The 71,778-nt window shown below is 39.2% G+C and overlaps 1 protein-coding gene, 1 long non-coding RNA gene and 1 other non-coding gene across 5 annotated transcripts; all 3 read left to right on the top strand.

The window, feature by feature from the left end:
• Positions 1 to 1,482: 1,482 nt before the first annotated feature.
• On the top strand, positions 1,483 to 1,589 carry LOC133807631 (small nucleolar RNA R71). The gene has a single exon (XR_009879532.1). It is a non-coding gene; the product is annotated as a small nucleolar RNA R71 (small nucleolar RNA).
• Positions 1,590 to 23,916: 22,327 nt separating this feature from the next.
• On the top strand, positions 23,917 to 25,361 carry LOC133804140 (uncharacterized). Its single transcript, XR_009878325.1, has 3 exons — positions 23,917 to 24,113; positions 24,785 to 24,847; positions 25,128 to 25,361. It is a non-coding gene; the product is annotated as an uncharacterized LOC133804140 (long non-coding RNA).
• A 4,998-nt stretch (positions 25,362 to 30,359) lies between these two features.
• LOC133804458 (uncharacterized protein At4g08330, chloroplastic-like) lies at positions 30,360 to 33,823 on the top strand. 3 transcript variants are annotated; one of them, XR_009878488.1, is made up of 3 exons: positions 30,360 to 30,735; positions 32,656 to 33,127; positions 33,389 to 33,823. XR_009878488.1 is itself a non-coding variant. In XM_062242614.1 (2 exons), exons 1-2 carry the CDS (start codon positions 30,641 to 30,643, stop codon positions 33,044 to 33,046), a joined length of 486 nt encoding a protein of 161 aa, XP_062098598.1. In that variant the 5' UTR covers positions 30,360 to 30,640; the 3' UTR covers positions 33,047 to 33,387. The 3 variants fall into 3 exon arrangements, 1 of the variants encoding a protein (XP_062098598.1); XR_009878487.1 differs by lacking the exon at positions 33,389 to 33,823 and adding an exon at positions 33,316 to 33,387; XM_062242614.1 differs by lacking the exon at positions 33,389 to 33,823 and having other exon boundaries at positions 32,656 to 33,387.
• The last annotated feature ends 37,955 nt before the right edge of the window (positions 33,824 to 71,778 follow it).

The raw sequence follows: 71,778 nt of genomic DNA, 5'->3' as shown, positions 1-71,778 counted from the left end.
GCATGCATATTTTCCACAGGTTGAGTATCAAGAACATTGAAGTCAATAGGAAAATAAAATTTATCAACTTTTATCAAAACATCCTCTATAATGCCTCTAGGAATTTTCACTGAATGATCGACTAATTGAAGAGTTATAGAGGTAGGTTTTAGCTCACCAAGACCAAGTTGCTTATAAACAGAATAAGGCAATAAATTCACACTAGCACCCAAATTAAGTAAAGCCTTGTTAATAAAATGATCACCAATAATGCATGAAATTGTGGGACACCCCGGATCTTTATATTTAACAAGACTTTTATATTGAATAATGGAACTAGCTTGTTCAGTTAAAAATGTATTTTTAGGAACATTAGTGTTTGTTTTAACAGTACAAAGATCCTTTAAAAATTTAGAGTAGGCAAGAATTTGTTTAATGGCATCTAAGAAAGGGATATTGATACTAACTTGTTTAAAAACTTCTAAGATGTCATTATATTGGCCGCCTTTTTTAATTGGAAGTAATCTTTGTGGGAATGAGGCTTTTGGAATGAAAGGATGGATTGGAGTTTCCTTGTTTGAAAAGTCATTGGCATTAGAATTAGAAGGCTGACTCTTTTCTTTTTCTTTTCCGTTTTCGTTTTCAACCTCGGGTATGTAATCGGGTTTGACAATGTTCTTTCCGGACCTAAGAGTTGAAATTGATTTGACTTCTCCATTATGACTAGACTTTCCTATCTCATATTGACCTTTTGGATTAGGGATAGGTTGACTAGGGAATGTTCCTTTTTCTCTATCAGCTAAAGTAGTGGCGAGTTGTCCTACTTGTCTCGAGTTTGGTAATTGATTAAGACTGATTTTGTAGGATTTGTTGAGTGGATTGCATAAATTGTTGTAAAGTATCTTCTAAGGAAGGTTTTCTTTGTTGCAGATATGGTTGATTTTGTGGGGCATGAGCTTGGTTTTGTGTGTTGTATTGGTGCCCTTGATTTATTTGAGGCTGGTTTTGTCTCCATGAAAAGTTCGGATGGTTTCTCCAATTTGGATTGTAGGTGGATGAAAATGGGCTATCATTTTTGGTTTCCCATAAGAATGAAGAGCATTGGCCTCCTCAAAAAAGGCTTCTTGGTAGGAAGGACATGATTGGGCGTTATGGCAAGGACTAGAACATATAGAACAAACATCTTTTCTTGGTTGTATTGGAGAATTTATAGTTTGGCTTATGGCTAAAGCTTCTACTTTTCTCGCTAATTTGTCTAAGGAAGTTCTTAAGTCTAATTCCTCTTTTACTTCCTACCTTCCTCCTCTTTTTGGTGAATTGGTTGACCTAGACCTAGGATCAAAATAATTCCATTGTTGTGAATTGACAGATAAATCTTCAAGGGCGTCCCACGCCTCTTGTCCTTGAAATTTTAAAAAATTTCCAGTATGCATAGATTGAATCATTTGACGATTAGAGGGAGTCAAACCATCATAAAAATATTTTACAAGTCTCCATTTTTCAAAACCATGATGAGGACATTTTAATAATAAATCTTTAAATCTTTCCCAACATTCATAAAACTCTTCATTATCTTTTTGAAAAAACTTGGAGATTTCTCTCCTTAGACTATCAGTTTTAGACATAGGAAAAAATTTCAGCAAGAATTTATTATAAAGTTGATCACATGTAGTTATAGACCCTATTGGAAGGGAACTTAACCATGCTTTTGATTTGTCTTTTAATGAAAAAGGAAACAATCTTAGTTTGACCGACTCATCAGAAATTTTTTGAAATTTAAATGTTGAGCAAATTTCTAAGAAATCTTTGACATGCATGTAAGGATTTTCTCTATCTAACCCATAAAAAGATGGCATCAATTGAATGATTGCTAGTATAAGCTCAAAATGAGTAGCGGAAGTTGTAGGAAAAACAATGCATGAAGGAGCATTAGATGAAATAGGTGTAAAATATTCAAGCAAAGTTTTTGCAGGCACAACATTTTCATCAACAGGATTAGCAGTTGGTTCCATGATGCTTAAATTTTTACTAACACTTTCAATTTCAAACAAAGATAGACGTCTTTTTACTAATCTATTTTTAGAGTTACGTTCCCAATGATGCATACAATTTTCACAAACAAGGCAACAAAGATAATCTCAAACAAGCAATTTTCTGATGTGGAAGATTAGTTAAAACCGCAACCACAGAGCATACTTAAAGTTTTTTTAGCGATTCCACAACAATATAATTCTTATGGTTTACTTGTCCCCTGGCCTATTTGATTCCACTTACTCGCGCACTACTAACAACTCCGCGAGGTTAATTAGTAGAGGCGGATTGGGAATTTTGTTCAAATTTCCTTTAAGCAAAAATTGCTTATGGTGAAAGGACAAGATTTAGGTTTTTTTGTTTTCAAGTATTTTTCACAATTACACTAAAATATGATAAAAGACAAAGAAAAAAAAATAAGGCAAAAATTAAATAAGACTAAAATTTAGGCAAGAGTAGGGAGGCATAGCATGCCATCAACCAAATAAAAAATAAGGTAAAAACTAGGAGGTCAACTAGTAACTTGCGGATTTTAAATAAAATAAAAATTACAACAAGATAAATAAAGAAAATTATAACAAAGGTTAGGAGGCACAATTGCCGTCAACTAACAAAGATATAAAAGAAATAAAATTAAAACAAAATTAGAAGGCACAAGTGCCATCAACTAAAAAAAATGCAATAAATATAAATATAAATATATAAATACATTTTTTTATGGGTGGTAGAACCATCCCAAATTTTCTTTTTATCTTTTATTTTTTAGTTTTTATAGATATATATTTTTTATATTTTTGTATATATAGTTTTTTTAGTGCAAAAATTAAAATAACTAGTAGAAGAATTTACTAACCTTGAGATAAATTTCATTTCTTTTCTCTTGCAACTCCCCGACAACGGCGCCAAAAACTTGATGGACCCAAAACGAGTATGTTTTAAAAATTTGTACTCACAAGCACACGAATTGTATATGGAATATAGTGTTCGTGTAAGCATGAGATTGAACCCAAATGAGTTGTCTAAAATAAAAAAGAAAACTATTTTAAACCAAAATTAATAAATTCTAACCTAGCTCCAAAGATTGATGAGTTTTAATGTTATGAACATAAAATAAAAGATTGAAAATAAAGTTATTTAAGAGAATAAAAATAAACTAATAATGATTAGAAAATAAGTGTTAAAAGAAAAGATTATTAAGATATTAGAATCCACAAAATGTAAGTTTAATAATATTTATTAGTATATTGATTCCAAAGTTTTAGTGATAGTTAAAATAATTCAAACTATCATTTTTCAAATAGATTTATAATTTTAAGTACAAGTTACTTCTAAAAAGATAGGATTTTTCTTCACTTTTCAAAAATTATATTTCAAAGTATTTAATGTGAATCAACCTAATGAAACAACAAAAAATCAAATAACATTATTTATAAGGCAAAACATAATATTTTTGTTCTAAGCATGGATGTGTACAATTTAATGACACATCTTACACAAAGAATATTATGTTTTTTGCAAAATGAAGAACAAATTGCATATTATCTAACAATCCAAATTATGAGATATTAAAGATGAAAGACAAATATGAAGAAGAAAAATCCATAAACTTTGTTGCATTACATGGGAAATCAACATACAACATAAATATTACCTAGTTACAAGTTGCTTCATCATGATCTTAATAATCTTATGAAAAAGATTAGAATCACATAACTAGAGTATAAATTACAAAATAAATGACATACATACTTGGAAATGCTCTTGAAAAACCTCAAATGGAAGAGAGAATGGTAGAGAGAAAATGGGAGAAAATAAGATGGTAACCAAAAAATTAAGCACACTCAGAATGGTCTTGAAATTCCATATTTATAGCCAAAATGAGATTATTAAAATAATCAATTTAAATTAATTAAATTGATTAGATTAAATAAATAAAATACATATGGTATGTAGAGGTAAATTATAGGATGTAATGATGATGTTGTGGTGAAAAATGTGTAGAAAAATGGGTAAAAAGTTGGCATTTTGGGGTATTATGGGACAAGGGAACAAGGAAAGGTGGCTAGGTGGGTTGTGGCAGGGGACCAGGCGGCTGGGCGGTGTCTTGGGCTAGGGTGGCAGGTGGTTTCGGCTGGGCTTGGTTACTGGGTCAAATGGCTGGCAGTTGAGGAAATGAACGTGGGCCGAAGTGGTGGCCTGCTGAAGGTGGCATTCTTGTTGATGAGGGACTTGTTGCTGAGTGAAGGCTTGAATGGAGGAGCTGGTGAGGTGGATAGCAGGCGTACGGATTGCTGCTGGAAGGTTGACCGTTGAAGTGGAGATGGAAGGAAGGGGCAGTCTTCAGCTGGCTGGGTGATTGATGTTGGGCCGGCTAGGCTGAGGGTGGCAGGAGGAAAATGGGTTGGGCCAATTTTCTTTATTTTTTCCACAAAAATGCCACTTTTATTTCCTTTTCTCTTCTTTTTTCAAGCATAAAAATTACAAAGTACATCCTACAAAATAAGTAAATATTAAATTAGAATAAAATATTTTCAATTATAAAATAATTCATATTAAGTCCATAAAAATACTCATTGAAATTTAATTTACTTTGGCAATTAAGTTCAATAAAATCACATTTTTTAACTTATAATCTAACAACACAAATTTCAAATAATTAAACTACAACATATTATAATAAAATATCTATAAAAACACACAAAAATATATAAAATCAAAATAAACCTAATAAATTCAAAATTACTTAAAAACTTAATAAATTACTTAAAAACTCAAGAATTAAGCAACAATTAGCACATAAAAAGTGGTAAAATAACTCTATTTTGTAGAGTTATCAAAGAACTCGAACCCTTTTCCCCACACATCTCTAGCACCCCGTTTCCTCAAGGATTCAGAATTCCCCATGTCCCGCCATTTGATGGAAATTCAAATCCTTACAGTGATTTAAGTACATTCAACACAATCATGCGAGCAGTAATGTGGGCTATGAGCTCAGATGCATGTTGTTCCCAGCCTCGCTCATGGGACCAGCAAAGAACTGGTTTGAAAAATATAAGAGACAGTCAATTGCTTCTTAGGATCAATTATCAAGAGATTTCAAGAAGCAATTCAAGGTCATGGTTGGCATTAGGCCCGAGGCATCTGCCTTGACCAACATCTGACAGCAGCCAAATGAGACACTGAAAAGTTATCTCACAAGGTTTAACTTGGAAGTCGCTCGAGCTCGCGATGTTGACGACAGTGGCCATTTAATGGCTGTCCGAGCTGGAGTAATGCCTGGAAGTCCTCTCTGGGAGGATATGCAAAGGAAACCTGTAAGGTCCTTAACCGAGTTCAATCGACGAGCTCAGAGGTTTGTTAATGTAGAAGAGGCGACGTTAGCATTAAATATGGCCTCTCAGCCCATAACTACAACAACAAACACAAACTCTGGCTCGACCTCGAAGGATCCTACAACCTTAAAACCCCCCAAGGACAACCCTTCTAAAAGAAAGAAAAATGAATGGGGTAATCCCGAGATGGAAGGAGGAAAGAAGAAGAAAGGGGAAAGATATTTCTCCGTATACAAGGTGTATACCGAGCTCAATGAGTCTCGAGAGAATATCTACCTGGCTAATGAAAACCAGGTTCCTTTCAGACGGCCTGACCCTATGAGAAACCAAAAGGTGAAAAGAGACTCCAACAAGTACTGCAGATTCCACAGAGAGATCAGACATACAATCGTTGAATGCAGGCAATTAAAAGATGAGATCGAAGGTCTGATCTCGAGAGGATATTTCAGGCAGTATGTGAGAAATCAAAACCCCAACCAGGCTTCCACCACCTAGAGGGTAGCAGCTGCACCGCCTGCCCAGAACAGCAATTCATGAGCACGAGAAGATGAACGACCCCCTACGATTTATGGAGAAGATGTCATAACCATCTCGGGGGGGGGGGGGCTCATATTGCAGGATTGAGCAGGAATGCCCAGAAAAGATATGTGAATGAGCTGAAAACTAGGGACGGGTCTCCCTACGTGTAATGCCTTGAAATCCCTAATGCGGTTTAATGGCTGGATTAGTAGGCCGGGAGGGCCATAACTGTTTAATTATGCCATTAAATGAATATATGCATGTTTATGTGAATTATATTATAATATGATGTTATGTGCATGCATGTGGGTCCACATTTGAATATTAGGATGTTTTGGTAATTTGGCCCGTTGAGGGCATATTTGTGTATTTGAGTGCATATTGTGATTTGTGAATGAGATCCCATTATTATGGAGATATATTCGAGCTATTCAGCATGAGACAGTCTTATATTTTAAATTAGCATTTTTGTCATAACGGGGGTCTTTTATTGGGATATTGAGTTATGAGAATGTTATCTGATGATAAATTGGGAGTTATTGAGATCAGGAGGAAATTCTGAGAGTTTTGACTATAATGTCCCCGGGGGTGTTTTTGGGACCCCGAGCACTAGGTTTTATTTGAGGTTACTTAAGCTTAAAGTAGCTTATTAGATAGAACCGTACGTTAGAAAACCTCTCGTTCTCCTCCCGTTAGTTCATTTTACCGTTCGAAGCATTTTCGAAGATATCTCGAGTTCTAGGAGTCAGAATCAAGCGAGGATCGAGGCATTGCGATCCTAGGAAAGATTAGAAGCTTCTTGACCGAAGGATTTGATGAGAAACAACCCAATCAAAGGTAATCTAAGTTTTTAAGTTTTGAGTTTTTAGAGTTTCTAAGCTTAGAATTGGATTTTGTGAATCGTTTAGTTTTTGGTTCGTTTGAGCCCCGGGATTTGATGGTTTTGGATCATTGGGAAGCTTGGGAACTTTGATTTGTTGATTTGGAAGTGTTTAGGTATGTTTTTGGAGGGTTTGGGAGGAAGGAAAATGAGCTTGGGGATGGTTCTGGGTTGGGGATTGCGACCCTGTTCTTGGGCGCCGCGGCCCTAGCTCGAAGAAGCTGGTGGAGTGATTTTGCCTTGCTGGGTGCCACGACCCTAGGTGTAGGGTTCCGCGGCCCAAGGTTGGGCAGGTTTGAGCCAGTTTGAGTGTTTTGGCCTCGGGAACTTAGTTTTAGGCCTCCTACTACCCGGATTAGTGGGGATTGATGTCCTAGAGGCTAGATCTTGGTTTGAGAACCTTTGTTGTTCATTTTATTGATGGTGTCCCATATTTGGTTATGACTAGGTGACCGCTAAAGGCTTAAAGGTTGATCGTTCTCAAGGGTCGTTCTTATATTAACTCTCGCTCGAATCAGAGGTAAGAAAACTGCACCCCATATGTGACATGCATGGTTATTCATGAGGCATGTTGAATGTTTAAATGTGGACATGGATTGATTATTGAATGCTTAGCAAATCTTGCTCACTTGTGCATGGTACTGACTAATTAGTCAGATTTGGCAAAGGTGTCAGTATCAACTGTGAAGCTGGGACTTATTAGTCAAGTTCAGTAGTGGTATTGGGCACTAGTCACACAGTGCTGACTTATAAGTCAGGACGGCCTTAGCGTATTCAACGCAAACCAATAAAATATTAGATCTAATCGACATCTGCATTAAATGACTCAGAAGAGCGTTGATGCCGGACTGACCTCAAGTTCGATGAAAACTAAAAGTGCTTGTATGACTTACCCATCAGTCACTCATCTGTTAAGTTAGAGACTTACCCATCAGTCTCTCATCTGTTAAGTTAGAGACTTACCCAGCAGTCACGCATCTGTTTAATCTAGTGACTTACCCAGCAGTCACTCATCTGTTTAAGCTAGTGACTTACCTAGCAATCACTCATCTGTTTAAATTAGTGACTTTCTTGTCAGTCACTCATTATGGTTTACCAGAACCTCAAGTGATATTCACTCATCTGTTTAAGAGCTATAAGCTCTATGTGATTATAATAATTATCAATTGTTAATATCTATATGCATTATTGTGTTTTCTTACTGGGCTTGGCTCATGGGTGCTATGTGGTGCAGGTAAAGGGAAAGAAAAGCTCACCCAGCCTTGAGTGGAGAGCTTAGGTGGTGATGTGTACATATGAGGCCGCTTGACCACCACGGCCAAGGGGTTCTCAGAGGAACTAGGGGGTTTACCCTATTTTTGCCGCTTAGGTCGGCGGGTTTGTAAATTTGAAACAACAATGGCCATTTTGAGTTGTAAATAACTTGTAAATGTTTTTGATGGGCCCATGAACAGTTTTATGTATTAAATAAAATATATCCTTTCTTTTTTATTGTTTTTCACCTTAGCTTGTTAATAACACTTAGAAGTACATTTTTAACCAAAGAACTCGGGTAGTGAGTTAAATTTCTGATTCACTGTTCATTGTAACTGTTCTGGGGTAACCAGGGCGTTACACTACGAACCCGAACCTAGAGCTCTGAAACAGCAAAGGGTTGAATCTCAACCCATAACTTCTACTGAAGATGACGAGTCCCATGTACAATTTCCTCATAATGACCTGTTGGTCATAACCCTTCAGCTCGCGAACAAGAGGGTACACCGAGTCCTGATTGATAATGGGAGCTCGGTAAATATCCTTTACAAAGCCACTTGAGAAAAGACGGGACTCGCGCTTCGCGACCTAAAGGCCTGTACAACGACGTTGTTCGGCTTTTCAGGAGAAGGGATTTCCTGTATGGGATCTATCAAACTCCTCGTAACCTTGGGAGACTACGTAGTCTTAGTAACCAAGATGATGGAGTTCGTAGTCGTAGATCTCCCATCTGCCTATAACGTACTTCTCGGGAGACCCGCCCTAGTAGGGCTGGGGGCAGTTTCATCCATTAGGCATCGGGACTCTGAAAGGAGACCAACTCCCAGGGAGGGAATGCTACAACATTTCCGTAAGAGGGAAGAAGCAGACAAGCGCACAAACACTTGTTGTAATTAAAGATAAGAATGGGATAGTTTTCGAAATAGACAAAGAGATCGATCCAAGAATAGAAGAAAGGGCCGACCTCGAACCGCTAGAAGAACTCAAAGAGGTCAAGCTCGAAGAGGTTAATCCCCCGAAAACTGTGAAGATAGGGAAAAACCTTTCAGAAGAAACAAAGTAGCAATTAGTTTGCTTCTTGAGAAAGAACCAGGATGTTTTCGCATGGTTGCATTCGGACATGGTAGGGATAAGTCCGAATGTGATAAACCACACCCTTAACATTGATAAGAGCTTCTCCCCGAAGCAACAAAAATGAAGACTTCTGGACGATGACAGGAAGAAAACCCTAAAGGAAGAGGTTGACAGGTTAAAGGCGAATCGATTTATAGGAGAAGCCTTCTACCCTGATTGGGTCACTAACCCAGTACTGGTTCCAAAACCTAACGGAACATGGCGAACTTGTATCGATTACTCTGACCTCAATAAGGCATGTCCTAAGGACTGCTTTCCCCTACCTCGGATCGACCAGCTCGTAGATGCCACAGCTGGGCATGGAGTTATGTCGTTCATGGATGCTTATTCTGGATATAACTAGATTTCCATGCATGCCCCAGACCAAGAGCATACGAGTTTTGTGACAGATAAAGGGCTATAATGTTACAATGTCATGCCTTTCGCGCTTAAAAATGCTGGAGCCACGTATCAAAGGCTCGTAAACATGATGTTCTCCGAGCAGATAGGTAATAACATGGAAGTATATGTTGATGATATGTTGGTCAAATCTAAACATAACAATAACCATGTGGACGACCTCGAAGAATGCTTTGTCGTGCTACGAAAGTACAATATGAAGCTCAACCCGCAGAAATGCTCTTTAGGAGTGTCGTCAGGTAAGTTTCTGGGTTTTATAGTAAATGCGCGAGGAATAGAGGTTAATCCAGACAAGATCCAGGCTCTAATTGACATGCCCTCACCTCAAAAACATAAAGATGTCCAGAGCTTAACTGGACGGATGGCGGCATTAAGTAGGTTTGTCTAGAAATCTACAAACCGCTGTCTTCCACTTTTCAACCTTTTGAGCGGGGGCAAAAAATTCGAGTGGACAGAGGAATGCGAGCTTGCTTTTCAGGAGCTAAAGAAACACCTCGTAGAACCTCCCATCTTGTCGAAACCTATCATAGGAGAAATCTTGTACTTATACCTCGCTACAACCGAGCACGCCATCAGCGTTGTGCTCGTCCGAGAAGATCGGAAGGTACAAAAACCAGTCTACTATGTCAGCAAAAGGTTACTGGAGGCATAATCGAGATACCCATTAATGGAGAAGTTGGCTCTCAGCCTAATCCACTTATCTCGAAAGCTCCGACCTTACTTCCAAGCACACCCCATCCATATGCTAACTGACCAACCACTACGACAAGTCTTGTCTAAGCCGGAAGCCTCAGGCTGATTATTAAAATGGGTTGTTGAGCTCGAACAATTCAAGATCACTTATCATCCCAGGACGACCATTAAAGGACAGGCCCTGACAGACTTCATTGTGGAATATACGGGAGTATCTGACGACGAAGTTATAACCCCAGCCCGCGAGCTGTGGAAACTTTATGTCAATGGATCCTCCAACAAAAATGATTGGGGGCAAGGATCATATTGATCACTCCAACTGGAAGTCAATTTCATTCCGCTTTAAGGTTTGGCTTTGAAGCATCTAACAACGAGGCTGAATACGAAGCTCTATTGGCAGGACTTCGAATAGCAAAGGAGCTCAAGGCTAAAGCAATTCATTGCTACAGTGACTCACAGTTAGTGGTCAACCAGATCTTAGGGGAATACCAGGCTCGCGGGACAAAAATGGCTGCATACTTATAAAAAGCGAAAGCAGCACTCGAACATTTCAAGTTCTATACGATAGAGCAGGTTCCCTGAGAGCAAAATTCGAATGCAGACGCCCTAGCCAGGCTCGCCACATCCAGCGAGGTCGATGCGCTAAATGTAGTCCCAATTGAGCACCTGTCGGTACCCAGTATTAGCAAGCCTGAACAAGAAGACGTCAACATGATTAACTCCGAACCAACCTGGATGACCCCAATAGTTGATTACCTTGAAACCGACACTCTCCCAGCAGAATCAGATTCCCAGATACACTATTGTGGAAGGAAGGTTATACCAGAGAGGATACTCTATGCCATTACTCCGATGTGTGACTCCACCCGAGGCCAAGAAAATCCTAGAAGAAATTCACGAAGGATTTTGTGGGGACCACACTGGGGGGCATAGCCTATCTAAGAAAATTTTAAGACAAGGATACTTCTGGCCCACTGTCAAGGCAGACGCATTTGAATATGTCAAAAAGTGCGATAAATGCCAGCCGTTTGCTACCATCCCGTGAGCTCCACCATCTGAGCTAACTATGATGACCTCCCCATGGCCATTTGCGGTGTGGGGAATTGATCTCATAGGCTTGTTGCCGACTGGCAAAGGTGGAGTTAAGTACGCAGTAGTCGCGATCGATTATTTTACAAAGTGGACTGAGGTTGAACCACTGGCAACGATTACCTCGAAAAAAAAGTCTTGGACTTTGTGGTAAAGAACATCATCTGCCGATATGGAATGCCAAGGAAAATAGTATCAGATAACGGTACTCAATTCAACAGCGAATTGTTCACCAATTTTTGTGAGAAAAACGGGATAATAAAGAGCTTCTCCTCTGTTGCCCATCCCCAAGAAAATGGCCAAGTCGAAGCTGTGAATAAGATTCTTAAGAGTTCTATGAAAAAGAAATTGGAAGAAGCTAAGGGAAAATGGCCCGAGGAGTTTCCCCAAGTTTTATGGGCATATCGAACTACGGCTCGCACTTCAATAGGGCATACTCCCTTTTCCCTGGCATATGGGTGCATGGCCATGTTACCAATCGAGGTCGAAATTCCCACAATTCATAGCCACGCTTATGATCAAGCCTCGAACAAATCCCAGCTCGAAGTAAATCTGGACCTAATTGAAGAAAGACGAGATGAAGCGCAACTAAGGAATGCAGCATATCAGCAGTGAGCTACACGATACTTCAATAAGAAAGTCCAGGAAAGAAGGTTCGGATTGGGAGACTTGGTGTTACGACGTGTGTTTCTCGCTACAAGAGATCCAGCTACTGGCGTACTTGGGCCTAATTGGGAAGGACCTTACCAGATCGAGTCAATCATTCGACCTAGAGTTTACAAATTGGCAAGATTAAACAGAGAGTTGGTGCCACAAGCATGGAATGGAGAACATCTATGACCTTACTATCAATAGTGTAGGAATGATGTCTCCTGTAACCATGCTTGTTTATCTTTACAAAGTTTCTGTTGATAAATTGTTCAATTTTGAATAAAGTTCATTTTCATTTCAATATGTTGTATTTTTTGCAAACTCTCTTAATTTAATAACCTATGATCACACTCATAGGATATTAAGGGGGCATCAGTGGTATATATATACCATCAATTTGAAAAAATAAATAGCGTAAAAATGTCTGGACTATTAACCCGACATAGAACTTGTTGACGGTGAAATCTCGTCAACGATATAAGGTTAGAAAACTAAGACTATATTGCCAAAGGTATCTCAGAAGAAGATGGAGAAAACTTGAAAGAGTAAATGTGTAGAACTACAATGGAGTCGAAATTGTATATTACTTAACAGCCTTAGCATACAATCAATTTTCCAACCCCCTTTCTAGAGGGGTGATGACCTATTTATACTGGAGCTCTAATGGCTCCCCATACATTGTGGTCCCAGGGGACAAGATTGTACAGAGGTACATTGTCAGGGTAGTGGCACAGGTCGTGGTGGAGCAGAAGGTTATGGTGTCGGCCTGGTACATAGTCAGAGGTATGCATGTAGTGCTTCCACTCTCTGTACAAATCCGTACCTCCACTACTTGTAGGACACAGATGTCAGAGTCATGCCTTTGCCCTTTTTCAGGGTTGTACATCCCGTGCTCGTACATTTATCTCATCCCTAGTGGTCCCCTTTACCTAAATATCTTCTCTAGGTTTCTTTATATTTTAGTAAGTGTCGATCCATACTTCTTTTATCCCGTCCTTACCTCCAAGTAGGAGGCCTGGAAATAGGCGAAATAGGCATGTACGAGGCTTGGGGATGGGTCTTACAAGGCAAGATCCTTGGTGCCTAAGCGAGTATCCAGGCATGACTTGGGCATTCACGAGGAATGGGGATGGGTCTCACAAGGCAAGACCCTTGGTGCCTAAGTGAGTACCCATGTATGACCCGGGCATTCACGAGGCTCGGACATGGGTCTCACAAGGCGTGATGGGGTTGCATGAGGGCCACAAGACGATGGTGGTACGAGGCTCCTTAGTGCGGTCATACCTCGCAAGACGCACATGAGCGTGGTGAGGTGTGTCTTGCTGTGCGAGGCATTGGCGTGCATCTGGGTCGCGAGGCATGCGGGTGAGGGCAGCCTCGCATAGTAAGACCCTTGTGGCCTTGGCAAGCGCATGCAGGGGAAGGGTAGCCTCGCATGTGGGGGAAGGGCAGCCTCGCATAGTGAGACCCTTGTGGCCTTGGCAGGCGCATGCGGGGGAAGGGTAGCCTCACATGCGGGGGAAGGGCAGCCTCGCATAGTGGGACCCTTGTGGCCTTGGCAGGCACATGCGGGGGAAGGGTAGCCTCGCATGCGGGGGAAGGGCAGCCTCGCATAGTGGGACCCTTGTGGCCTTGGCAGGCGCATGCGGGGGAAGGGTAGCCTTGCATGCGGGGGAAGGGCAGCCTCGCATAGTGAGGGGGAAGGGTAGCCTCGCATGCGGGGGAAGGGCAGCCTCGCATAGTGAGACCCTTGTGGCCTTGGCAGGCGCATGCGGGGGAAGGGTAGCCTCGCATGCGGGGGAAGGGCAGCCTCACATAGTGAGACCCTTGTGCGTGGTCGGGGGGTGCATGGCGCAAGGCCCTTGATGCGCCTGGCCCCTTGTGACCCGTAGCTTGGCCTCCTAGCCTAACAAGGCCATACTTCACAGCCCACAAGGTGATGCTTCCCTTGGGATAATCTCCCGGTTTCACAAGACTTACAGGTCTGAGCCTGATAATGTGACTAAGTGCGTATTTTAACCATTTACTGGGGATTTTTTTCTTGGTGGATTTTTGGCATCCACAGAACTCATAAGTGTATTTTTCAAAGTGTTTGGATATAACCAAATGCGCGAACTAAGATAATTTGGACATAACCAAATTATCAAAAATAAAAGTGTTTGGATATAACAAAATGCGTGAACTAAGATAATTTGGACGTAACCAGATTATTAAAAACAAAGTGTTTGGATATAACCAAATACGCGAGCTAAAATTTGGACATAACCAAATTATATAAAATAAAGTGTCTGGATATGACTAGGCACGCGAATTATTACGATCTAGATATAACTAGATAAAAAATATATGAGTGTATGGATTATGAACCAAACACGACCTAAATAGGTTTGGAATAAACTAGCTAAAATTGATCGATGCAAGTGGGAAAAAATTAACCTGTTACGAGCTAAGTCGACACCGAGGGTGGATTATTTTGCAACAAAAGTTTCAACCTCACAACCTCGGGGAGCTACCCGATGACGAGGAAAAGTAACTAGAAAAGCAGAATACAACTAAAGTACTTATCTTACACGCCATATAAGTACTTTCGTGTGCATGGTAAAAGTAAGCTCCGACCTTGACAAATAATGAGATCGGATACGGATATATCAAGCAAACTATGCGAGGATGCATGGAAACTTGAGCCTAAATCCAACATGTGTTTGTAGGGATAAACAAGCATATAAGCGGACTCTTAATATAATAATTGCTTAAAATACTTCGATAAGAGGGATATAAAGCAAAAATGTCAAAATAATTACGAGCATGGTATTAAAAATATCAAAAGCCCTTTTACGAGATGTAAATTGTTTTTGCCCCAAGGGCATGACAAACAAAAACTATAAACTATTACAAACAAGTTAGAGGGACGCAGCCCAGGATCAAGATTTAGGAGGCAAGAGCATTATCCTTAGCCTTCTCAGCACCCTCCTTTGCCTTCTTCGCATCATTGAGAGCACTACCCTCACCAAGACAAATAGCATGACTATCCTCCTGAGAAGCTTCCTCCGCATCAAGTCGAACTTGCCATTTGGTCACGATCTCTTCCTCAAAAGAGCCCAAGAATCTTGTGTCGAGATCGGCGTTGCTGGCCCAAATCCTGTACATAGCCAAGTCAACTGCCCGATCCTTCCTCTGCTTGAACTCTTCGAGAAGACGAACCTTTTCATCCCCCATTACCTCGTAGGTAGTCTTTTTCTCCTCCTCAAGCTTGGCATTGATCTTCTTAAGCTCCTCAACCCTGGAACTCTTCTCTTTAAGCTCGACCTTCACCTTCTCGATCTCAGCCTCCAGCTTGGACCTTGCGGCCTTTAACTCATTGGTGAGCTTGAGCCGAAGTTCCTTCGACTCCTGAGCATAGGACATGCTCACATGAACCTCATTGTTTAGCTTGTAATTCAGCTGAGCAACTGCAGTTAGAGCCTAACACATGGACAAATCAAGTTAGAGCATGCTCCGAATAAAATCATAAATAGCGAGGTAAGATAAATTACCGAGGAAATGAGTTTGGTACTCTTATCATAAAGGACATTAGGGTCCCGAGCATTGACCAGGAACTGCCATTGAGGAGCCCCAAGGTTGCTGATGCTTTGGCCTACCCGAGCAGGACGTCCGAGCTGAGAGTGGCTCCGTGAGTCTCGGCGGCGTTGTCGATGACATACTCATCAACATGAGTAGAAATCGACAACAGACGCCCCTTATTTATCGCTGGTTTCTTCAAAAGTGGGCCAAGGGTCGGAAGGATCTGGATGGCAGGAGGCGGAGGAGCATCTCCCATAGGAATCTCAACCCGGGGAGTGGGGTCCACGACCGGGCTCGTAACAATAGGAACTGGGGGAGGAGGAGTCTTCTCGGTCCTTTTAGGGACCTTAGCAGGTCGATCAAAATTTTGTGAGGCTCTCAGGTGCTTACTTCTCTTGGCCCCCTCACAACTGGCGAGCATGTTCTCGAGGTCGGAATCCATTGTGCCTGCACAATCAATTCATATTAGAGATCGAGCTTAAAAATGCTCAAATTAGCATAGAGCAGATAGTTAAAGGAATTAAGGACAAGTGACAAGAAACCTAACTGGAACTCTCCCCCAAGGTCGTGCTCGGTGACCAAGTAATTCCCCTATCTTCAAAAGAGGTGGGGGGAGTCCTTTCCCTATACGTGGAAGTCAACCTCGAAAGGTCCCTATAGTCGTTTGTCTCATATTGGACGGCTATCCCATCCCAGACCTCATTCAGACTACACATTTTTTTCGTATTTCCCTAGCCAACTATCAAACCTATGGACCCTCTCATCTACCCAGGACCATACATAAAAAGTTGTCTCTATCATCTTCACATAAGATCAGGGTGTCAGGTTTATGCTTAAGTAGGGAAGGAAACCATAAGGCCGAGCTGAGAATGATCTTACCTCTATCACTCGAGCTCGAGGCCTCATCATTGGCATCGTTCCCCAAGCACGGACTCCTACGACGGTGAGCTGGGTTCGTGCCTTAGAACTTCGCCTCGGAGGAAGATTGCCGGTTGGGAGAGGCATAAACTCCCACTTTGTATACTTCTTGTATGCCCTGTCGTCTGTTGATTGATCCTTCTCCAGGAGGTCGTAGGCTTGAAGCTTATCTTCGTGAAGAAGATAGGACAGGGAGCGCCTGCCATATGGAAGCTGGAGCAAAGTTTCTTTGTGCTCCCTCATTGCGTCCGTGGGAGTAGGACGGTGATAGTTAGCTGAAGAATAAAATATATTATAAGTAATTCGAGCTTAAACAAAAGTCGAGCACGAAAAGAAAAAGGATCGTATACTTACGGATTCGCCTGAACGAGTAATATTTGGAGGGAGCCAAGCCATCCGTCCAGAAGAATGCCAGTTTGAAGTTGGGAGGATGGTTGGGAATGTCCTCGAAAATCTTCTTCTCTCTGGGATATCTCGAGAGGTAATAGAAGCCATCTCCTCCCCGAGCTCGGGAGGGGTTGCTTTTCAGACAAAAGAGATATAAAATCTCCCTTGGCGACGGTCCTTCCCACTTCAGTTCGTGGTAAAGCAACCTCAGGGCTGACAAGACCCTGTACGAGTTGGTCTGGAGTTGGAAGGGCGCGAGCCCAACAAAATCCATAAACTCCTTAAAAAAGGACTTCAAGAGCAATAAGGCCCCTTCCTTCATGTGCTCGTGACTTCAAGCTGCGAGCTTTAGCTTATTGTCGGGATTGCCATCTCCCGGGGAACGGTAGCTACGTTCCTTGGAATTTGGAGCTCGACACCTTAGCGAGCCTGACAATCCTAGGTCGTGGCATGCTAGGATGTTGGTTATTTTTCCTAATGAGGAAACCGAGCTCCAATAGTGCTTGACCTCGAAAAATTCTCCTTTCGAAGTAGGTATGGTGGTCGACTGCGTGGTGGGTGGACGATTTGTTGACTCCTTCATCAGTGAAAATTTGAGTTCGCCCGGTTTGTAAGCGACCGTTACTTTAAGCTTGGGGTCAAGAGGAATTGTTCTGGGTCCAGGGTCCGAGTCTAGATAGATTGTGACTCGAAGTTTTTCCCTCTTTCTCTCTTCGACCTCATCATTTTGGCGTCGAAAGTGAGCTCAAGTATCCTCTTGCTCACACCTCACATCGTGCTCACGGATTAGCCACTGATTTCGAGTAAAGGGCGACTCTGGGCTCGGAGTCTTCAGTGAATAAGGAATCGCGAGTAATGACCCCCACCATTTTTTCAAATTCTACGAAATCTAGCAAGAAAGAAAAAGGGTGAGGGTCAGACACACAAGAAATCAAGGATAAAATTTGAGATGGTTCGAGCTCGAATGCTCGAGACCATGGAAAAAGCTCGATCAAAAGAACAAGATCAGGCTTGGGAGAACTTGAGTTATGTGAAGAGTCGAGCCTGAGCGTGTATTCGACGTAAAGCGAGAAAAGTGGATTTATTTTTAAAAATCCCGGATTTTCAGGGAAAAAGTTGGCGGTTACTCAAAAAGGTGATATTTTTGGGAAACGTGCAATTTAAAAACCCTAATTTTTATACCCCTTTTCTTGGTCTACACAACATGCCATCCGAAACCTAAATGAAGAACTATATTTGCATCTTTCACGCAAAGTCTGGGTTTGGAACCCATAATACCAGAAGAACCTAAGAACTACACAAATATTGGCTTAAACATTCTAGTGCCTAACTAGTAAATGTGCCTACAAGTGTAACAACAATACAAACATGCATGCAGAAATGTAGAAAGCAGAATAAATATATGAACATATGGGGTCAAGAATAGATACTTACACAATGAAGCTGGTGGATACAGAGAAATCGATGATCGAAGGAGCGGTTGTAGAAATGATCTGATGGATTCGAACAAGCCAGCGTTGTTTTGTTTTCTTGGTTTGGAGAACATGCTAGAACTGAACAAATTGGTTCTAGTTTTTTCTTTCTTCTTTTCTTTCTGAAAACTCAAAAATGTAAAACTGAAATGAGGAAGACAACGTGCATATTTATAGGCCCCAAAGGATGCCAAACGTCGAATTGATCTGGACCGTTGACCAAATTCGGCATCTGATCAAACGGTCAGGAACACATGAAAGGATGATGCCATAAAGTTAGTAGGCGGACAGACGTGCGTATGGTGCAAAAGACACTCAAGTAATCTGACCATCCAATACTTGGCCGACACGTGTCCACACTCGAGTGCAATTGATGGTACAGTTTCCAAGAAGGGCAGTTCAAAAGTTCCCTTCTCATAGGATTCGAACTGATACTTTTGAGGGGGCAAAATGTTACACCCAGATTTCGAGATAAAAAGTTATGACCCCGAAAACTGGGCTTGTCAGGTGTGAGCTCGAAATATATACGGTCATCATATGATCCTATAGTCGGACCTCTTTGAAGTAAACAACGACCTCGAGGATGTATAATCTCGAATATACTCTGAGCTTGCAATGGCATGGTGTGACGCTTGTATATATTTATCCCTGATTGCCTTCAGGCGAGATGGCATGAGCTCGGGAAGTGTAGGCTTGAATGTGACAACATCGTCAACGTCTACTTGTTCCAAGCATAGGCGAAGCTAAGCAGCGAGCTCGTGATTAACTGATAGTCTCGATGAGTTCAATGCCAACTGCTGATCTCAAAGATTTGATGAATCCCATGTCCGAGTTAATCAGTTACGTGTGACTATGTTTATTGTTGTACAATCTTAATATTTAAGGGATGTCATTTAATCTATTATCCAATCTCATTTTTCATGGGACGTTTCCGTATATAAAGGAAATAATGTATTAAATAGCATTATATTAATTGATTCACAGAATATCTTCTCGAAATATGTGGGAATGAATTCTACAAACCTTCCCTGTAAATAGAGAAGGAAACACCATTTGTAAGAGATCGATAGATTGATTCTCGAGGGAAAGCTCTGGGCAACTATTCTCTGAAAAGTTTCCAGAAAACCTCCACAAGTCTTAATAATATAGACTTGTGGACTAGGCAGATTTAACTGCTGAACCACGTAAAAAACCTGTTGTGTTCATCTTTATTCATTTCCTCCAATATTTTCATGTTTAATTGCTCTCCAATTTAAGTTGTCGAAAAACGGCGTCAACAACTATCTTGATTATAAGAAACTAAGTGATTAAATGATGATAAGATGAACTTAGAAATATTTAATCATCAATAGTAACAATGAAAACACAATAGAGTAACATAAAACAAAGTTAGAGTTAGATAGATACAACCTTTGATTTAGAGCAACTTGAATATTCAAACATGGGGAACTTCCAAGGCTTATACACAATAAGAATATTGTTGTCCAAAATCTCTATTCCAAGCCTTCCCTTATTGATTGAAGCTTCAACTAAGTAGAATGAAATTTGGGATTTGACAAGCCTTAAAACTCATGCAAGTCAAGCTAAGCTTGATGAGTTTCTTGGAGAAAAACTTGGTCTTTGAGAGCTAGAGAGAGAGAAAGTTGGAAAATATGATCAAGACTTTACAACTCTAATAACCCATATTTATAGTGTCATTAGTCTAACCAGTATGATTAGAGCATTTAAAACACATCATTTGGAGTATTTTACGTAATTGTACGACCCTAAAATACTGCCTAGGAGATGTGTCGCCATCAATTAAAGTGACCAAATTAAATTTATTTAGAAGTGCAATGATCTCAACATCAATTGCCTTAATCCCAAACTCAATATGTTTAATTTTACAACTACCATATCTCACATGATGATCGATAACTTTACAAACAAACCAAGTATAACAATCACACTTGAATTGTTCATTAACATTCGTCATTGTACTCTTAATATTAGCAATAAACTCAAACTTACAAAAATATGGCAAAAAAAACATTTCATTCAAATTCTTGAAATCTACACATTTAGAAATAAGGAATTTGATGATACCAATCTCTTTAAGCATGTAATCTCATTGAGTTGTCTCATCCTTTGTTGATGAAGACTTTGAATCCATATCCACATTCATGTAGAGCATTTCCAAATAGAACTTTCTTTGATCTTTCATGGTTATGTGTTCAACACAAACCAAATCTTGAAATAAGGATTTGAAGATTGTAGACGATGAACAAATTTCCCTCATTGTTGATTATGCAAAACACTAAAATAAAGTAATTGAAATAGAGATTTTGATTGTTGGGAATATATGGCTTTACACTTTGCAAATAAAAAATTAATAATGAGAATAGTTTAATATTTGGAACCCTAAATGCTAAATAAGAACCTTATTCAAAGTATGAAAGTAAATCTTGATAATCAAAGAAACATGTTCATAGTATAAATGACTATCTTGATTATAAGAAACTAAGTGATTAAATGATGATAAGATGAACTTAGAAATATTTAATCATCAATACTAACAATGAAAACACAATAGATTATCATAAAACAAAGTTAGGGTTAGATAGATACAACCTTTGATTTAGAGCAACTTGAATCTTCAAACTTGGGAAACTTTTAAGGCTTATACACAATAAGAATATTGTTGTCTTAAATATCCATTCCAATCCTTCCCTTATTGCTTCAAGCTTCAACTAAGTAGAATGAGATTTGATATTTAACAAGCCTTAAAATTCATGCAAGTCAAGCAAAGCTTGATGAGTTTCTTGGAGAAAACTTTGGTCTTTGAGAGCTAGAGAGTGAGAGAGGTCAGAGAGAGAGAAAGTTGGAAATTGTGATCAAGGATTTACAACTCTAATAACTCATATTTATAGTGCAGGCATCGTAATTAGTAGGATTAGAGCATTTAAAACACATCATTTGGAGCATTTTATGTAATTGTACGACCCTAAAAGACCGCCCAAACGTCGCCTACAAGCAGGCGATGCATTGCCTGCTGGGGCTTTTGAAGCCCTTCGGATTTTGGCGATTCTTCGCCACTTAGGGGGCGACGCATCGCCACCCACTCTGACTTTGACCCCTCCAATGGTCTTAAAATTTCTTAAAATGCTACCAAAATTTTTGGGAATGTTTGGATACCTCATTGTATCACTTTAGACCCATAAAAGTCACTTTTAGATTCCTTCTACACAATCTCATGTTTTCACTTCTCCTTAAGTGAAAACCGTTTAGTGTTTTGCACCTTAACGTGTAAATATCTTAATCATTATATTAAACCAATCTCAACATTCCCCTGCTTGGTTAAATATATTCCTCTCTTCTTAGCTTAACAGTTTTGGTGCATAACATAAAGTATCTTTCGATTTGAACTTTATCATAGTGAAAGTATTGCAAAGCCTTATCGAAGTCATTGGTGTCTAAGAGAATGAACCAAGTACTCCTTAATGATAGGACCGGTAACACCTCACACACTTCCACTTGACCATTCATTTTCCCACCATTGCGCTTAGCACTTTTCATGGCCTTGTGCTCATCCGTTTCATGAACTTTCCAGGGAGAAAACTCCAACTCCCATGAGAGGACGCACCACCTCTAACTTTACATAGGTGAAGTTCTTACAACATCTTTACTACCTTTAGAGATGCTTGTTGCACACAACTAAACTTCATTAAAAGCCCTAGACTTAACCCTCACTCGGTAGCATCCAACACTAACCATCCTTGGATGGAACTCATGACTTTGGTAATGTTGAAACTATTCACCCAATAACTTGTTATTATCCATTGAACTCTTTCCCTTGATGTTCACAAGTTTGGAGTTGGTTTGTCATCATTGGGGAATATATTATTCTAGGATTTTTAGTCCCATTCTTTTTGAAGTGGAACTTACTAACCTCTTCGCAAGAGATTTTGTAAATGGATCTGATAAGTTATCACTTGTCTTTATATATGAGATTGATATGATTCATCCTCGAATCAATTGTCTCACATACTCATGTTTTAGACTTATATATTTAGACTTCCCACTATTTATATGCCATTATAAGCTCTAGCTAATGTGGCTTGTTTATCACCGTTGGGATATTCCTCATGAAATCCCTAAGCCACTTGGCCTCGTTGCCATTTGCCGCTAGAGTTAAAAACTCATTCTCAATGGTTGAGTGAAATATATGTTTGTTTCTTTGGGCCCTAAGAAACCGCTCATCTTTTGAGCATAACACCCAACCGATGGTGAAAAGATTATCTCCCACACTTGATATTCAACTTGCATCAGAGTATCCCTCAAGTTTCTTAGAAAACATTGGAGATCTAGCTTCTTGATCCTCTCTAGGTACCCTAGAATTCTCTCAATTGCCTTCCAATGTTCGATACTTGAATTGCTAGTAAACCTACTTAGTTTACTAACTGTTCTACCATTGTTCTTTCCAAGCTATATGCTTGAATCAAATGGTGTATTCGACTATTTGATTTTGAGATGACTAAACTTGTCAAGCACTTTCTTGACATAGTATTCTTGACTTAAGGCATAACCCCCACTATTTATTCTCACTTTTATACCAACGAAGGTATCGACCTCTCAAAGGTCATTCATCTAGAAGGTGGAAGATAGAAACCTCTATGTTTCTATTATGCCTCTCATCTCATTACTCAAAATCAATAATCATCAATATATAGACACGCCAAGATGACATAGCTATCATAAATCTTAGAGTATAAGCACTTGTCCATTATTGTGTCTACACCCATCCGAAACAATAGCTTTTTCAAACTTCTCATGCCATTGTTTCGGTGCTTGTTTTTAAATCATATAATAATTTAACAAGCCTACACACTTTATGTTCATTTCTCCTTAGAACAAAACCCTCCGATTGTTCCATATAAATCTCTTCATTGAGATCTCCATTTAGGAATGCTGTTTGGACATCCATTTGATTAACATAAAATGTTATATATTGATGATAAGAAAAATAAAACTCTTTTTGTGGTTGTCCTAGCAACTGGTGCATACGTATCAAAATAATCGATTCCTTCCTTTTGTTTAAACCCTTTAGCTATTCATCTAGCTTTGAATGTTTATGTAGCGTCCCAAAAATCCCTAATGAGGTTCTGTACCTTGGTTAGTATGGCGGGAGGGCATAAGTGAATATTTGTGAAATTATATGATTATAATTGAATATATATATATATATAAGATTATATGAATTTAATTATGTTTAAGTCTCATTCTTGGTAAACATGGGTATTTTCATAATTTTAACCCATTGAGGGTATATTTGTAATGATATGCTATGTGCTGTGTGACCACATTATTATGTGAGAATGTGTGAGGTTTGTCAGTGGTGGGTTTCGTCAAGTGGAATTAGCAGAATGTTACAAAATGAGGTATTTAATACTTGGTCGAAATTGTGGTATTAATTGGGAACTTATATGTTTAGTGATTGTTGGGGAAATAGAGGGAAATTGTGGTATTATTACAAATAGTGGTAGATTACTAGGTTGCCCTTGAGGTTAATTAGGAAATGTGATGAGTGAGGGGTAATATAGTCTTTAGACCTTAAAATTAGAGAAAACCTTTGCTGAAGGTTTCCTTGTACGGATAAAACATTCCTTCTCATCTATCTTAGTCTTCTTGAGAGTTCTAGGGCACTAAAACAAAGCAAAAGCTTGATTCTTGATTCTTGAAGCTAATTGGGGATTTTAGGAAAATCTTAAGCATCAAAGAAGGAAGTAAAGGACGCTTAATCATTACTACACTTGGGAAATTCAGATTTAGGAAGAGGTAAGAACTTCTCTCCTTATTTTTTAGCTTGTTCATTTTTGTTCTTGAGGAATTTTTGTGGTTTTTAGTTGAATTTTCGAAATTGGAGTTTATAGCTGATTTGGGTGGATTTATGGGACTTAGAAACATGTTTTCTAAATGATGTAAACTTGAAATTAAGTTGAAAATCATAATTTTGTTTCAGTTCAGAGTGTTATTGAAAAAAAATGGATTTTGACCTAAATTTCTATGTAATTAAGTTGGAACTTGAGTTGTAGGGGTTTAGTTACTGTTATTGGGTATACTTTTGGTTGAATATGTGTTTCGAAGTGTGAAAACTGGGTTTGGAGAGATTTAGAGTCGATTGGGTTTGAGTTGGAGTTTTGAAAAAAAAATGCAGAATTGCTCTCTGACATGAACCAGTCGACCGGACTGTAGTTGAGCGATTTGGTCATTTTGGCCAAACGATCGACTGGTTTGGGGAACCGGTCGAACGATTTGTTCGGGGAGAGGGTTTTTGAACCCTTTTTCATATTAATTTTATGTGGAGTATTAGGGGAACTTGGGCTGAGGCTCTTGGGACATGTTTAGGAATATTTAAGGCGTATTTGGAGCATTGTAGTGCTTATAGAAAGTTTTGGAAAAGTGGAGTTATGGGAAACTAAACCAATATTATGCCAATTGTGACTAAGGATTTTTCGAGCGCTTGACGGAGATCGCACTTGGGCCGGTACATCTAGCTTGTTGGAATTCAGGTAAGAAAACTGAGATATGCACCGAGTGTAGGGCTTGAGCCCTGATTATCGAACATGAGTATGATCGTGCTATGAATCTGTTTAAAGTTAAATGTTTGCTCTATATAAGCATCTGTTGTTCTTACCGTTCGTAATGATTGGTTGTTGTTTGTGATGGATTGGCATGAGTCGTTATACTTTTTGGAAAACCAACATGAATCTGTCTATGATTTATAAAGTATGTATTTGATATAAATCCTTATTTGAATATTTGTCTTATTTGATTGAGTTTTTTTGCTAGGTCTTGGCTCACGAGTGTTTTGTGGTGCATGTAAGGGCAAAGGAAAACTGGATTAGTCATGAGTTGGAGAGCTCTAGGAGGGCGCTAAAGATAGAAATTTGACTCGCGGGGATAGATACCCACGGGGACCTGCTCCTAATAGGGCAGGAATTCCCTGCCTTAGAGGGTAATGGGGTGGGGATTCCCTGCCTTGGTGGGTAATGGGCCAGGGGTGGGTAATGATTTATGGGAAAATTACAAATAATACGGTAATTTAATTTTTATTTATTTATACGGTAATCCAAAATAATTACTAAAATACGGTTGGTTTATATGCAAATAGTGGTACGTTTTCCAATCAACTATAAATCTTTTATTCTATTTTCTTTTATATTGTGATAGAATTAAATTATTTATATGAGATATAATAATTGAATATAAACACATCTTGATGGGGTTTTTATTGATTTTCAATATTTGAATATTAGTATATATGTATATATAAATATATAATATTCTTAATTTTTTTTTTGTCTTTTTGTGTCCATTTTTAATTAAAATTCAAGCTTAACAAATAATATAATAATAAAAGTGATAGCTTCTATATTCAATAAAATAGATTAATTTATTTTTATTTAAAAAGAATGTATTTATTAATATTAAAATAAATATTTATACAAGTTACAATATGCTGTTAATTAAAATTAATATTAATAACTATATGTTACAATATATAGTTAAAGATAATCACAATATTATTATTCTTTATAAAAATATTATATATATTTTTTAAATCATAGCTAGTCAAGTCTCAACACTCAATGTTAAACCAAAATCATAATATAATCCAAGTTTCAAGTTTTGTTACAAAAATATATTTAAAGTTAAAAAATTAGTTTTGTAAATCTTTGTAATAATCATGTTAAATAAATTTATAAATAATTATGTAAATGTGAGTTACAAAAATAAACTTTTTAGTTGTGAAATTAGTTTTGTAAATTGTTGTTACAAAAATGTAAAACTTGTTTAAAAAAAATATTGTATTTCACCACTACATTCAATAAAGTGTTTTATAAATAATGAATATCTTAAATTTGTATTTTTAAGTTGTATAGCATAAATATGATGATTCATGTAATTTTTTGGTACAATATTGTAATAATATAGAAAAATATAATATTTTTATATATATTTTGTTTATGATTTCTTAACTATAAAATATTTTCGTAAATATTAGTTACAAAAATATCTTTCTTAGTTGTAAAACTAGATTTGTAAACTATTGTTACAAAAATAAAAAATTTAGTTACAAATTTGTTTGTAAGTTTTATCTACAAAAAAACAAAAACAAAAAATCTACAATTCTATAACGGATTTTGTAAATATTATTTACAAACACGTAACAGATATTTACAAGTTTGTAACAGGTATTTACTAGTTTGTAAACGTTGTTCACAAAAAAATGTATTTTACAGCTTTTATTTATGATTTTGCCACTCCGTATTTACAATTTTGCCATTCCGTGTTTTTATCTAAAAATTCCGTATTTTTGTAATTTACCGTATTTTTCAGATTTTTTTTTAACTTTTAGTGTATTTTTGTAAATTTCTCATGATTTATGTACTCAATGTGGGTTTGGGTCGGGGGTGAGGGTGAGGGTAAGGGTGAGGGTTGTACTACTCGCCCCTAATTCAACCCGATTCATTGTTTCTTCGTTTTACGCAAAAAAAAAATATATATATATATATATATATATGTATATATATTTTGAGATTTGGGAATAAAAGCTATTGGCTACTGAATATTGCGTGTTGACTATTGATCTATCTTTTACTATGTAATAAATGATTTTTAATAGTATTATTATCAAGATCTTATAGTTCCCTTATTTTAAAAAAAAATATTTGTGTACATATTATATATATTATCGTATCGTATCTAATTTCTTATGATTTCCTTATCTTTTTTAAAACATATATGTACATATTAATATATATAGATATAAATATATATATATATTATACACATACATATTACACATCAAACCCTAAGAAACAAAATAGTTACTTAATGTCAATTAGTGGCACCCATCGGCCATTCCTCTTGTGAGTCTTCTCAATGCCGACATCATCACCGTCTCACCAATCACTCACCATCCTTAATCCTTATTCATATAAATTTATATATGTTTTTGTATTCATTTTATACAAAACATTTGCTTGCAAAGTTGTCAACTGCTTGTGCGAAAATGTAAAAGAAGATGTATTGCAGTGTTCTATTATTATTTTTTTCTTTCTAATAAGCAGCTACTTATTTTTTTCCCTCTGACTTGGTAAGTTCGGTTGAATCTTGTTTTTATGATTTTGAATTTAAAATCTTCATAATTAATAAAAGTGTAAGTAGACATAAGTCATTACTAGTTCTTAGGACTGAACCACTATAAAATTGTTGTGTCATTTATCTAAGTTCAGCTCTTTTTCATTTATTATCCTCGTATACTCAATTTAGTATTGTTGACCAAATCAATGGTCAACAATATCGCTTCAAACAAAATCGGAAAAAGTTTTCAATATCATTTTTTTTAGATTCTTGACAAATAATTTTAAAATTGCGTCATGAACAAATTTGAGTATCATTAACATCATGAACAAATTTAGTTTTTTTTATCTTAATTTTTTTTAGCTTAAATGAAGATTAGGGGAGGAGAGAAAAGGAGAAGAGAAGAAAAAGATTGATGTATTAAAAAAACAAAAAACAAAAGAAGTAGAAGAAGAACGATCGGATTAGAAGAAAGAGAAAAAGTTAGTTTGATTTTTTAATATTTTATATATATAATTTTTATTTTTTTATTATATTATTATATTATTAAAATGTATTTTTTATTTTTTTGTTTTTAAAAACAATTAATAAGTTTTTTTAAAATGAGGTGGACCATTAAGATGTTGACACGTGGCATCCTCCTAAGCCATGTAACGTTATGTATTTTTACCACAAAATTTTTTTGAGTATATAAATGAATAAAATAAAAAAAATATTAAGTACTCAATTTAACTATCGTGTCATATATAAGTTTGAAAAACTTATCCACAGTGACTTGGTATGGTAAGTCACCAACATGTAAATATTTTCTTTCTACATTAATTTTAAATTAAAAAAATTAGTGAAAAATGATTTTTTTAGAAAAAAAATTAAAAAAAAAATTCGGCGATTTGGGCGTGTTTGAACTTCAATTTTTTTTTTTAATTGGGTGAGTTACGGATTGAAAAGTACCAACCTGATTATAAGTTTGAGTTTGTCAAAAATCCACCAAACCTGCCAAAACCGACCAATGAACACCCCTAAAATATAATATTCAAACAATCGATCTATTTATTCTTATTTTAACATTTTGACAAAACTTGAGATCCACGAGTTAATTAATAAAAATAAAGGTTCCAATGGATAATCGACTAAAATACAATGTTCAAAATGATGTGAACCCTTACAGAAAATAAAAATTATATAAATATATAATTTAATTTTTATAAGAAGTTTGAACCTTTTAAATAAATACATGGTCCAAAGGTTTATTTTTCAAAATAAAGGGTCAAAACGGGTGATCGGCAAAAATACAGTGTTCAAATAATCAATCTATCAATTCCAATTTTTAACTTTTTGACAAAACACGAGATCTAAAAGTTAATTTTTAAAATAAAGACTTCAAACAGGTAATCGGCCAAAATAAGTCTTACACAAAACATAAATTTTCTTATATATAATTTAGACTTTTATAAAAAAAAAATCACGCAAAGCGTATAATAATAATAATCATGATGATGATGATAATAATAAATAAAAACACATGTACAACAAACTTTTTGAACTTTATTTTCGGTACTTTAATTTGTCAGAAGTTTTAAAAAACCTACAGGAGGTTCGCTATATAATGAACAGTGAACACCATTATGAAAAAAAAATATATGGTCAAGATGTGCCTTCACGTGTCCATATAAAAAACATGTTGTACAAGTAGAGTGAAAATGAATCATTACCCCACAATCTCCCAAAAAATATATATTTATTAATAATTACAACAGACTGCGCGGAGCGCGGTTATGTTTTCTAGTTCTATAAATAAAACTAAGCAAACGTGCGTATTGCACATTGCTTGTATCTAGTATATATATCCTCAACTTTAAAGTTAAGGACGACAAGTAAAGGAAGTCTCGACTAGGTGGTAAGCGAAGCGTTCACCGATTTGAATAAAATTATGACTAATTTTAGTCAAGTTTAAGAGTGCTCGCGACCAGAATGCAACCAAAAGGGAGCTTGAGTCACGAAACATTTGTGCTTGAGTAAGAGCACTATTGGCGCAGACAATCTTTGGAAATATGGAATTTATGTGATGTTTGATTGATGGTAATGGAATGGTATGGAAATGATTTAATTTTCATTTCATTCATTTCTTTGGTTGTAATTTAGAGTATAAGAATGTCATTCTAATAGAATGATTTTTCTACCATTTTTGTGGAATGACTATTCCGTTTGAAAATGGGAGGAAAGACAATTTCAATGCAAGATTGAATTTTTTTTTATAATTTTTTATCAATTTTTTTTATTCATATTAATTTGTATTCAATTTCATTCTTATTTTTTTTTCTCATTCTCATTCCTGCATTTTCAATTCACCCAACCAATCGGCACCAAAGTAAATTAATTAAGTTTTGGAAACAAATAAATTAGTTATTAAAATCTTATTAAATAATTGTAACTGTAATTGTAACAAATGATTAAAATTCCCAATTTGAAGAAATTATAGGTTATAAAGAAATAGTTAACTTTTTAGGGTCAAACCAATCTAAAACCCATAATACAACCCAATGACTAATTTCATCATCAATATATATTGTTGATTTTTTAAAAAAAAAAATCAAATTTAGTATTCAATTAAAACACAAGAACTCAAATTATATTGCTTGAAAATGAAATTATAATTTTCTTGTCAACCGCAACCATAAATTGCGTGCCCCTCCCGGAGTGGGCCAATTCCAGAAAATAATAATAACAATAATTTAATTTATTCCGTAATTATCATTTATTGGTAATAGGTTACAAATTTAACTTTTAATCTTCTTTTTTTTTTGTCAATGAAAAGTCCGCCTAATTTATTATTACATACTTTTTTTTTTAATAACCCATTCACGTACAAAAGTCGGCAAGAAAAATAAAAAATATATATATTATAATAAGGGGCCACGCCACGGTCCTCATTAGTCTATTAATCTTTACATTGATTATTATTCCCCATCCCATGCTGCTTTGCCTTCGTTCTTCTCTCCAAGTTTCAGTGCTTTCTCCTTGTTCATCTTCTGCCGAGAACGGCCTCCTTTCGATACCCTTCCTTCTCTCAGAAACTTGCCATCTTCAGCGCTCCGTAAGGCAATAGCCCTAACTCTCATCGACCACTTTCACAGTTCGATTGCTTTGGTTTTAACTGTGTGCACAGCCCGAAGAATTTCGCGTTGGAGTTTTCGTTTCGTCGCCGGCGCCGTTGAATGGAACGTTTGACCTTTAACAAAGATGGGTTTCAAAATGGAGCTCATCGCCCTTCATTGTCGTCTTCTTCTTCTCAGAGAGATGTTAGCTACAGGTTCAATCTCTCTCTCCCCCTCCCTCTCTCACTCTTTTTTTTTTTTTTTAATTTACATTTTTATTATCTGGGTCTGGTTTATTTTCAATTTTAGTTTTCTTGTTTGAGAAAGTGTTGATTCGACTTGTGGGATTCTTAGTTTTCTTGAGTATTATTAATTCATTGTTTATTCTTTCCTTGGTGTTAGTGATGTTGTTTACTTGTAGACCCATATATGTATATATTTATATATATTAAGAAAAATACAGGTAGATTACTAATTCAATTTATAATTATAGTCAATATAAGTAAAAAAAAAAAATGGGACCTTAATATAGAACAATACTGGGGATAATCTTTGAGCCAACGTACAGTAATGAATTGCTTCCTAGTTGGTTTTTCTTTGTTAAACAAAGGAACTAAAGCCAGTTCCAGAAAGGAATAATAATAAAAAAAAACCATTCGCATAATAGAGCATCAAAAATGGCTATCAGAATGTGTTTGGATCAGTTTTTGGCAAGAAAGATTTGCAAAATTATTGAAAAATTGCGAATGGAAACCGAATCCCTGAGCAATTCTGTAAAGAACAAGCCTTTATAGTCAAATACATAACCTTTAATTGTAATTTCAATGAAACCTGTCATCTTTTAGTTGCCTTTAGCATCAATTAAGTACTTTGGGTTTCTTATTTTTATGTATTGCTGTCATCAACCATCATGCCTACTCATAACTTTACTCTGCTCCACATATACTCAAAATCCTTTTCAAGATTATCAATTATGCTGACCCGCAAAATGTCAAACTTGCTAATTCCATAGCTTTTTCCTCCTCCCACTTCTCGGTCGAAAACTCAAATTAAAAAAAAATAATAATGATAAAATAAAATGTAAATTCCTTTCACTTTGTAAGTAACACTTGCTGAGACTAAAATGGAATTTAGTGATGGAACATAAAAATCAATGAAAGTTAGATATGAAACATAAAATTGTTGATTCAAACATGTTCTGAGATCTATTGTGCCTTTAGTTTAAGGAGGCTGCAAACTGGTTGTTGTTTATAACAGGGGTTGCCAATCCATTTGTTATCTTTGTTCACATAAAAAAAGAAATAAATAACTACATTATATTTCTGAAATAGAATAAAATAAATTATTGCATTTTCTGGACCTATATCTATTACATATTCAACCGTATTGGAAATTGAAATTGGTTTTGTATTATCAAATACTCTTGCAGTGTTCCTCTTCTTTAAAATCTTTGTACAGCCACTTTGGATCAAGTACTCAATAATGTCGTTTATTGAAAAAATAGGGACAGTAGGCTTCTGCTTACTCTATGATTGTAGGTTCGTGTAACTCTGGTTTTGTCTTTTTCTTTATTCTTTTGAGGGTACCATTTAGCTTTTATTAGTTGAAGTACTCTTCTTTACATTGTAGTGGTCAAATTTCATTTACAGCTGGATTGTTGGGAAAGCTCCTGGAAGATATTGATTGATGATTTATTTGATTCCCACAACATGAAATGATCGGTATATGTTGTCATTATGAAAAAGCGTCTCTAGTAAATTACTTAAATGTTTTTGGAAAAGAAAGTATTTTTCTAGGTCTTTATCAGAATTCCTTGTAAAGGATTTTCTTTTTTAACTTTTCCTTAATTTTCTATAGCATTTTGTAATCAAGATTATTACAGTGTTGTGATAATATTGTTAGAAAATTGAGATGTTAAATGTGTTACTTCCTAAACTTGTAACACCTTGTTCTAATAACACGGTAGACTGAGTGACAAATGTGAAAGATTAACCAAATTTCAATTCTACTCTTCCAATAAAGATTGATGAAGTTTCTGACAGTTTCCAAACAATTATGATTTTCTTGCAATATGCTATATTTTTGTTTTGGATTGACATGTGAAATTAGTACACTAAAATATTTTCTTCCCACAGCTGCGGCTCTTGTGGTTATGGCCTAAACCTAAGCTCCTCCAACCGAAACATCTCAACAGTTGGTTCAAAATATGGGAAATCTATAAAGCGGGGGATCATATCGTTCTTCTCCATTGACGATAGCAGATTTTCTCAGATTGACGAGATTCAATGTGTTCCTCATTTCTCCAAGAATTCATGGGGTTTGTTCCGTCGAAGAATCAAGCTTCATTGTCGCAAATGCAATAACTATATTGGAGTTGCATACGATGATTATACATCTTCTCAACCTGGTGCTTCAGAGCATACTGATTCATCTTCAGGCCATGGCCATGAAGTTTCAAAACGAAGAAAGTATGATATCCGAATCCGTGCTTTACAGCCTATATCCTCTGAAGAGTCTGCTTTGTAGCTTGACATATTGGGACAAGCTTCATTTTGTTTTTTTGGTTTTTGGATTTTGGGTAATGAGGCAGCCAGTAGCAACAGCGAGGTATTTATTTGCCTATTAACAAAAGTAAAAATAAAATAAAATTAAGAGTTTCTTGTATGCATGTGAGACTATTTGTGTAAAGGCTTTCTCCCCATTTTGTTTTTATTTTGCGTTCGCTCCTGTGTATGTATTTAGAAAATTATTTGTACATAACAGTAATATGTATCGAATGTGGTGTAATTTTTCAGGTGAATTGAATGATTGAGCTGAGTTTATTAATCATTCTCGATCTAATATTTGAATGCCGCTGTTGAATATCAGGTTTTGATGGCAATGGGAGTAATTATAGCTTAAAAGTTGATTATATACCCTATGAAACTAGAGCGAATGTTTTAGCAGCATGTTGTCAATTTGCGAAATCAAAATTTCCCAGTAAGGTACTGGCCTCTCTCTTAGGTTCCAAGTAATATGAGGGTGTTAGGCACTTGTGATGCTTGTCAAGTATACACTTACATTCAAATCAGTAACTTGTTGTTAAAGAGTTCATAAACCTCTTGATTCTTTCCCCTTCGCAAGGATAGCTTAATCCTTTGAAATAAGGTGAGTAAGGTCGATATTGGATTCAGAGATGTTATTTAGATCGTATTGGTCGAAACACATTTATCATCTGTCTATTCATTGTTCATGTTGTGCCGATCTAGATACAATCACTGATCGTGTCATGTCAGTTCCAGTATATTTACTAATTGTATCGTTTCTGGCTTGTGTACGTGTTCTTATTGTGCCTATTATTGTATTACTACAAAAGACAATCTTTTAAAAAATATATCCATTTGTAAATTTATTATACTAAAATATTATTTATAATAAATTTTAAAAAAATATTATTTTATACTTTTTGTATAATATAATATTCTATTCAGAATGAATAATTATTGTACTTGATCACATAATCAAGTTGAAAAATTATTTCTGCCAATTAATAATAGGATTTTTTTTTTAAACTACAAACTTTTAATTTTATTTTATTATTCTTACGATCTTAGAAAGTTTTTTTTCTCTAGTTTTTTATGTTTTTTTTTTTTAATTTTTAAAAATACAATTTCTTGATTTAAAAAGAAACATATACTCATCACACAATTTTTTTTAATCACACACATAAATACCAAACACTATAAAAATAAAACTGGTAAAACATATATATTCTATTAAGAAAAAAAGGTGAATGTTTGACCACTACTACAAAAAAATATCATTTGTGTCACTTTCTAACTGTCACAAATTTTGTGACGCAAACCTCTTTAGCATTTGTGACAATTCACAACTAATGCAAACTAAGCATTTGTGACAATTGACAACTGACTTAAACGCTAGCATTTGTGACAGTTAACAACTAACGTAAATGTTAACATTTGTGACTCTTCACAACTTATGCAAACCACAATAATTAAAAAAAAAAATCAAATCCCAAAACCCATATTTTAATTAAAAAAGCAATTACACCAAAATGAAAATACAATTCTAGCAAATTCAAAAACTCACAAATCAGTCCAAAAATACAAAATCAAAATATAAAAAATTAGCATTAGTCCATTGCATCCGAGCCTCCAAATCTCATGGCCACCACAATCCCGAACCCTCAACCTCACGAGCACCACCAACCCACTATTACCACCACCACTTGCGTACATCAAAACAGAGAGAATTTTATGAATTATTATTATTTTTTTAAAAATTACTTGTAAACGAATGTTATAGAAGACCCTTTCTTTAGATCAACCAAGATATGGGACAAGATATGAGCCTAGTCATTCGTCCCCAAGCAGCCCAATCCCTTGACCCCACAACACATCAACCAAACCCCGACATTCGTCCCCAGCATCGAGAAACCCAACCCAAGAGGAGAAAAAGAAAAAGAGCAGGAGAGAGAGAACTTACCAGTGAGATAGGCGTGTGGTGTCGATCACAAAGAAAAATGAAGGCGGGAGAGAGGCAGAGGTGCGAGCGAGAGAGAGATTGGGAGGAAGAGAAAATGTGTGATGTGTGTTGCGGTTGGGGCAAATGAGGGAGAGAAAAAGAATGAGAGGCTTTTAGGGTTAGAGAAAAAATGGGCTTCGACCCATGTTTCTTTCTCTTTTTTCTTTAATATACACATTTGTGACAGTGCAAATGTGACACAAATGGTGGGGTTTGTGACAGTGCAAAAGTGACGCAAATTGTGGGTTTTGTGACAATTTTCAACTGACGCAAACTTTGCAAACAAACAACATCAATATATGTGCTGACGTCGTTACTTTTATTTTTGTGTCACCTCCCAAGTGACATAAATGCCAATATATGGTCAATCTCATCACTCAACAGACTGACACTAAAGGGATTTTTCTTGTAGTGGACTCAAGAACTTGCAAATCTCAAATTCTCTTTGAAGTTACAATTTAGCAGCATTTTGGCTTGCTCAAGTTGTGTTGTCTTTACAATGAAATGCAGTCCTATATATAGGCGACTATGGACATTTAAATTTTTTTAATGAGAGATGATTACATTGCTTTTCCTAATTATGTGCTAGCGTGGATGTCAAAATTCCACACCAAGTGTGAATATAGAAAAACTACTAAAGGCACAAGGTGCCTGAGGAGGAGGGTCTCGCAGAGCGAGGCCCAACCTGTTGTATGTCGGACATGCTAAAGGCGCATATCATGTAGTTAGTCCCAGACATGCTCGCGTCTTGCACCTAGCGAGACCCTCATCTCACATCTGGGGTCGCACCTCGGGTCTGGGTGGCGCCTTGCTCCAACAAAGGGTCTCACGTCAGCAGAGGGCCTTGCACTCAGGAAGGGTCTCACACCCAGATGGTGCCTCGCGCGAAATAGAGGTCCTTGCACTCAGCAAGTGCCTCGGGCCCAGGTAGCACCTAGCACCAGTAGAGGGCCTCCTGCTCAGGAAGCGCCTCACGCCAGCCGAAGGGCCTCACACCCAAGAAGCGGCTCGTGCCCAAGGGGCACCTCATGCCAGCCGAGGGGCCTCACACCCAGCAGGGGCCTCGCGCCCAGGAAGCGTTTCAAGCCCACAAGAAGCACTAGGATCCAGGAGCGCGCCTCATACCTGGAGTGGCGTGACATAGTTTTAGGTGTCTCGCCCCTAGGCGGTTACAACCCGATCGCAGCAAGCCCCTTGCACCTTGCATCCCTAAACCAACTTTCAAGGTGATCATACCTTAAACCTCTTGGGATCATGCGCCTCACCGATGAAGCCCTGCCCTATTTTATAAGGTAGGTTCCACCAGGGGAGCACACTATAAGTAGTGTGATACTTAGCAAAATGTAAAAAAGTTTGAGGCGCATGGACAACATGGATAAGTGAAAAAATCTACGGGGCACATGGAACACGTATGGGTACGAAACATACATATCAACCAAAAGAAGACAAAGCACGAACATGGTGTCCACACAACACAGATAGTGGTAGTACAAAGATGGTACATGGCAGAACCTCCTTCAGCATGCTTCTGACGTTCGTACTAGACAAGTGGTGGAGGTATGACATGGTACAATGATAGGAGTGTTTTTACAGGCCTCTGACACATATTGGAACTGACCACCACTCCTCTAGCACCACTACCACCTGCACTACGATCAGTTGCAGCCTAGATATGAAGCTTTTTGTCCCTTTGGGACCACAATGTACCAAGAGTCAACAGTGCTCACCTACAAATAGGACTTTCCTTCACCTGGAAGGGGGTCAAAATTTTTGGCATTATAACTAGAGATTCTTGAGTAATACAAATATTCTCTCCATTTTCCCTCTACAACTTGATTCTAAGTTCATATAGCTATCCTAAGTTCTTTTAAGTTTCTTTACAGCTTTTCATTTACTTTTATGCTCATAAGTTTTTTGATTTAACTTGGTTGACGAGTTCTTACCATAAAAAATTTGGCGCTGTTTGTGGGAAGGACAAGTATCAAGTCGTTGTTCTTCCATCAATTCTGACAAGAAGAAATGCTAAGGCATTTAAGATGCCTACAGGAATATCAGGATGTTGAGATTCACCTGGACGGAGACCAACTAAGAGCCTCCAGAAGAGACCCTCCACCACTTGAGAGTGGAGGTATGCCAGAGGAACCTTCGACCCCTGGAGAGGAGAAGGAGGCATCATCCCTAGCAGTCCAACCTAACAGAGGCCATCCAGAACCATCAGCCACCTCTGTGGGAGGCCTGGGTACGCACCCTCCTCCTCGACCACCGGCTGTGCCGCGCTCTGGCCACCAGGATCCAAGTCCCTCTATGCACAGACCAAGCAATAGTCCTCGGGTACACTCCGTGAGCTCCAGCTCCAGAACTCGCTTTTATGAGGATGAGATACGCGAATTGCACAAAAAGAATCAAAGGCTGGAAACCACACTAGAGAACATGCAGGAGGTGTTGGACAATCTACTGCAAGGGAAGTCAAGCATGACCCTTCCCAAGCATAGGGAGAAGGAGCACAAGAGATGAGAGACCACCGTCCCCGTGGACGACGGGAGGACTCAACTTTCCATTAGCAACACTCCCCAGACAAAGCACCATGAAGGCCCTAAGTCAGCAAAGTACCCTTAAGAGCAAGGGTGGGGGAACGACGTTGGTCGCAGAAACGAAACTGAAGTCACCTCCAAAGAAGCACCCCCTGACCTAAAGGAGGAGTTTAATAGGAGAAGGTCAGATGTAAGGATGACACCTCCCGTCGTTCCCCTAAGGATGCAGGCAAGGGGAAGACTAACCCTTCCGACCTTATAGATTCCTTGAATAAGAGGAGGCGAGAGCTAGACTCTGAGATGATAAGCCTTCGGAGCAAGATAGTTACCGCCTCAGAAGGACACGTGGACAATGATGAATTCTATTACAAATCATCCTTCATTAGGGAAATCTAGATGGAGCGGCTCCCAGCCAATTTCAAGGAGCCTCACATGACCCCATACGAGGGTACTACTGACCCTAAGTACCATTTGGACGCCTTCAATGACCTAATGAAATTGAGGGGAATCAATAGCAGGGAAAGATGCCATTGCTTCGTAGTCACCTTGAAATGAGTCACTTGCAAGTGGTTCAAAAGGTTAAGACCAGGGACCATAGGTCGTGGCAGCAATTTTTGGATGAGTTCCTCCAACAACATCATGTTGTTCGTGACTATGCTATGTTATGCCAGGTACTAGTCTGCCGTACATAACACAGGGCAAAGATGGAAACTTGAAAAGCTATATCCACAAGTTCAACATGGAAGCTGCTAAGGTAGGAAGCTTAACCCGAGGGGAACTCAAGATGACCATCACGGCTGGAGTGCGCCCGGGCAGTAAGTTATGGGATAAGATGCTCAAAAGGGAGGTCACTGACTTATACGACTTCTATGAAAGAGCACAAAAATACATTCGCATCAAAGACGGCCATGAGAACCTCAAGATAGGAAAGAGTGAACCCCCATCCAAGCCCTTGGCTCGTGAAGGCTTGCATGGTGCAAAATAAGGGAGAGCTTATGTAGGGCCGAGGGATGATTGATAGAGAAAACACACACGCGGAGGCGAAAACGGGAAAATGCCATATACCTTCTATACAAACCTAATGGATACCAGAGAGCATATATTAGTCACAAATGAGAATCAAGTTCCCTTCAAAAGACCCCGCCAATGAAAAAAGATTGTTCCAAAAGGGACCCCAGCAAGTATTGCCAATACCATATGGATATCGGCTACACCACAGCGGAGTGTACTCATTTGAAGGTGGAAATCAAGGAACCCATACGCTGAGGGTACCTTGGCAGGTACGTCAGAAGGGAAAACCAAAGACTTGAGGATAGGCCGGCTTCACCGTGAGCACGAGAGCGAGCCCCGAAAGTACAAGGAGAAGTAAGGATGGTCTTCAGAGGTTTAGTATTTGGAGGAGAGTCAAGGAAGGGGCGGGACAGTTATGCATGGGAAGCTAAGCGGAGTCCACCCCTGTGCACCATGAGCCTGGAACAGCGACCCCCAAGAGCTTTAAGGGGGAAAATGATTCGATAACATTCATAGAGGTAGATGCACAAGGGGTGCATTTCCCCCATAACGACCCCCTAGTACTGACCATCCAACTGGACAATATGAGGGTGCATCGAGTTCTTGTGGACAATGGAAGCTCTATAGATATCTTGTATCGCCCTGCCTTGGAGAAGATGGGCTTGGGCATCAGGAACATAAATGTAACGACCAAAATTTTCTAATAAGGCTTGGGGCCTTGATTAGTGTGCCTGGAGGGCAATAAGTGAATTATTGTTATAATATGTGAATTTATGCGAATATGTGATAGAGATGCGTGTTTGTGATTTTAGCCCGTTGAGGGCATAAATGTGATATGTTTGTGATATATCTATGTAGCACGATCCGAGACAGTTCTAGGGAGCCGTTAGTCAGAAAGTCACAACGGGGTTGAGAATCTGACTCGGGGCGAGTCGAGGGGTATACCGGGTATGAGATATTTTATGGGGTTTCCGGGTTTTGAAAATAATTATTTGGAGATATATTTGAGGTTAGAATGTCTAGGAGGGAATATTGGGGAAAATTTACCATTTTGCCCTCGGGGACGTTTTGGTACCCCGAGCCTTGAGGTAACCACATAGACTTAAGTTAAATAAAACAAAAAATAGGAAACTCCCATGCTTCCCTAAACCAAATCTATCTCTTCCTTCACCTCTCTTTGGAAGATTTTCTCTCCATTTGAAGCTTGGGGAAAACTCTTGGTGAATCAAGCTAAAGACTAAGAAGTAGAGCTGGAATTTTGGGGAGATTAAAGCTTGGAACCTAGAGGATTAGCTCAGAACTTAATTAAGCAAAGGTAAGTTTCTTAATATGTTTAGTTATGTTGATTTGCAGCTGAATTCTATTGATATTGGGTGTTAGGAATTAGACATGCATGGTTTGGATTCTAGGATTGGTTTTGATTGCTTGATGAGTGTAGGAATTGCTTCTTGAGTTTGTTGGTATGCTTAGGTTGCATAAGTATGAATTTTGGGTTTAAGTGTTGGGTTGAGGTGATTTTGGAGGTGTTGGCTCGAAGGAAATGCAGGGAAAAAAATGGTTTTTCTGGATTTGGAGGCGAGGGTCGTGGCCCTAGGAGGGGCATGCTGCGACCCATGTGCACGCGAGGCCTGGGGAGGTCATGGAGCTCGAGGTGCGCCACAGCGCTTGGCCAAGAATGCCGCGGCCCGTGTGTGTGTCCAGGGAGGTGTCAGCCTCTGTTTTAAGGCTAGCCGCGACCCTTAAGGGGTTGGGCCGCAGCCCTAGCCCAAGGTGCAGGGTGACTTGTAGGTTTTGGCTTGGGAACTTAATTGCTATGGCTCGGGATGGATTTTATCACCCGGATTGATAGAATTCAAGGTCCCGGAGATTAGAATTGTGGCTCGAAGCTACTTAGTGGATTAGAACTTGATGGATGGAATTTTTAATGTGTTGTGACTAGGTTTTCGGCGAGGCTCGGACTAGGGAACTATGCTAGGGACACAGTTAAGAAAACTACTGTTCCCATAGAGCTTGTGTTGCAGGGCTCGACCCTATATGATTGCATTGCGGGGCATGGCCCTTTGACTGAATTTATGTGTGTTCTAATATTTGTTTAGTATATTATGTGTATTTGTTAATGATGGAACGACGAAGGCCGGGAACGATGAAGGCCAAGAACGGCAAGGGGCCGGGTGCAGTGTTTAGCACGCGGAGTGCGAGTTGCTAGGGTGAGACCCCAAGGGATACCTGGGATATCCTTATGGTTTAAACCGCGAACCCAGGGCCTGGTATAGCGCCTGGGACGGCATGGCCGTACTTGTATGACCTGGTGTTGGCTTGATTTTAAACTAAATGTTTGATATGCGTTTATCATCTGCTTGTGATGGTTTTCTTGCTGGGCTTTGGCTCACAGGTGCTCTATGGTGTAGGTAAAGGCAAAGGGAGAGTCGATCAACCTTGAGTATGGCGAGCGGGACGAGTAGTGCGTACATGTCTGGTCTGCCTGGCTGCCTTGGCCAGGGGTGCTTTTGGGAGATGTTTGTACAAAACCTGAATTTTGTCGTTTAGTCGACTCTAACTAAATTTTGAGTTGTAAATATTTCTAAACAATGTTTTTGGGATCCCAAATGTTATATATCTTATAATTTTCAATGAAAGGTTTATTTTCAAGTTTATGACTCTGATTATGATTTAATTACACTTTTGTCTTAAAACCTCGATCAATGAGTTAATTGCACATTTAAACTCACTTAGTAACGGCTCTAAGGCTGTAGGGCGTTACAATAAAACCCTGTCACACCTCCCTGTATGGATTTATTGGAGACTCTATACAACCCTTAGGAACAATTGAGCTTGCCCTCATTATGGGAGAGCAACCCAGACAGACCACCGTCATGGCAAAATTTTTGTAGTGGATTGCGCATCGGCTTTCAATGCGGTATTAGGGAGACCCTCCCTAAGAGAATTGAAGGTGGTAATCTCGATATATCACCTATCTGTTAAATTCTCGACTCCTGGGGGAATAGCTAGCATGAAAGGAAAGCAGAAGGAGGTGAGAGAGTGCTACAATACCTCCCTCTGCACAATAACAAAGCCATGAGAACTCATGGCGATGGTGGTACATGGAGGTATGAATTCACAAGAACTAGACCCCTAAATTTTAGAGGAGCCAATTGTAATGCCCCGAAATCCCTAATGCGATTTAATGGCTGGATTAGTAGGTCGAGAGGGCCATAACTGTTTAATTATGCCATTAAATGAATATATGCATGTTTATGTGAATTATATTATAATATGATATTATATGCATGCATGTGGGTCCACATTTGATTATTATGATATTTTAGTAATTGGGCCTGTTGAGAGTATATTTGTATATTTGGGTGCATATTGTGATTTGTGAATGAGATCCCATTATTATGGAGATATATTCAAGATATTCGGCATGAGACGGTCTTATATTATAAATTAGCGGTTTTGTCATTACGAGGGTCTTTTATTGGGATATTGAGTAATGAGAATGTTATTTGATGATAAATTAGGAGTTATTGAGATCAGGAGGAAATTCTAGAAGTTTTGACTATAATACCCCCAGGAGTGCTTTTGGGACCCCGAGCACTAGGTTTTATTTGAGGTTACTTAAGCTTGAAGTAGCTTGTCAGATAGAACCATATGTTAGAAAACCTCTTGTTCTCTTCCCGTTAGTTCATTTTATCGTTCGAGGCACTTTCGAAGAAATCTTGAGTTCTAGGAGTTGGAATCAAGTGAGGATCAAGGCATAGCGATCCTAGGAAAGATTAGAAGCTTCTTGACCGAAGGATTTACGAGAAACAACCCAATCAAAGGTAATCTAAGTTTTAAGTTTTGAGTTTTTAGAGTTTCTAAGCTTAGAATTGGTTTTTGTGAATTGTTGAGTTTTTGGTTCATTTGAGCCTCAGGCTTTGATGGTTTTGGATCTTTAGGAAGCTTGGGAACTTTGATTTGTGGATTTGGAAGTGTTTAGGTATGTTTTTGGAGGGTTTGGGATGTTGGAAACCGAGTTTGGGGATGGTTCTGGGTTGGGGGCCACGGCCTTAGCTCGAAGAAGCAGGTGGAGCAATTTTGCCTTGCTGGGCGCCGTGACCCTTGCTCCTGGAGTGGCTGGGGGCCGCGGCTCAAGGTGTTAGGGCTGTAGCCCTTGGGCAGGTTTGAGCCCGTTTGAGTGTTTTGGCCCCGGGAACTTGGTTTTAGGCCTCGGGATTGTTCCTACTACCTAGATTAGTGGGGATTGATGTCCCGGAGGCTAGATTTTGGTTTGGGAACCTTAGATGTTCATTTTATTACTGGTGTCCCATATTTGGTTATGGCTAGGTGACCGCTAAAGGGCTAAAAGTCAGATCGTTCTCAGGGGTCGTTCTTTTATTCATTCTCGCTCGAATCAGAGGTAAGAAAACTGCAGCCCATATGTGACATGCATGGTTATTCATGAGGCATGTTGAATGTTTAAATGTGTACATGGATTGATTATTGAATGCTTAGCAAATCTTGCTCACTTGTGCATGGTACTGACTAATTAGTCAGATTTGGCAAAGGTGTCAGTATCAACTGTGAAGCTGGGACTTATTAGTCAAGTTTGGTAGTGGTACTGGGCACTGGTCACACAGTGCTGACTTATAAGTTAGGATGACCTTAGCGTGTTCAACGCAAGCCAATAAAGATTAGATCTAATCGACCTGCATTAAATGATTCAGAAGAGCGTTAATGCCGGACCGACCTCAAGTTCGATGAAAACTAAAAGCGTTTGTGTGACTTACCCACCAGTCACTCATTTGTTAACTTAGAGACTTACCCATCAGTCTCTCATCTGTTTAAGCTAGTGACTTACCCAGCAGTCACTCATCTGTTTAAGCTAGTGACTTACCCAGCAGTCACTCATCTGTTTAAGCTAGTGACTTACCCAGCAGTCACTCATCTGTTTAAGCTAGTGACTTATCCAGCAGTCACTCATCTGTTTAAGTTAGTGACTTACCCAGCAGTCACTCATCTGTTTAAATTAGTGACTTGCTTGTCAGTCACTCATTATGATTTACCAGAACCTCAAGTGATATTCACTCATCTGTTTAAGAGCTATAAGCTCTGTGTGATTATAATAATAATAATCAGTTGTTAGTATCTATATGCATTATTGTGTTTTCTTGCTGGGCCTTGGCTCATGGGTGCTATGTGGTGCAAGTAAAGGGAAAGAAAAGCTCACCCAGCCTTGAGTGGAGAGCTTTGGTGGTGATGTGTACGTATGCGGCCGCTTGACCACCACGACCAAGGAATTCTCAGAGGAACAAGGGGGTTTACCTTATTTTTGCCGCTTAGGTCGACGGGGTTGTAAATTTGAAACAGTAATGACCATTTTGAGTTGTAAATAACTTGTAAATGTTTTTAGTGGCCCACGAATAGTTTTATGTATTTAATAAAATATATCCTTTCCTTTTGATTGGTTTTCCACCTTAGCCTGTTAATAACACTAAAAGCACGTAACTATTTTGGGGTAACCAGGGCATTACACCAATGGCTGAATCAGTGGATGAAGTGGAAGAGATCGTTGTGCTGTAAGAACCATCAAGAAAGTTGAAGGTGGGAGTAAGCCTTCGAGAAGAAATAAAGGAGAAGCTGGTGAAGTTCTTGAAAGAAAATCTCGATGCATTCGCTTAGATTCATGAAGAGATGGTAGGTATAGATCATTCCATCATATGTCATCACCTGAACATCGATCCTATAGCAAGACCTGTGAGGCAAAAGATGCGAGCGCTTTATCTAGAGAGGTATGCAGAACTGAAGGAGGAAGTAGATAAATTGAAAGCCAATGGATTCATTCGCGAAGCATTCTACCCAATATGGGTATCAAACCTCGTGCTAGTCCCAAAGCCAAACAAGAAGTGGAGAACTTTCGTGGATTACTAATCTCAATAAGGCTTGTCCCAAAGATAGCTTCCCGCTTCCAAGGATAGATCAGTTGGTGGATGCAACTGCCAGGTAGGAGCTACTTAGCTCTATGGAAGCATGTTGTGGATATACCCAAATATCCATGAACCCAGACATTGAGGAGAATACATCATTCATAACGGATAAAGGGCTCTATTGTTACAAGGTAATGCCCTTTGGGCTGAAAAATACATGTGCTACCTACCAGAGGTTGGTGAATAGGATGTTCGCAGATCTGATAGGAAGATATATTGAAGTATATGTGGATGATATGTTGGTGAAAACAAAGAAGGCTAAAGATCTCACCGAGGACCTTGGTGAGATGTTCGACACATTCCAGGCGTACAGGATGAAATTAAACTCGCTCAAATGCACATTCGGGGTCTCATCGGGAAAGTTTTTGGGCTTCATGGTTAACTTCAGAGGCATTGAGGCTAACCCTGATAAAATCAGAGCCCTAGTAGAGATGAGTCCACCTAAAAGAAAAAAGGAGGTGCAATGTCTAACAGGGAGAGTAACATCACTCAACATACTCATTTTGAGGTCCACAGATAAGTGCCTCCCCTTCTTTGACATCCTAAAAGGGAGCAAAAGGTTCGCTTGGGACGAAGACTGCAAGAAGGCCTTTACTAAGCTGAAAGTACACCTTGAGAAACCGCCTCTACTGGCCAAACCCAAGAAGGGTGAGAAACTATACCTGTACCTAGCAGTATCTGAGCAAGCCATAAGTGCCACTTTGGTTAAGGGAGAAAAGAAGCACCAACAGCCAGTATACTACATCTGAAAATAATTAGTAGTTGCGGAAACTCGATACTCAGAGAAAGAAAAGTTACCATATTCCTTAGTGGTGGCATCAAGAAAGTTGAGTCCCTACTTCCATGCTCATGCCATTGAGGTACTTACCAACAACCCTTTGAGGCAGGTCCTGCACAAACCTGAGACTTCGGGAAGATTGTTGAAGTGGTCAATTCGATATCTCCTATACACCAAAATTTTCCATTAATGGATAGGTACTCGCAAACTTCATAGTCGAGTTTATGTATCAGCCCAACGAGGGAAAAGAAACAGAAGAAAATGAACCGGTTTGCAAGGAAGAAAGAAAGCTAGAGGAGTGGAGCTTCATGTGGATGGAGCATCCAATGAAGGAGGGGTCAAAGATGGCATAGTGATGACTAGGCCTGGGGGAACAAGATGTACTGTGCGATAAGGTTTGGATTTGAGGCTTTGAATAACGAAGCAAAGTACGAAGCTAAAAAGCTAAAGGTAACACATTTGCATATTTTTAGCGACTCACAGCTGGTGGTATTTCAGGTGAAAGGAAAGTGTCAAGAGAGAGATCTCAGGATGGCTGCATACCTGATAAGGGTAAATGACTATTTGGACCAATTGGAGGAATATACCATACACCAAATTCCAAGGGTAAGTAACACCAATGTCGATGCCCTCGCAAAACTTGTCTCCACAAGAGATGGAGATACGCTCGAATCTGTTCCCGTGGAATACTTATCCAAACCAAGTATTGTTGAAGAAGAAGTTCGCATAGTTCATGTCTACGAAGAGTCGTGGATTGACCCCATTGTGGGATACTTGAGCAATGGAACACTCCCGACAGACAAAATAGATGCCCGTAGACTAGTCTACAAAGTCGCCCGGTACACTCTAGTAGATGGAGTCTTGTATAAGAAGGGCTTCTATGTCCCGCTCTTGCAATGTATTTGTAAAGAGGAAGCCATGAAAGTTCTACATGAGATACATGAAGGTGAATGCAGAAATAATGCAGAGGGCAATCCACAGCAAAGAAAGCAATGAGGCAAGGATACTACTGGACCACTGTGGAAAAGGATGCCAGTGACTTCGCAAGAAGATGTGACAAGTGCCAAAGGCACGTAAACTACCCTCGACAGATGCCAAATGAACTAGTTAGCATGACCAACCCCTGACCCTTTGCTGTATGGGGAATCGACTTGATCGATGCATTACCCACAGGCAGAGGAAGAGCAAAGTATGTTGTGGTAGCAGTGGATTACTTCACAAAATGGGTTGAAGCGGAACCTTTGGTCAACATAACGATGAAACGAATCACCACCTTTGTCAACAAGTCCATTGTCTATAGATATGAAGTTCCCTACAAAATCATCTCTGATAAAGACACTCAGTTTGAAGGGGGAACGTTCGAGGAATACTGTAAGGATAAAGGCATAATGAGGAGTTTCTCAGCTGTGGTACACGCACAAGCCAATTGGCAAGTCAATGCCATTAATAAGGTTCTCAAGAAGAACCTAAAAACAAAGTTATAAAACTTGAAGGGAGCCTGGGTTGATGAGCTACCTAATGTACTTAGGGCCTATAGAACCACGTTGCACTCAACTACTGGGGAGACTCCTTTTGCCTTGGCATATGGATGCGAGGTTGTCCTCCCAGTGGAAATGAAGATCAATTCTTTTAGAGTACATGCTTACGAGGTCCAAGTTAACCATATGACAATGGCTGAATGTTTGGACTTGTTGGAAGAAAGAGGAGAGAGGGCACAACTGAGGTTGGCATCATACCAACAACGAGCCGCGAGGTACTACAACTCTAGAGCGCGAGAAAGAGCATTCAGAGTAGGAGATTTAGTACTGAGAAAAGTCTTCCCTAACACACGAGACCCAAGGGCAAGTGTGCTAGGGGCGAACTGGGAAGGACCCTACCAAGTCACCTAGGTGATAACCCCAAACACTTACAAACTAGCACGACTGGATGATACTGTTGTACCTCGAGCGTGGAATGCAGAACATCTCAAGAAATACTACCAGTAAAACTTTCACCCCCAATGCAAGAATGTCCACAATTTACTTGTTTTATGTTGATGTCAGTAGTTAAAAATCAAAGAGGTCGCCCAGACCACCTCATGGTAGATGCAATGTAGCCATACATGCCTTTGTAATCTTCCAGCTATCAATGAAAGTGTTTCCTACCTTGCATGTTACATTCCTTCCTTCCCTATACAAGCACCGACATAACTCACATGCACTCATCGTCAAAGTCGATGTTGAGAAGAAAATGATCTAAGTGCTTAGTGGAATGAATCCCATCAACCACTTGGGGGGCACGATAAGAGGGCACTCTAAAAAAAATATATAGCGAATTATCTCTTAGTTTCATAAGGATTCGCTACCCTTATGAATATCAAAGGAGTCAAGTAGTTCAAAAAAAATCATTATTACCTCCTAGCAAAGGGGTAAGGCTTCAAGGAAAGCACCCACCAATAAGTCTAGAGCGGCCATCAAACCGTCTAGCCAAAAAGGATCCTAAAAGAGATCCTTGCAAAAATAGTACTATGCATAATGACGAGAAGGACGCTTCTCACAAAAAATAACAAGCACGTGCAAAGAACGTAAAAGGATGCCAAAAACCCAAAGGGTTAACTTGTCCTAACAAGTATAGTCAAGGTGCACCAAAAAGACTATCACCATCAGTCCAAGGAAGACATAAGTAATTCATAAAAAAAGAGGGACTTAGCAAAGCCCTTTACGCATGATAGACAAAATAGGATGACAAAGGCTCAAAAGGACAATACATTCTTGCAGTCAGTACAAAGATAAGAAAGAGTCATATATATAAAGGTTCTGCACACAAAAGCGAGCTTAAAAGGACCTCAGATATAAAGAGGTCCAATAACACTTAGCATGCTTTGTACGCACCGCATCGCAAAGTCTATCAGAGCGCCTAAAGACCCTCTCCTAGACTAGGGGGCAAGTGTGGATGTCAAAAATCCACACCAAGTGTGAATATAGAAAAACTGATAAAGGCACAAGGGGCCTTGGGAGGAGGGTCTCGCAGAGCGAGGCCCAACCTGATGTATGTTGAACATGCTAAAGGCGCATAGCATGTAGTCCCAAGATGACACACTCCCAAGGTAGTCCTGGACATTCCCGCGTCTCGCACTTAGTGAGACCCTCATCTCACGCCTGGGGTTGAACCTCGGGTATGGGTGGTGCCTCGTGCCAGCAAGAGGTCTCATGCCAGCAGAGGGCCTTGCGCCTAAGTGGTGCCTCGCACCAAGGAAGCACCTCACACTAGTAGAGGGCCTCGCACCCAGTAGACACCTTGGGACCAAGTGGCACCTCACGCCCAGGGGGTGCCTCACGCTAGCCGAGGGGCCTCGGGCCCAGGAAGCATTTCACGCCCACAGGAAGCACCAAGCGCCATAAGCGCGCCTCGCACTCAGAGTGGTGTGACAGAGTTCTAGGTGTCTCGCCCCTAGGCAGTTACAACCCAAATGCACCAAGCCCCTTGCACCTTGCATCCATAAACCAACTTTCATGGTGATCATTGTTGCATAAATTATAGCAATTAAAATACGCAAGTATACGTAGCCGCACAAGTAATATACTGGTAAATGAGTATCGTCTCCACAGGGATTTTAAACTAAATAAATGCAAAATCAACTAAAAACAATTCAAGAAGACAGTAACCAATTCAAAGGAATAATGGGTACATGAATTCTGGAATGAAAAGTATATATGCAGAATTAATTAAACTAAAATAATGGAACCAAGAGAAATCAAGTCTGTGAGAAATTTATATGTGAACAAGTGATCTGGGTGGTTAATCCCCCTATAATTTCTTTCCAGTTGTTATAGCATAAGTTCAGCAATGGCTCAGCAATTACATCAGAGTTAACAGATTTCCAAAAACACCCAGTAAGTTTTTTCCAAAACCCACTATATATTGTCCACAACCCCCTCAACACATTCCTGCATTAAACCAGATTGCAAACAGTCTATTAAGCATCAAATCTTGTGTTATACAAGGCAGCAAAATATCCCTATTTCACCACTAAAATTTACCTACAAATAGGCAAGTTTCTTGCATCAATAAAATGGGTTCAGCTAGCTTAAGTTTTTCCAAACTTAGATCTAGCTCAGTAATTGTTAATTGTGGCCAGTAAATAACAATCAATAGCATTAATCACATTTAATTGAACAAAGATACAACTACTTCAGCCATGCATCAAGAGATTCATTCATAATATAAGGTTCATAACCACCCAAATCCTTAGAGTATTAGTTCATGTCTGAAATGAAAAGTACAAAACCAGTAGCAAATATAGTATCCATAGAGTTGTTCACAGTGAAAATGGAGAGAAAAACTAATACAAAATTAAAAGGAAGAAGGAAAGAGTAGAATGAATTGATGAGCTCAAGTCCTCCTAAGTGTCTGCCGTGGTCCTCTTCCCTTTTTTTTGGTATTTTCTCTCTGTTTTTCTTCAGCTCCTCCTGTACTATTTTTCTCTCTTCCAAAATGGTGATCAATCCTCTCCTCAGAATAAAATTAGTCACCTTATGTTGCGGCTGCCTCCCCTTTTTAGGGTACTTTGCCTTACCCTAATAGGAAAGTCAATTCCCACCTTGTCCTCCTAGTGCCACATCACCCAGCTGACTTAAGTTATTACAATTCTAGCCACATAGACGCTGATTTCACTCATTAAGCCCAGCTGTCTTCTAGTCACGTCACCTGCCTGATTCCTTGAATTGCTGTGGTGATGCTACAGCATTGAAGCAGCAACACGCCCCTTTCAGAATTCGTTTTTCTCCTTGCTTCCAGCAGTTCCCTTTCACTTATTTTGTAAGCTTCCTTTCCTGATTAACACAACACAGTAATTTACATAAAAAAAACACTAAAAAATATTACAATACAAACCTAACTCTTACCCAGACTCACTTCCTAGAATAACACACTAAAACTGACAAAATTACATGAAATAAGGACTCATTACTCTTTTTAGTTTTGAAAAGCAAGTTCAAAGATTATAAAAATAACTCTAAATCCTAGAGTTATCAATCATTCCTTAAACCTCTTGGGATCGTACGCCTTGCTAATGGGGCCCTGCCCTATTTTCTAAGGTAGGTGCCACTGGCGGAGCACACTGCAAGTAGTGTGATATTGAGCAAAACGTAAAGAATCTTGAGGCGCGTGAACACCGTGGATAAGTGAAAACATCTACGGGGCACATGGAGCACATATGGCTATGGAACATACGTATCAACCAAAAGAAGATAAAGCAAGGACATAGTGCCCACTCCAGACAAATAGTTGCAGTATAAAGATGGTACATGGCAGAGCCTCCTCCAGCATGCTTTCGACATTCATACTAGACAGGTGGCGGAGGTACGACATGGTACAATGCTGGGAGTGTTTTTGCAGGCCTCTGGCACATATTGGAATCGGCCACCACTCCTCCATCACCACTACCACCCGCAGCCTGGATATGTAGCTCTTTGTCCTTTTGGGACCATAATGTACCAAGAGCCAACAGTGCTTACCTATAAATAGGATCTTCCTTCACCTGGGAAGGGGGTCGAAAAATTTGGCATTGTAACCAGAGATTCTTTAGTAATACAAATATTCTCTCCGTTTTCACTATGCAACTTGATTCTATGTTCATATAGCTATCCTAAGTTCTTCTAAGTTTCTTTATAGCTCTTCATTTACTCTTATGCTCATAAGTTTTCTGATCTAACTTGGTTGATATGCTTTTACCATAAACAACTAGTAACATGGTTTATATGACAGAAATTAGGAAAAATATATTAAGTGTGCAAAATGTTATAGGTTTCTCTAGTTCAGCAAGTTAGTTGATATACTCACATTCTTGAGTAGCCATATCCAACTGATTAAGAGATTCTGATTGTATGAAGTACGACCACGTCTTGGGAAGTGACAAACAGTGTTAGGTGACGCACCTCCACTTCCCAAGTGTGATTTTTTTATTCTGACCTTTTCAAATTTTCGGTTGTATGGAGCCAACAACCACTCTTCCCATGCAACAACCACGTTGTCAGTGGTAGATGGACATGTATGCTTTTGAATCAGGTCGTGCTTAGGTTAGGTTCAAGTAGCTATTCTCCTTGAGGAATTCAGAATCTAGCCATTTAGACAAATATCTTGGATGTAAGCTTCTGTGACCCGAGAAGCTAGCCGGGTTCCATTCTAACTAAGCCACAAGTAGCATTAGTCACATACTCAAGAACTTGGACAATCGTGTGATAGGATACTTGTTGAGGACTAAATTATCTCTCTCGAGTGTGACACGTGTTCTGGAATGGGTGTACTCCTCCCGAGAATACCTCACGGAAAGAAAAAAAAACATGAATAATACTATAAAAGAAAGATAACAGCTAGTCTCTTCAATAAAATTTTACATCCAGTAATAATTGTACAAGTGGAATAAGAATACGAGTCTCTTTCAACTTTAGTATATGCAAGGAACAAATACCACACTTTGTTAAAGTATGAGCTGCCACATTCTAATTTTTGTTTACAAATGTGACACTATATACTACCTCCTACCTCCAACTAATGACAACAAATAAACAATGTCCTCAAGCAAGCCATTTCTATCTATTCATTGCACTAGAATTGATAGCGCTCATAGCACCCGATGAATCACTTTCAATGAAAATAAGAGGTAATCCCAAATTTTATGCTAGTGTGGGTTTTTGGATTTATCTTCTCTAGTTTATGTTCTTAAGAATGCTATTTTTATTTATTAGTTTTTATATTTTATTTAAAACACGTTATTGGATCCTTAAAAACATTTTCTTTTTGTTTTGTTAGAGATTATTTTGGAATATATAAATGTTGGATTTGCAGTTTTAGTTTAGAACTATAATATGTGCTTAGCTAACATGATTTGGTTCTATGGTGTAGTGGTTAGCACTCTGGGCTTTGAATCCAGCGAGACTTGGGTTCGACTCTCGGCAGAACCTTCTAATTTATTAGTTTTTAAAACTTTTACTTCTCATTCATTTATGACATACTGACTTATAGATACATTAATGCTTGTTAATGTCAGCATTCAATTCAAATTAGGAGTGCACATAGGTCGGATTTTTGGGATTTAGGTGCATCTCGGGTTTTACAGGTTTCAAGTGGAGAAAAATGGTACCGAATCCGGTTTGAAAATTTCGGGTTTGTTTGGGTTTCGGGTTTGTTCGGGCGGGGTTTCAGATTGGATTTCGGGTTGGGCTGGGCCTATTGGGTTTTGGGCCGAAAAGCCCAATTTTTCAAATATTTTTCTTTTCAAAAATACCATTTTTTTTACACTTTTTAAATTTTTAAAGTTTGTTTTTACAAATTGATTTTTAATTGCTTTTTTTTTTTACAAATTGGGTCTTGAAAAAAATATAATGTCAAAAGTCCTAAGTCCAAAAACACTTAAAATACAAACAAAGTCCAAATTACAAATTACAAACATAAAAAATGTCAAAAGTCTCAAAATACAACCATAAACAAACATAAAGTTCATAAACTAAAGTACATAACTAGTTAACTACAACCATAATAAAGTCCATAAGTCTACAACCATAAACATAAAGTCCATGAAAATTCAAAATACAAAGAAAGTCCATGACCACTCCTTCCTTCCTTTCAAAATTCAAATAAAAAAATTATTAAAGAAAAGAAACCAAGGATAATAAATAACAACATACTAAGTAAAATAAGACACGAATATATTCTTACAAGCAATTCTTTCAATTCGTAGATTGTTGTGCAGTTAATGAGGCTGAAGACTGAAAATTGACAGAGAATGAAGCTGGCCCAGCACTTGTAGGATCATTGGTCATCTCTACAAATATTATTAATATAAATGATAAATATTAGATTATAAAACATTCACACACTTAAAATAAATATTTATAAGTTATAAGTTGCAAGTTAGACCATGAATATCCAAATAAAATATAATAAATTACCTGACTCAAGATACTCTGATGTTTGAAGCGCTTCTTCTTCATCCATATAGTCTCGAACAATGATGGGTTGATGTGATCTGCTCCACCAATTATTGAGAAAAATTAATGCTTCGACCATCCTTGGGCTTAGTGAGCTTCTAAAAGGATCTAAAATTCGACCTCCTGTAGAAAATGTTGCCTCAGAAGCAACGGTGGTAACCGGTATAGCTAACACATCATGAACCATGAGTAATAAGATGTTGTACTTGCACCCACTAGTAGCCCACCATCCCAAAACATTAAAATTCTCATTTGGTCGCTCAAGTTCCTCTTCCAAATATTTATCGACCTCATTTTTTGTCATTCTATCATCCTTCTCCAATCTCCGTGCCACAAACTCATCATGAAAATTACGTGACTTCTTGGCAATAGGTCGACCACTAACATGCATGAAAAATGTGGATGAAGCACTAACAATAAACTAAGATTGTAGCTGAGTCATAGATGCCGATGGATGAAGACTTGATGTTGTCTCATTATATATTGATCAAACATTGCTCGTATTGTCTTCTCTACCCTTTTCACCATTTCTTTGCACGTCATCGCATCATAAGTAGCACTAAAGCAATGACTGAGATACTCAAGCTTGTATCTTGGGTCAAGGACCAAGGCAATTAGAAGTGCCTCATTGCAATTATCAAGCTTTCCCCAATACTTGTCATACTTTAGTTTCATGCTCGTTGTCATTGTCCTCATTAACTCATTCTTATCATCGTCAGCTACTAAGTCATACAACTCTTATTGCATATTGTAGATCTCAATGAAGTACTTATTAGTAGTAACATAAGTAGACCCACCAAACTTTAATGTTATTTCATAAAAAGTCTCCAAAAACCTCAAAAACACTAGAGCATTATCCCAATCAACATTAGTGGGGGCCCCCTCCTTTGGTTTTCCATCTTTGCCAACCTCATCAAAAATATTTCCTATAATTAGCATATGTTTGCATCCTGTCAAATGCCTTCCGAAATTTCATTGCACAATTGAGCATTAGATATGTGGAGTTCCACCTTGTTGGGACATCTAAACACAGAAGCCCTTTACATTAAATCATTTCCTGCATCACACGCTCCTTAAAAAAATTTAGCCTAGAAGGAGAAGACCAAACGAACCTCACAACATTTCTAATTGCTGCAATTGACCCATGTTTTTCCTTCAACCCTTCAGTGACAATTAGGTTCACTATATGAGCGCAACACCTCATATGTTGCCCCTTCTCTTTCTCCTTGAACTTCCTCCTCAAGTATCTAATGGAAATATCATTAGAAGAAGCATTGTCTACCGTAATGGTAAACAACTTAAAGATGCCCCATTCTAAAAGACATAACTCGATCTCATTGATAATGGTTTCCCCTTTATGATCTACCACTTGGAAAAAATTGATAATTATTTTCTGATACTCCCAAGAATTATCAATCCAATGAGCAGTGATGACCATGTAATTCAAATTTTGAATGGAAGTCCAAGTATAGGTAGTAATCGATATCCTCTCATGGCTCAAAATATTTTTCAATGTCACCTTGTCCTCCTTACATAACTTTAATACATGTCTAGCAACAGTCATTTGAGAAGGGATCTCAAACCTAGGTAGGAGTGTTTTGACAAATCTTTTGAACCTTTCACCCTCGACATGTCTAAATGGAAACTCATCCAACACAATATATTGTGTGAGGGCTATCCTACAAGCTTCTTTGTTATAAGCTATCGCTACTAAGCTTGTTTCCCCCTCTTTCCCTCCCTTTACATGCTGAAAGTTTAAAGTCTTTTGTTTCTGCTCATCAATCTTAAACGGACTTAGCTCACATACTTTCTTAAAATGGTTCCACAAATGACTAGTCTCATGTTTTCTAGTGTCACACAAGAAGTTAGACCCACAATAATTACATATACACTTAGGGGGAGGAGACTCTTGATTAGGATCTGTCGAGGGTGGAGGAGGATCTTCCTTAGTAAAATGATCCCAAACAGATGACCCTTTTCCCTTTGTTTTCCCAGTACTAGCACTAGGGATGGGAGGTCTAACCCTCTTTCTACCCCTAGTTTTTCTACCATTTTCATTAGGAGTAGGAGGAGTAGGGTTTTCAGTCTGAGTGAGAGGTGGTTGATCTTGATCATCTATTGGGGGAAGAGTTTCATCTACCTCATCAATATCCATTACCTAATACAACATATTTAAGAAAAAACTAGTTAACAGAGCAACACACAAGCCTATAATCCACTACAACAGTGCAGCACACAAGCCTATAATCCACTACAATAGAGTGGCACACAAGCTTATAATCCACTACAACAGAGCAGTACACACAAACCTAATATCCACTACAATAGGGAGCACACATTCAGACAAGCCTATATATTTATATTATAATCCAATATAACAAAGATAATAGATTTACCTCAAGTTTCAAAGTAGAAACATTGACTTTACTTTATACTAGTATGATTTCGCTCAAATATGTAAATCAACAAAAAAAAAATTGTCAATTTCTCAATAACTTTTAGGCAAATTTCTAACAAAATTGTCAACCTAATTTAATATTAACAAAAAAATAGACATGAATTGGATATCACAAAAAATAATATTAGTATGATCAATTATGTAATGTTGATTAAAATTTTAAAGAATAACATATTATACAATTGTATAATAAATCACATAAAAAAATATTAGGAAAACACATAAAAAAAAGGTATGTCCTCAACACATATTAATACACGGGTTCAGGTGTTGTCCTCAACACATATTTATAATAAATCACAAATATAATTTTGTTATATGTATAATTATATACAGTACAATATAAAATTATATTATATACAGTATAATATATATAAACTTATATATTATATAATTTATAATTATATATTAATAAAAAAAAAAGAGAAAAGGAAAACACTAACCGAGGGGTTGGGGACTCATGGCTGAGAGTCAAGAGGGGTCGGGGACTCGTGGCTGTTGGCGAGGTTGGGGCGGAGCTGTAACACACTACCTCCTTATAACCGTTACTAAGTGAGTTTAAAGTGTGCAATTAACTCGCTAATCGAGGTTTTAAGCCAAAAGTGTAGCTAAACCATAAACTAAGTCACATAATTTGAAAATATATCCATTCATTGAAAATTATAAAGCATTTAACATTTGGGATCCCAAAATAATGTTTAGAAATATTTACAACTCAAAAATATAATTAAAGTCGACTAAACGACAAAATTAGGTTTAATACAAGCGTTTCCCAAAAATACCCCTGGCTGTGGCAGCCAGGCAGGCCAAACATGTACACATCGCCTCACGCTCTCCGTACTCATGGTTGGTCGACTTTCCCCTTGCCCTTACCTACACCATAGAGCACCCGTGAGCTGAAGCCCAGCAAGAAAACTCACACAAGCAAATAACATATGCATATCTTTCATTCAACATAAAATCAAACCGCCAACAGGCTAAACACATACGGCCATGCCGTCCCAGGTGATTTACCAGGCCCTGGATTCACGGTCTACACCATGAGGATATCCCAGGTATCCTACAGGGTCTTGCCTTGGCAACTTGCACTCCGCATGCTAAATGCTGCTCCCAGCCCCTTGCCGTTCTCGGCCTTCGCTGTTCTCCACCCTCGCCGTTCTCGGCCTTCGCCGTTCCCGGCTCTTGCCGTTCATTCATATATATGCACCCAGAGCATAACTAAACAAATGCTTAAACACGTATAAACAGAATCAATGGGGCTATGTCCTGCAACACAATCATATAGGGTCGTGCCCTACAACACAAACTATAGGGCCTCGCCCTGCTCTACGGGTACAACAGTTTTCTTACCTGTGTCCCGATCTTTCCAAGCACCGATGTCCCGAGCACAGTCCCCTAGTCCGATCCTCGCTGAAAACCTAGTCACAATGTATCAACAACATCCATCCATCAAGTTCTAATCCATTAAATAGCTTTGGGTCATAATTCTAGTCTCCGAGACCTTGAATTCTATCAATCCGGGTGATAAAATCCATCCCGAGCCTAAAACCTCCTTGAAGCCCAAAAACACACTAAGTGTCGCGACCCCATGAACTCATGCCGCGACCCGCCTCAACCAGAAACCCCCAACTCCAAAACAAGGCAGGTGCGCCGCGGCTCAAGCCAATCCATACCGCAGCTTTCCCTTCATCCTGGCCTCCAAATTGTTCTAGAGGGCCGCGACTTAGCAAGAACAATGTCGCGGCCCGACCCTTCGAACACAGAAAAAATCCTCCATTTTCTCTACCAAATCCAAGCCAATTTACCCCAAAATCAACCCAACGTTTCAAGTCAATCATCATAGAAGTTCTACTACAGTCTCAGCAACAAAACCTAACAAGAATTAACCCCAAACCTCATCTAAAACTCAAGAATGATTCTTCATCTAACTCACATGCATAACTCTGAAATATTAGCAGCAATTCAAACATAATTCATTTAATTAAACACTAGAATCCTTACCTTTATTGATAGCTTGGCCCTGAGCTAATCCTCAATCACAGCCAGCTTCAATTCCAAGCCAAAATCCTCCTATAGACCAAAGTCTCCAAGCTTCCAAAGAGAGAATACTCCATGAGAGAGAGAAGAGAGAAAAAGGGTCGGTTCCTTAGTTTCTGAGGGCTTCCTTGGTTTTGTTTTACTTAACTTAAGTCTCTAAGGTTACCTCAAAGGCTCGAGGTACCAAAAACATCCCCAAGGGAAAAGTGGTCAATTTCTCCAATATTCCCTCCTAAACATTCTAACTTCAAATATATCTCCAAATATTTATTTTCATAACCCGATAACCCAATAAAACGTCTAATGCTCGGAATACCCCTTAACTCACCCCGAGTCGGGTATTCAACCCTGTTGTGACTTTCTTGCTAAACAACTCTCTAGGACTGTCTCGGATCGTGCAACACAGATATATCACAAATATATCATATTATTCACAATTATTACATTTATGCCCTCAACGTGCTAAAATTACAAACATCCCCCTAATAACCAAACGGGGCCCACATGCATATTTAATTCACCTAAACATGCATCTCTAATCACATACTCATTAAAATTCACATATTATGATAATAAATCACTTATTTCCTTCAAGACAAGCTAATCAAGGCCCTAAGCCTTATTAGCAAATTTGGGACGCTAGAGGAGCTGACTGGCTCGCTGACGGGAGAAGGGAGCCTCCGTGTGTGGTGTTGAGTGGAGTCTAGGAGTCGAGAGGGGTTAGGGGAGGGCTTGGGTAGGGGAGGGCTTGCGTGTGGTGGTGGTCGGTCGGTGGACTTCGGCTGTGGAAGTGCGGTCAGGCAGGCCGAGAGAGAGAAAGGTGGGTCGGTCGAGGGGTTACTTAGAGTCTTAGGGTTCTTTCAATTTTCAATGAAATGAAGATGATGACTGTAAAAAAAAAGTTTTTTTTTTAAAAAATTCAGTTTTTAACAAGGTTTCGGGTCTGAACCTGAACCTGTGACAAACAAATTTCAAAACCCGAACCCGACCCGACTCCTGTCGGGTTCGGGCTGGATTTAACCCATATCCGACGGGTTTTTGGGTTGCGGGTCGGGCGGGTTTGCGAGTTTTGCTGGTCAAATGTTCACCCCTAATTCAAATAACTCATTTGCCTATAATTTTGAAGCATATAAACATTTATATTCATAATGATACTCCCTATGTTAGTATAATTTATTTTAAACTAAAAAAACCATTGAAGAAGTACGAGTTGTGAGTAGCCAATGAAAGTAATCAGAATGAGCTAGTTTAGATTTAGCAATGTTGAGTCTTTGAATCTCCACAAGAGTTGCAACTACCATGGAGGTAGCAGAAACCAAAATTCCCGTACCTATTCTTGATGAAAATAATCCTAACATGCAAAGGTTCAAGTTCAACCAATACAAACATGCATTTCTAAGTAATGCTCAACAAAAAAATCATCATTGCACAATGGATACTATATTCCTATTCAAAGCATTGATAGAGCAAGTATTTATACACTAGTCATCTTCCATTCAAAGCACCCGCCAAAACAAAATCAAAAGCAAAAATGCAAAAGGAAGTGAAGAAAGAGGCTTGATGGATGTTGCCTTTGCCCTTATGTTTCAAGACACCCTTAAATAATCCCACACGTTTTTCTCTTCATAAAAAAGAGCACTATAAAAAGAACCCTTGATATTTTATTCATTTAAGGGACACGTAGGACATAAAGGTCTATATCATAGCCTAGGTTCATTAATAATTGGTGTATCCCAAGTTTAATAGGCCAACTTAGTATTAAAGGAAGGGTACAACCACGTCCCTCAGCACAATTAACCATTTCATTATGATTTAAATTAGATATTAGGCAACATAATATGTATTGGTTATCAATGTGTAATATATCATCACTACTACAAAATTCTCATCATTCTCAATTTTTAACTGACACTAAAGAGTTTGCACGTCAGAAGTAAAAGAGATGTGAAATCCAATGACGCAAAAGTCACTAAATTTTGCGTCAGTGCACAACTAACCCAATAAACCCTTTCATGTCAGTTACACACTGACTCGAAAAGTGGTATATGTGTCCGTGTATAATAATAATAAAGCTACTAAGTCTCAAACATCTAAAATCAATGCAAGAATAGATTTGAAATACATAATACAAAAAAAAAAAAAAAGAACTAAGATAAAATATCAAACAAAACAAAATAATAAAACTTAGATTGCAACCCATATCTACAAGAACTTAAATTCAATTTACATATTAGCAAAATACAATAATGCATCAAAACCTTATAAAATCATAACTGAAATACATAAAGAAAAACAAAATAAAATCAAGACATTTACAAAATGTGTGAATCCGTCTGTCATCTCCCTTGTTGCGAGCCAAACCTGCAAACCAAACAATTGTTGAAAATCAATCAAAACCTAAAAAATATCAAAAAAATATCATTTTTAAAAAGTTAAACATACCCCTGAAAAATAAAACATACTCAGGGGCTTGATTAGCGACGAGGGAGAGGCTATGGTCACTGGGATCACGATAGGAAGAATCTAGAAGCTTGTGATAGGGGAGACACCAAGGGCTTGCGACGGAGGGACGCCGTGACCACTGTGCTCACGAGATATAAACAACACACATAACTAGATTTAGATAATCAAACGTAATCATAACCAATACTGTGTATCCTAATTTCAGCATGGGTCATTTACTCAGATCGTGTACAGCTGGCAAATAAATGCATGGAAGAAATAGCCAAGAAGTCCATGTATTTTCCATGTAGACAAAACGGTTTTCATGATGGTTGTATGAGCTAGGGATGCATAAATTGATAAGCGCGCTTATAATATTTATAAGGCACGACCTCCATAGTATGAGCTCGACAATATATCCAGATCGGGGTAACTTGGAGATATGGCGTATATACGATCGTTTGGTCAGCCTGTGATATTTAATGTCCCAGATATTAGGAGACTATTTATTTCATGATCAGATCATATCCTAGTATAAATGGGGATATTTCATATTAAATGTGTAAATCTATGTTTGACTCACGCGGTTACCCAAACCTATCTAAGGAATTTCTCTATAAATACTGAGAATATTGGACAGGAAAGGGGACGATTATTTTGTAATACTGAAACTCTATCAAAATAGAGAGGGAAAAGCAGTTATAATATAGACTCGTGGACTAGATGGATTTTAACCACTAAACCACGTAAAAAGACCAGTGTTCTTGAGAGTTATTTTCTTACTTCGGTTTATCATCAAGCACTAATTCAACCTTGTCATTTTCTTAATTCACTGTTGGCAAAAAACCGCATCAATAGTTTGGTGCTTTCATTGAGAGTTGAGATTAGTGCTCTCATAAAAATCCCAATCAAATCTCATTATGGTGGTCACTCGCTCGATGCACGACAATGAGATGGAAAAGCGTGGTGGGCAGGGGGCCCACCATACCGCTGTTTCAAATGAGCATGGCCCTAAAGTTCAGCAACGATCGAGAAAGCAACCGGTGGCCCACAATGATACTGGGAGTTCGGCGTCATTGCCGCCGAATCCAAACCCAGATTATTTAACTACGGTAGAACTGGAAAACATGCAGTTAAGAAGCCATCTTGCTAAGGCAAATAGACAAATCAAGGAGGTTCTGGCTCGGTTACCCCCTCTTGCAACCGATGTTAATTTTGGAAAGAGGCAAAGTGGGTCTCATAAGTCCCACATGAATAACCGGTCCAAACCAAGTCGGTCAGTCAGAACTAGCACCCCAAATTCTGTGCCCACAGCATGAGATCGCCAAAATGCTCAACCTAGTGGCCCTCCCAGGGGTCATCGGCAGGTCAGTCGATTGGTTAGAACCGCGGCCCCAAGTTCGGTACCACCGTCGCACGCGCCTGGGAATACCCATGGCAACCCACGAGGAGGAGCCGAAGCAGGCTCACAGAGACAAAATGTTTCGACCAACCCTCCTGCGTCATGATCGGATCGCCAGACGCAAAGAGCTAGAAATGGTGGGGCGGAGCGACTGCGGGCTAATTTAGTTCGCCTTAACAGAACAAGAATAGCCTCGCCAGTCAGGCATCCCCCATCACCCATAAGACATCCGGCACCGCCTCGTTTAGTTCTGCACGGGACATTCCTTATTATTGGAACAGCAGGAGAAATCCTCCTCCGTCTGCACGAGACATTCTTGCTTATGGGGATAGCAGGAGAAATCCTCCTCCATCTGCCCCTACTTATGTCCCGCAGACACGTGCCAATAATCTCGATCCTCAGCCTCAACCGTGAGCAGTGAGCTTTGCTAATGGAAGTTATTGGACTGAAAGCCATCGAAGTGGCAGGTCCGAAGGTGATCCGAGAAATCACCTGAGTTTGGCTCAGAGTCCTCGATTCAATCTATAGCCTAATATGCAAGATCGCCTAAACTCACAGAGAAGAAATTCAGCCCGAAATGAAGGAGTTAGTTACACTCGTCAAGGGGGAGGTCCTTCCAAAGTACGTGATAACGGGAATGTCCCACAAAACCAAGCCCCAAATTGGAGGGACAACAACCCGCCTAACGCGTACGATAGGACGGGAGCTGTTGAACAGCCCCAGAATAACCAAGGAGACAAGGACCAAACCCTTGAAAGGTTAGCTCAGATAGAGGAGCTAGTGAAAAGGCTCCTATCGGAAAAAGAGAAAGATGAGTGTGATTCAGAGGATGATCTCGAGATTTTCGCCCTGAATATTGCAGCGATGGCATATCCACAGCGTTTTAGGATGCCACATTTGTCAAAGTTTGATAGAGATGGAGATCCATCTGACCACTTGGGGATGTTCAACACTATGATGATGGCCCACAACATTGGGCCCGAGCTAAGATGCCTAATATTCCCCTCGACTCTGATTGGGCCAGCTAGGCAGTGGTTCAAATAGGACAAGAGGCATTCAATAAGCTCATGGAAGAGTTTTTCCGCTGATTTTAAGAGAGCATTCAGGGCTTCTCAAGCAACTATGATTAAAGTTGACTCTCTGGAAAATGTAAAGCAACAGCCCGGTGAACCATTGAAAGCATACCTAAGTAGGTTTGCCAATGTTGTTGTGCGAGCTAGAGACGCTGATGAGAGTTCTAAGCTCATAGCAATGAGGACGGCAATCCTTGTTGGAGGTGACCTGTGGCAAGAGCTACAGGAGAAAGGAGTTAGTACTATGCATGAGTTCTTTAACCGAGCTCAAATGTGGGTTAACCTAGAAGAGGTGCAAGCTTCCGTCACAGGAACCAGCCAAGTCCCTGTCCAGCCCGTTGGAGCGCTAACAGATGTGGCAGGTATGACTCAAACCGTTGCCCAGAATAACCAAGGGGGAAATAATAAGAGAAAGGGAAATGGTGAGGGCGACCAAAACAGAACAAAGAAAAGAAAGTCTGTGGAGAAATTTAAACATATTTACATACATATACTGATCTCACGGACACTAGAGAACGCATCTTCTTGGCAAATTCTGCTCGCTTTCCATGGAAGAAACCAGAACCGTTAAAGAATCAAAGGGCGAAGAAAGATCCTTCAAAATTCTATCGATTCCACAATGATATTGGTCATAATACTGATGACTGCAGACACCTGAAGGATGAGATCGAGACTCTCATCAGGGCAGGACCTTTGGCTCAGTACGCCCGGAATCGAGCAACTTCCAGTCAGCCCGCTGGACAAAAAACTCTGTCAGCTCCAGAAGCTCCAGTGAATCAAACCAGAGCTCAGGTGAATTAGGATAATCCTCCTCCGATAACAGGAGGAGATATAGCCACCATTTCGGGAGGACCTCATTTGGCAGGCACGAGCAGCAGTGCTCAGAAGAGGTATATCAACTAACTGAAATCCCATAACGGAGTAGAGTTTGTCTCGGAGCAACGATTATCAAAGCAGCAGCGATTAGAAAAACAACCAATCAGTTTTATGGGGGAAGATGTCAGCCATGTCCAGTTCCCACATAATGATCCTCTGGTCATAACGGTTCAGCTTGCCAACCGGAGAGTTAGGATGACACTAGTAGATAATGGAAGTTCTGTGAATATACTCTTTAGGTCAACATTAGAAAAAATGGGATTGTCTGTAACTGAGCTGAAGGCAACTTCCATGATTCTATATGGGTTTTCTGGTGAAGGGTTGGCAGCTATTGGAATGATTAAATTAGCGGTAACATTGGGTGAAGGTCCACAAACTGTCTCCAAGCTTCTTGAGTTTGTGGTCATCGATAGTACAGCCGTATACAATGCAATTTTGGGCTGACTTGCGTTGATAGTGTTTCAAGCCATAACCTCTATCCGCCACCTAGCAATCAAATTCCCCTCATTTGTGGGAATATGCACTGTCAAAGGCAATCAGCTCGCCGCCAGGGAATGTTATAGCATTTCCATGAAGGGAAAAACACAACCCGGGCAGTAAGCAATGGCCATAAATGATGGAAGTGAGGAGTTCCAGGAAGTGAAAGTTGCCTCCGGGACGGAAGAACCTCAAGAAACAAAAGGTAGAGACGTCGCCCCAAGTGATGATATCGACCCACGAATGGGCAAGGATAGGTTAGAGCTCCAAGCTATTGAGGAGCTTGAGGAAATAAATATAGATCTCGAAGACACTTCAAGAGTTGTTAAGATTAGGAAAAATCTTGGTGATGATAGGAAAAAAGAGCTGGTTAAATTTTTACAAGGGAATCTAGATGTGTTCGCCTAGTCTCATGAAGTTATGGTGGGGATAAGCCCGAGTGATCATGCACACCCTAAACTTGGATAAAAGTGTGCCTGCAAAATCCCAAAAACAGAGACGTTTGGGAACAGTTCGAGCTGAGGCATTGGAAGAAGAAGTAGCTCGATTATTAAAGTGCGGGTTCATCCATGAAGCAAAATATCTGATTTGGGTTACAAATCATGTCCTAGTCTCGAAGCCAAATGGAAAGTGGCGGACCTGAATAAAGCTTGTCCTAAGGATTGCTTCCCGTTGCCAATAATTGATCAGTTGGCAGACGCCACCGCAAGACACGAGCTCATGTCCTTTATGGATGTGTACTCTGGATATAACCAAATCGCGATGAATCCTGTGGACCAGGAGCATACTAGCTTCATGACTCCAACAAGTGTGTATTGTTATAAAGTTATGCCCTTTGGGATGAAGAACGCCGGGGCTACCTACCAACGGTTAGTCAACAGAATGTTCATTGGTCAAATCGGGAAAAATATGGAAGTGTATGTCGACGATATGCTAGTCAAATCCAAGACGGCCGATAACCATGTTTCCGATCTACATGAATGTTTCGAAATATTGAGGAAATATAATATGAGGTTGAATCCTCAGAAATGTACTTTTGGAGTGGCATCGGGAAAGTTTCTGGGATTCATAGTCAATACAAGGGGGATAGAGGCGAACCCAGATAAAATCAGGTCATTATTGGATATGCCTTCGCCCAGATCGCGTAAAGAAGTTCAGAGCCTGAATGGAAAGTTGGCAGCGCTAAACCGATTCATTTCAAAGTCCACTGACAAGTGTTTGCCATTCTACAACTTGCTCAGAGGAAACAAGAAATTTTAATGGACTGAGGAGTGTGAGCAGGTATTCCTTGACCTAAAGACACATTTAGCCGAGCCCCCACTATTGTCTAAGCCTGTATTTGGAGAGCCCCTATTCCTTTATTTGGTTGTGACAGAAAATGCAGCCAGCATCGTGTTAGTTCGGGAAGAAGATCGTGCTAAAAAACTGGTATCTATATAAGCAAAAGACTTCTTGGGGCTGAATCACGGTATCCACTGATAGAAAAGATAGCATTCTGCCTGATATTAGCTTCCAGGAAGCTTAGACCATACTTCCAGTCCCATTCAATCCACGTCATGACCGACCAACCTCTAAGGCAGGTATTGCAAAAACCTGAAACATCGGGACGTCTTTTAAAATGGGCAGTAGAACTTAGCCAGTTCGAGATACTGTACGTACCACAAACCTCGATCAAGAGCTAGGCCCTTGCTGATTTTGTGGTTGAATGCACCGGGTTTCAAGAGGAGCTTTTGAAGGAACCAGTGCAGGAGTTGTGGAGAATATTCATGGATGGCTCATCTAACGAGAATGGGTCCGGAGCTGGGATCATATTGACCTCTCCAAAGGAGCATCGATTCCATACATCTCTGAGATTCAGATTCGAAGCATCAAACAATGAAGCCGAGTGTGAGGCTTTTTTAGCTGGGCTTAGAGTGGCAAAGGAATTGAAAGCAAGGGTCGTCTAGTGTTATAGGGATTCCCAGCTCGTGGTCAATCAGGTGTTGCGGGAATATCAAGCGCGTGGTACCAAGATGGCGGTTTATCTAGCCAAGGTAAGGGGAGAGCTATCCGAATTTGAGTACGGTACTCTTGAACAGATCCTTCGTGAGTAGAACACTAATTCTGACGCTTTGGCAAGGTTTTCCACCACCAAGGAAGCTGAGACTTTGAACGTAGTACCAGTGGAATTCTTGGAGAGTCCAAGCCTGGCAGAAAAAGCGATAGAGGTCGAGATGATTGACACAAGGCCGTCCTGGATGACCCCCATAGTGGAATACCTTACAACTAGAAGGCTACTTGAGGAAAGAAAGGATGCGAGAAAGATACTCTATCAAGCTCTGAGATATGTGATAGTGGATGGAACATTATATCGACATGGTCATTCACTACCTCTTCTACGGTGTGTTCTGCCTAAGGAGGCAAAAACCATTCTGCAAGAGGTGCATGAAGGCTTTTGTGGAGATCATGCTGGGGGGTAAAACTTAGCCTTAAAAATATTAAGGCAGGGTTATTTTTGGCCCACTTTAACAAAAGATTCCATCTCCCATGTTCAGAAGTGCGAAAAATGCCAGCGCTTTGCCACAGTCGCCTGAGCTGCTCCAGTCGAGCTGACGATGATCTCATCCCCGTGGCCATCTGCAGTATGGGGAATTGACTTAATAGGATCTTTACCTATGGGAAAGGGAGGAGTTCGTTACACGGTGGTGGAAATTGATTATTTCACGAAGTGGGTAGAGGCCGAGCCTTTGGCAACCATCATTTCAAAGAGAGTCCTAGACTTTGTAGTGAAAAACATTGTATGCCAATTTGGGCTTCTTGAAAAGATCGTGTCAGACAATGGAACCCAGTTTGACAGTGATCTCTTCACCGATTTTTGTGAAAAGCACGGGATTATTAAAAGTTTTTCTTCAGTTGCATATCCACGAGCCAATGGACAGGTCGAGGCTGTGAATAAGACCCTAAAGACGAGCCTTAAGAAAAGGTTAGATGAGGCCAAAGGATTATGGCCTGAGTAGCTCCCGCAAGTACTTTGGGCATACCAAACTTCCCACAGGACACACTCCTTTCTCCTTGACCTTTGGAAGTGAGGTCGTCCTTCCCATCGAAGCAAAGGTAGCCACGCACAGGCTGAGGACATTCAGCCAGGAGCGGAATGATGAGTTACTTAACGTGTCTCTCGACCTGATCGATGAAAAGAGAGAGGATTCACAGTTACAGCTTGTGCACTATCAACATAAAATCACTTGTTATTTTAATTCTAAGGTCAAAAGACGTAGTTTTGGACTGGGCGACCCGATGGGTCATTTTGGCAAACAAGGATCCTAAAGACGGGGCTTTAGGCCCAAACTGGGAACGACCATATTAGATCATGGAAGTTTTGCATGAGGGACCTTTCAAGTTAGTTCGACTTAGTGGAGAAGTAGTCCCACAGACTTGGAACACCATGCACTTAAAGAAGTATTACCAGTAGTATTACCAACCACCTATGTAAGGCTTAATTATGAAAGCCATTTAATTAAATAATGGGGGATTATTATATAATTTTTCTTGTTGGCATGGTTTTAAATAATTGTCTTCTTTTTAAGCTCGTGTATCGATGTTTGTACAAGCAACCAAGAAAGTTTATATATTCTGGTTATATAACCCGAGGTGGATCAGAACAAGGTTGATATAACCATGTATAAAACTATCCTAGATACAACTAGGTCTGAAACTTAGAAGCTTGGAAAATTGATTGTTCGATGGCTTTTTTAGAAGCTCGAGATGTCAATAAACGTAGCACGAACTAAGTTCAAATCACTTAAAACCCTGGATACAACCAGGTCCAAAACTTTGAAGTTAGAAAAATTGAATATTCAATGGCTTTTTTAGAAGCTTGAGATGTCAATAAACCTAACACGAACTAAGTTTAAAATATTTAAAATCCTGGATATAACTGGGTCCAAGGCCTGAAACTTATCAGGTATGATATAAATCAACACATTAAATTTGGGAATATCTATCCCGATCTAAAAATCGATTCCTAAAATCTCGAATGTGCAAGTCTAAGAAAGCATAAACATGAGAGATAATCAAGGAAAAGACAAATTGATTAAAAGTTAGATATATGAATTGAAATTCAAGTTGTCCCGAGGAGAAAAACCTCGAACTAAGCCCAGGGGAAGTTGTTTACAAACAAATAAAAAAAGAGAAGAAGAAAGAGAAAAATAAAGAAGACTTCATTGAGCCCCTCCAGGATGTTATGAGGACGTGACCTCCTCAATCTCCTGCTCGTCCACTGTAGAAGCGTCCCCTGTTTCCGACGGTTCTCGCAAGATCTGGGCCTTGAATTTTTCAAGGTATGGATCCCACAGCTCGGGAGCAATGAAAGAAAAGTTGTTATCTTAGTTAAAAGTCTAGCAATGGTACAACAATTCTTCCATGGAGGACAATGAGGCCTCCTTCTCTTCTTTAACCACAACCTCTCCCTCTTGCTGCTTTGCTTTGGCCTTAGCAACTTCGACCTGGAGAGCAGCCAAGGCTATCTTTGCGACCTGCTCGCTTTCTTGAGATGATGCAAGGGAAAACTTGGCATCATACTCGCCCTTTTGAGCAGCTGCAAAGCTAGCTTTGGAAACTTGCTCGCCTTCTTGAGCAGTAGTCAGGGTGGCCTTGGCGGTTTGGAGCTCAGCTTGTAGTTCATCATTTCTAGCTCTAGCTCGGGCTGTACTGCGGTGCTAAGCTAGGGCAGACTGCAAAATAAAGAGACAAGTTAGATGTATACTTTGGCAAGAAGAAAATAAAAAAATTTCACTAAGGAATGATATCTTACTGTAGAGTCCAAGAACTTTACATAGCTAGTTAGATAGTAGTAGTAATAGTAATAGCTAGTAGTAGTTATAGAATGTTTATTACTATGAATTTTGGTTCAAGTCGGGACTTAGTTGGAAACTCCTAGCAATAGTTATGGATTTTATAAGTTTAACCTATAGTTTAAGAATATTAATTATAACATAAGGTTTGATTAATATTGCTGGTTATTAATATGATAATTATTATAACCTAAGGTTTAGATAGAACCAATAAGAATATGACGCTTGTCATGAGCATAGTTATTCCTAAGGTATAGATAGAGCCAATAGGATTATGATACTTGTCATATGCATGGTTATTAAGGAATTATTATTTTAATGATAAAATAAGGGAAATATAAGACTTAGTCTTCATCAGAATCTGTTAGGAGCATGACATTTGTCACAAATTTATTTATTTGTGGATTAAGTTGCCATTTAGATAATTAAATAGATTTTTCGTATCTTTAGGGTACTGTAACTTCCGACCTATTTTTGACCCATTTATGCTATGAATTTCGAAAAATATTTCTAGAAAGTTGTAGATAATTGAATTATCTTTCTAACGGTATAAAGATAGTCTAAATCGGAGTTCTACAACTCTAGATATGTTGATTTTACTGTAGGTAAGTTTAGAGTTACGAGATTTAGGGAGTTAGAAGTTAGGATTCTATTTGTTTTTATTAATTTTGTTTTTAAAAATCAAGCTTTGAATCCTTAAATCTCTCTTTGAACAATTTGACCAAGTCCTAAGCCTTTGGCTGAAGAATATTAAAATATTTTCAATTAAATTCATGATTTTTATTCATAGCCAAAAAGAAGATTTTTATTCTTAGAACTCTATAAATAGGACCTAGCACCAAGCCTTTTCATTCATTCTTCAAGCATTGATTAGAGCCTTCCAGATGCTAGTGAGACTATAGAGTGATAAACACTTGGGTTGGGGTTATAAGCTTTATCATTCTAAGCTTATTAGACACTTGGGAAGTAAGGTTCATAGTGTGTATTTCGGTTTCAAGGTGTAGTTCAGTCATAGCAATTTCAAAGGTATTCCTATTCTTAGTTCCTTTTCTGTATTGTCTCATTAGTTCTTATAGTTTTTCTCTACTCAATTTCTAACTCAGTCTTCTCTATTCTTGGTTAGGCATCTAAGTTCTTCGAACTTGAAATTTCTTGTTGGTAAGTATCTTCTCGATGGTTTAGTTCATTCCTCTTCATCTCTTTCTTTTAGAAAACTCACCTCTCTATTAATGGTTTTTAGGAGTGTTCCAAAATCCCGACCTTGTTCTCATCATCTTGGTATTTTGGTAAGGAAAATAGGATAGTTCTTATGTGATATGTGCTATGTTATGTAAGATGTTATGATTAGGCTATAGTATGATTTTATGTGTATTGAGTCTTCTTCTTGGGAAGGCGGGAGCTCGTGGACTACCGGAAGGGTAGCCTGGGTCCTTCTTAAGGCCAACATCTGGCCTTCACCGATCAATTTACACGCCAGCATCGTGACGTCATTCACGAGCTGGCGGTAATCCTTCTCGCTGGGTGGGAGCCCAGATAGTTTCTCATACTAACCCCCGAGGGTCACTGACTTCTTCGTCCTCGCGAATATAGCTGTGCAAAAAAAAAATAATAGACTCAATTAGTATATGCACAAGGAGTATGTCTTAAAAAATGATTTTACGAGCTGAGAAAAGAAAGAAAACTTACGAGGACGGTTGAAGTACCGATGCTCACAGTTTCGGAACCCATTCGACATAAAGAACTAGTCCTTGTAGTCGTTGGGGTGGCTTGGGAGCGCGATGACCGAAGCAGAGTTCGGGAATCTGGTGGGGTAGTAAAATCTGTCACCTCGCCCCTTTTGCTCCGCGCCGGCTTTAAGGCAGAAGAAGTGTAGAATATCTGTCGGAGTGGGGACCTCCCACTCGTGCTTCAGAAAGAGATATTTCAGCCCCGCCAGAAGTCTGTATGAATTTGGGGGGAGCTGAAAATGTGCCAACTTCACATACTTCAGGAAGTCAACAAAGTACTGATCCAGGGGAAGGAAGGCCCCCACCTTTAAATGCTCGTCACTCTAGGCCACGAAGTTGTCCTAGAGAGGCGCACAACTCCGTTCCCCTTCGAACGGAGGCCAGGCAATGAGGACTCCGGACCTGACCTCTATATTATGGCTTAACATAATTTTGTTGACCCTTCCTTGGGTCATAATCTTGGAGGTGATTGTCTCTGCCTCGAAGAACGCATTGGGGTCGACCACAACCTCCCTCTCCACCATTTGGCCAAAGTGAGGAAGGGGAGATTTGGAGGTGATCTATTTTCCCTTGTTTGTTTGCTGAGCAGACGAGCCAGATGCATTCTTCTTGGACACACTCTTCTTGGGTATGCTCCTCTTAGATGCCATTAGATCGCCTAATGAACAAGAATGATGAGTTACTTAGTAGGCGATCTAAGATTTTGTAAAGGTTATGGCACGGATGTACGAGGGAGAAGGATATCTCTAATATACGAGTTGAGTTAGTCTCAACCCATTGTGTGATCCCACGTGCTATCCTATGCTACGCACCTCGATTTCCCAGCAGACCCCTGATGTTTAGGGATCCGTGTGTCAGAAAATCCGACCACTACTGTCCTTGGGAGGCAGTTTAGAGAAAAACCACCCAAGAGTGTTCCCTAAGTAATCTGGTGTCGAACCCTAACCTTTCATCTTCTATATCTTGAATGGGTATTTCCTAAAATTCGCCGTAAGCTACCAAAATTTACCCAGAAATGACCCAATTATGTGAATATCATAGTTTTAAGAAATATTCTAAGACATTCTCAATAAACCTAAGTTGAAGCCTATGTGCCAAAAACATTGAGAAAACAACCTAATATTAGCTACAGTGAAGCTTGGGTGAAGCATGGT

The sequence above is a fragment of the Humulus lupulus genome, chromosome X, assembly GCF_963169125.1.
Source record: "Humulus lupulus chromosome X, drHumLupu1.1, whole genome shotgun sequence".
Lineage (NCBI taxonomy): Eukaryota > Viridiplantae > Streptophyta > Magnoliopsida > Rosales > Cannabaceae > Humulus > Humulus lupulus.
Note: the sequence above shows the minus strand (reverse complement) of the source record. Positions and strands in the feature narration are given on the sequence as shown.

Bases quoted from the DNA above. Each gene is read 5' to 3' on its own strand.
- LOC133804458 (XM_062242614.1), top strand. From the start codon at position 30,641: ATGGAACGTTTGACCTTTAACAAAGATGGGTTTCAAAATGGAGCTCAT. The intron at 30,736-32,655 runs GTTCAATCTCTC...TTCTTCCCACAG, and splicing joins CAGAGAGATGTTAGCTACAG to CTGCGGCTCTTGTGGTTATG.